A 72,089-nucleotide genomic window follows, 5' to 3' on the forward strand; every position below is an offset into this window, starting at 1 on the left:
CCAAATACGGTCGAAATTATATATTCGACCAAGTTAGGTCGAATTTATTATTTCGACCGTTGTTGGTCGAAACTATAAATTCAACCAGTTTTGGTCGAAAATATAATTTCGACCGTATTTGGTCGAAAATATAATTTCGACCATTTCTGGTCGAATTTAGCCGCCTAAAAAACAGCACAGCTCACCCTTCCTTTCCAGTAGCCGTCCCCAACTTATCTTTCTCCCATTCTCTCTCCCTTTTTCTCTCCCAAGATTATGAATTGCATATGAAACCCTCATAAACCATCAAGTAAGTAATTTTTTTAGTCATTTATAATCTATATATACTTGTCTTTGTTGATTTTTGTAATTGTAGGATTTTTTTTTCACACATTTATGACTTTTTCTTGTTTCTATTGTTGTGATATATTTGCACATTTGAATTAGTGTATTTGTGTTTAAATGTATTAAAATAAATTCAATTTATTTATTTATTGTAGATGGCATCCGATCGTAGTTGGATTACTCGTAGTCAATATAATGAGTCAAGATATTTAACGGACGAATATAAGAATGGTGTTGAGGATTTCATTAAATTTTCTTGTGAGAATCTTAGTGGTGGGGTTATTAGGTGTCCGTGTGGAAATTGTAAGAATAAGCATTATAAGACTCCTATTGCCGTTAAACTTGATTTGTATCGGTATGGTATGATGCAATGGTATACTATATGGACTGCACACAGAGGGAAAATGCCAGAAGAAAAAATCGAGACTAGTACTAGAAATGTTGGGGATGGGGATGATGATACGTATCATGACGCTGATGATATGTTAAGAAATATTGGGGAGGCAAATAGGTATTTTGAGAATGTGGATGATGAACCGAATCTAGCGGCAAAAGAATTTTATAAGATGTTGCACAGTGCTTCGGAACCAATTTATCCAAGTAATGTCAACTATACAACCTTTGAGTTCGTGAATGAGTTACTTCATTTCAAGAACAAGCATAATTGTAGTAATAATGGCTTTGATGATTTGCTTAAGCTCATTGGATCAGTCTTGCCTGACAATCATAAACTGCCCCAAACCTACTATGCTGTGAAAAAATATGCTTAAAGGATTGAATTTGGGATATGAAAAGATTGATGCTTGTTGGAATGACTGTATGTTATTTTAAAAGGAAAATAGCGAGAAGACGCGTTGTGATATATGCAAAGAAAGTCGATACAAAGAACCAAAAGATCTTAACAAAAAAAAGATCCCACGAAAGATCTTGCGTTATTTTCCTCTCACCCCGAGATTGCAACGTTTGTTCATGGCTGGGAAGACTGCAAAATGTATGAGATGGCATCATGACAGAAATGTGGTTGAAGGTGAATTAAGTCACCCGACAGATGGAGATGAGTGAAAACAATTTGACCGCAGGTTTCCCAAATTTTCAAAAGAGATTTGAAATGTGAGACTCGGACTTTCTACTGATGGATTTGATCCCTTTCGTGATGCACATGCGAGAGATTATACAGTATGGCCTGTGGTGGTTGTTATTTACAACCTTCCCCCATCTATGTGCACGAAGGCTCCGTACATGTTTATGCCTCTTCTTATTCCCAGGCCTAAGGATCCGACAAAAGACTTGCATGTTTATCTTAGACCATTGATTGATGAATTGAAAGACTTATGGCAGAATGGGGTGGAAACCTATGATAGGTTCTCACATCCAACTTTTTGATGAGGACAGCATTGATGTGGACAATCAGCGACTTTCCTGCACTTGCCATGCTTAGCGGGTGGTCAACTAAGGGGAAGTTGTCATGTCCAGTTTGCATGGGAGAGGTAAAGGCCAAACAACTGAAGTATGGTGGCAAAGTTACCTTTTATGGAACTTCTAGATATTTTTTAGAACCGGATGATCCATTAAGAAGAAGTACGAGGTTTGGAAGTGTTGAGACACGATCATGCACATGTCGTCATTCAGTAATAATTGCAAAGACCATGTGTGAGCAAATACAATTCCCCCCTCCTGGAAAGTCATCCAAGAAAAAAAAGCAAGGGATTATGGCGTCACACACAATTGGACTCACTATTCCCCATTTTTTGAGCTTCCATATTGGGAGACCCTTAGTCTTCGTCATAACATTGATATCATGCACAAGGAGAAAAATGTTTCTGACAACATATTCTACACGATTCTTGATGATAAGCAAAAGCCAAAAGATAACTTAAAATCAAGATATGATTGTCAAGAATTACTTGTACATCGTGAGCTGTGGATTCAAGAAGATGGAGCCAAACCACATGCACCTTATGTGCTTTCGAAGGAACAACTAAATAAGTTGTTCAAATGGATTGACACATTGAAACTTCCATATGGGTATGTATCAAATCTATCGAGATATTTGAATTGGGAAAAGAATTGTATTCGTGGGATGAAATCACATGACTGTCATGTTTTCATGCAAAAGTTGTTGCCAATCGTTTGTCGTGACTTACTCCCAAGACATGTGGCGGATCCTATTATCGAGTTGTGCAACTTCTTCCAAGATTTATGCTCATCTACTTTGAAATACTCAGATTTGGTCAAAATGGAGAAAGATATAGTGAGAATTATGGCAAAACTTGAAACAGTCTTTATTCCGGGATTTTTTGATCCAATGGAGCACTTACCACTTCATTTGGCCACTGAGTGTAAGTTGAGGGAGCCGGCTAATGGTAGGTTGATGTATTTTGTTGAAAGATATTTGCAGAATTTAAAATTGAAAGTGAAAAACAAAGCTCGAGCCGAGGGTTCAATGGCAAAACGCTATATCGAGGAGGAATGCATACATTTTTGCTCATTGTATTTCAATGATGATGTCAATACGGTTCATAATCGTTTGCGTCGAAAATTTTAGGCGGTCGAAAACAGTCGAAAATAATTATTTTCGACTGGAACGGTAATTTCAACCAGCTTATTTTCGACCGCTTTACGGCGGTCGAAAATAGATAATTTCGACAAAAAACGGTCGAAAATACCTATTTTCGGCCATATTTTGGCGGTCGGAAAAAGCCACCTTTCTTGTAGTGAAGCCAGAGTCCCCAAGACTACCGAGTCTGCATATTTTAAAGGGTCTATAAAAACTGCATAATTGAATTCTTACCTAATTATGGAAAGTCTTCGAGAGAAAGTTGAAATTTCTATAGATAAGGAAATATATGCTAGAGGATGGAAAGATAAATACCGGTGAGAATTATCAACATGTAAAAAGGAACATAACTCTTATTAACATGAAAATGGTCAAATTTGATGTTATTTATTGATACGTCACTTAGTATATAAACTCTCGATTATATTTGATATTCACGGATGTATGTATTGCAAGTGGACATCCACTTCGGCCATATGTGAAGTTTTGTATTAATTCGAAGATAGAGTTTTCAAATAGAGTTTTATATATCGAATTTGTAACTATAAAGTTTACATAAGTATATGTTGTTTTGATATAAAAAGTTTGTACATGTTTATATATATACAAACAGTTATTTTCATATTGTGTTTATTGATTATCCGCTCGCTGAATATATATTTTATCAATCGATAAACATACACATGAACTTCTGTACTTGTATGCAACCCTAATTCTACAGGTATTTAGTGATTAACTCATAATTTACTTGTCATAGACTTTGTTTACTCTATATGTTCCTGAGTTGTCGAACACTTCATTTTTCGATAGCTTGAAAATTCGGTACATGTGAAATTTGTGATATAGTTCTCCTTGTCGACAAATCGAGTTATGGGTAAGAATTTTCAGTAGGCTCCTTGACTTATCGATGTGATAATCGTGACCTCTCTGCATCTTATTTGAAGTAGGGTGATTAAATTTGCCTTATTAATTTTAATATTATGAATAATATTATTTTGTTTAATATGATGTTCAAGTAATTAATATATTAGATAAAATTATTTTTGTAATGGAGTGATTTATATATTTCTAGAATTGAAATTGGTTGGTACTATTTGATTTGAATTTGAAAAAAAAATCATAAACATGTAAAAGACATAATTTGTTTTGAATTAGGAAAAAGAATCACAAATATGCAAGTAGATATCAGTTGACTTATATATTTATTTTTTTTCAAATATAACGTATTTACTTATCCTGTATATGATTCAACGGATGATAAGCTTTTACTAGTAATAAGACTATAGAACCAAATTATCTTACTTACGCTTATTATATATAAGTATATAATTTGTTGCAGTTCACTTTTATTTCGATTTTCGACTTTTATTTTCAGGTTGTTTTCTCTCTTTGGTTAGAGCTAGCTTGGTTGTTTTCTCTCCTTAGTGAGAGTTTTATTTTTCGCTTCTTAATTGTAAGCGGGGGTCTTGATTTGGTATTAACATTTTGTATGGAATCACAGTTCTGGTCCACATCTCAAATGATAGCTCTGTCAAGGCATGATATGATGAAGAGGGCGCCAATAATTCAACGAAAATGTATGAACACTGTATTTGTATATACATTATCTTCAAAATATATAACGTTTAACTATCTGTTTATGAAAACAAACGATTTCAATTCACTGTTCGTTGGACTCGATCAACTCGATCATTGTTATTTATGATGTCGTATGACTTTTTATTATTTGATTAACACCTTTTGTTTCCAAAGAAAAATAAAAAATTTAACTAAATATTCAAAATTACACATTCACACCTGGTATATAAATTCGTACATATACAAATACAAGTAGTTATAAAATAGACCTAATATCATTGCTGTGTTTCACGAAATAATTAAATTTTCCCTCGCAGGGAGACTTGTGTTACATGAATTGCATAAATTCCGATCTTTGTAGACATAATAATGGGTCTTTATAGACTTTTGATTGAGTGTGCCATTATTTTGTTTGTCTTGAATCAGTCTTTTAGTTGACTTCAAAGCGGGAAACGATATTTGGACATTCAACTCGTTATGGTGATTATTAATTAGTTCGTCGTCACCGTGACCTGTATTGAAATTCTTGCTTGCAATGATAAAACCATGATCATGATCCTTTTTGCAGATTGACCGGAAATATGTATAACCAATAAAAGAATTTCGAGTTTGAGTAAACATATATATGAGTTTCTTTTTTTCTTTTGTATCTTTTTGAAACTTAAATATGACTTTACTCGGTAAACTAAGACAATATAAATGGGTGAAAAGAAAACAACGGCTGCGATAAGTGGTAATCAATTGTTTAGTTTCTCTTCAGAAATTTACTTGCAGCAACTATAACGCGGCACTTTCTCTATTTTCAAATATAGTTACTTACATTTTCAGACAAAAAGAAGAAGACCATAAATTATATATCTTGTTTGCCGTGTCATGTTTTATTAAGCATTTTTGTTTTATTGACAAAGTGGTTATTTCAATGACAAAAAAAAAAGTTAATTACAGGAGTAAAGAACAGGAAGGTTGCATTGAATTGGTAGAAGGTATCTTGATTTTTTAAATCATGTAAAACAGAAAGTGAGATATTAATGTGAAAACTTTCTTGAATATATTTCGCTTATTTTAACTCCGATTTTTATGATTTAAATATTTCAAATATAATATTTATTTTATTTTTGGAAGTGTAATGACTACAAAATCTGCAAACTATGAGATGATTAACAAAGTAAGAGAGAAGTTAATTAAGTTACATACTTATTTGCAAAATTACTGGTATTCAGGTTCTGAGTTCCGTCGAAAATCGAAATGAGGTCAGTGCTTTGAGTTCTGGCGTTGAACAAGTCAGGGGCTATATGCAGCTGGGCTTCTGCGATAATGCCTGTAGTCAAGAGACTCAACAGCCAAGGGCTTGCTATTACTCCCTCTGTCCCAAAAAGACTTTCCCGAGACTAAAAAAAAGATAGTAATTTCTTTTTTTAATTAAAAGAGGATAAAGTGGTGGGATCAATCAAAATTTAATACTAGATTTGAGATAGCGGAGTAAAGTAGTGGTTGTAATAATATTTATTTAATAAAAAGATAGTATAAAATACACAAGTAGTGGATGTAATTGTGAAAAGTAGTTTTGAAAAATAGAAGTATACCAAGTTCATTTCTTTTGGGACGTTCCAAAAAAAAATAAATGTCAAATTAAATGGGAAGGAGGGAGTATACATATTAAATTTTAGAATCATTATGACTTGTAAACATCGGGGCCGTTTGGGCAAGCTTAAAAGAAGTGATTTCTTGCTTAAACTAGAGAAGTGGAGTAGAAGTGAGAAGTAAATAAGTTAATAAAGTGTTTGGAAAAGAAGCAGAAGCTGTGAGAGAGAAGTTAGGATTCCCAGCTTCTTAAAAGTGCTTCTGTTTCTTTAAACAAACGGGTCAAGAAAAGCAGAAGCCAGAAGCAGCTTCTGCTTCTCCTTTTCAGACAGACCCATAGATTTGTACTCCTAACTTTTATTTTTTTTTATATCAAAAGTGTAAATCTAATAATAAAAATGCATGAGGCATCTACTATACGAATGATCGAGTAGAACAAAGAGTAAATAGTAATTATGTGTTCTTATGAAAAGACAATTAAACAATATTTTGAAGATGATAATTTATATATAAATACAAGTACTCACTTCGTGCCTTTTCGTTAAATTACTGTATGAGTGGTATCCTCTTCATCATGCCCAAACTATGGTTTGAGTTATAGATCAGGACAGCAATTCCATGTAAGTTGCATATAAATCAAGACCAATCAACCAAACAAAACTAAATTCTCATCAAGAAGATAAAACAACCTGCAAATACAAATCGAAAATTGAGATCGCAGCAAACTAAAAACAAATGAAAATATTTAACTTAAATTTGATAATCGAAATCACAAAATAAACGATTAACTCTATTATCCGATAAACTCCACTTGTAACAGCTAACAAAATGATTTACTATATACGCTGTGCGTAGGGATGAGCACGGGGCACTTCGGGGTTGGGCAGTGCTATCCCCGCCCCCGATCCCCGAATTTGATACCTATCCTAGACCCCGTCCTGAACCCCGAACAAGGATTTTGTCCTCCCCGATCCCCGCCCCGAACGGGGAACGAGAATCCCCACGGGAATTCGAAGAATTTTATTTTCTAATTTCAAAATAATAACATTATAATATATAATATAATTTTCAATAACTCATAAGTTTAACGTCAAATCACATTAAAATTAATTTATAATATAAATAAACGATAATTTTAGAATTATATATAAATATATTATGTTATAATATAATTATAATTGATCGATAAATTTAAACATACATATTTTTAATAATATTTATTTGTTATAATATATATAAATATATTATTTTTTATACACATGCACAACCGGGGTCAGGGATCAGGGCGGGGAGACATAGACCCCGCCTGCATCCCCGAATTTTTCATAAATCCGCCCCCGTTCCTCACCCCACTCCCGAAAAGTTCCCCGAATCCCTGACCCGATCGGATCGGGGTCGAGTAGGTCGGGATGAATGTCCATGTCCTAGCTGTGCGGTCCATGCCACCCACATCACTTCGGTAAAAGTATTTCTACTTCCTCCGTCATATTTTATGTGACGATTATACTTTTTGGAACGTCCCAAAAAAATTGAACCTATTATATATACTTACTATTTTGAACACTTACTTTTCACTATTACACCCATTATTTTTCTATTTTATACTCTTCTTTTATTAAATAAACACTATTACATCGATTATTTTAATTCTTTCACTATCTCAAATTTATTATTAAATTTCGATAAGTCAAACCACGCACTTTTCAATTAAATTTATTCTTTTTGCACTATTTTTTTTCAATCTCCGTGAAAGTCAAATCAAATCACTTAAAATGAGATAGAGAGAGTAACGAGTAACCTAACAAACAAATAGGTAAATTATTAAGCTGGCCACAATTTTCGAAAATACAAACTTTACATTCAAATATCTATGATTGGTATAAAAGTCCACATACCAGTTAAAAAAGTATTTGTAAGGTAATGTAATTTTCTAAAATTCATTGTTCATACAGTACAACTAACAAAATGTGTATAATTAAGAAGATATCTCAATCAATACCAAACCTTTAACTAAAAATCAAATTAGCTTATTGCATGAAATAATACATACATACCAAAAGGCTCTTGCAAAATCCTATACGTGATGATTTACATCATTTAATATATTCTATTTATAATAATCAAAATTTACGTTAGATTTATAATTTAAATTTGAAAAGTAGAAACACAGACCCTTAAAGCTTGACAAATCTATGCCCATTTTCAATATACACTAATATAACTAACTTCGTCCTCTTCGTTACCAATTTAAATGGGTTACGTTTTTAGACGAGTGCTTGTATTTTAATCTGCCTTAAAATGTCATGCCAGTTGAATGGAGATCATATACATACAGGTGCTAAATATCTAGGAGTATCTGCCACTAGAATAAATATTATTAAAATTTTGTCTACCAAACAATTCGCAGGTTCAAAATATTTATCTGCTATTTCTTGTACCGGACATGCCATTTACTAATAGTTATCTGAGCAAATTTTGGTGGTATATACGAAAAGGTAGGGTCAAAATCGTAGAAAAGATCCAACCTAGAAACACTTTTTGGGTGATATTTGTATGATTAAATTAATAAAGTCAGCATTTAAAGTCGTGGAGTTCCTTGAATTTATGACCTTGTATCCAGTTGTGTTTTAAAATATCAGCAAATTGTTAATTTTCAGGAAGGATATCGACCTTTTCAAAGCATCGTGATTAATTGTGAAATTCAGGTATATTACAACTTGAGAGTTTTGAAAGCTGTATTTTATAGGGATTCTATGCTGAAATTTTCAATGTGTAATACATATTTAAATAAATTTATCAGTAAATTATATATATATATATATATATATATATATATATATATATATATATATATATATATATATATATATATATATATATATATATATATATAGAGTTAAGTTCTATGGAGTACAAAAAAAATCGGAGTATTGGAGTACAAAGTTTGATAAAATGTAATCTAGTCATCTAAATTTCAATTTTTTTGTCCAATAATATTTGTAAATATTTGACAACCTGCACATTATGTTCTGCAACATAAACATCGTGATCAAATGGTAGAATAATTACTTTTATAAATCATAGGACTCTATGTTCTGCAATATAACTAATAAGCAGAACAATAATCTTAATACTTGTTAAAATTGAAAGATATTAATGATTAATTGACAATTATGTGCAAGACAACTTATAAATGATAGATTATATCAAAATTTGGATAATCAAAGATATTATATAGGATCAAACTAAAAAATTATGATTTGTACTCCAATACTCCAATGATGTTTTTATGTACTCCATAGAACTTAACACTATATATATATTATATATATACATATATCTATCTATATTAATAAAAAAATAAAAAGTTTTCCCTCGGTCCATTTTTACATGTCCATTTTGAATTTAAAGATGTTAAATTGACAAATTTTGATTAAATATTACAAATTATGTGTTCATTATTATTAAAATTTAAAAATTACGTATTAAAATAAATTAGATACACTTTTTAGTGATATAATTTTTTTTATTTTTATCAATTATATGATATATGTAAATTTTAGTCGATGTATAATCAATTTGACTCGTGAAAAGTGTACATGTAAAATGGGACCGATTATGTATATTTTCTAAATATTTTGAAATATATAGAAAAGTTAAAATACATGCACTTGGATTTGTTGATAATAATCGGAGTAACAAATAATCTTTGTAATGTCAACCGATTCACAATTTAGCAATTTATACATTTACAATAATAACTTCTGACTTGAACAATTTCAATGTAATTAAGGATCCACAGTGTGTATATAGACCATTTCTGTATGAAGCCCGAGTCCCATTGACATTTTATTATTACTCCATATTATTGTAATAACAACTGAGCTGGTTGCTTCCCACACAATTCACAGGCTTCCCTATAAATACTTGCCATACTCACATCACATTCTCCACAAAAACATAAACATTATACAACCAAAACAAGTATTCTAAAGTAAGAAAGATTCAGAGAATATGAAGATCTCCGTTTGTTCAATGTTGTCAATCTTTTGTGTTCTCTCCCTTTTATCCTTTTCATCAGCAGCAAATCCCAAAAAGACTAATTCTGGTCAAGATTTTGTTCAGTGTCTTATTCGTTCAAGTTCAACTTCCATATCCAAAGTTATTTACACATCAGAAAACTCTACCTACACTTCTGTCTTGAAGTTCTCCATTAATAACCTCCGGTTCGACACTCCGAGTACTCCGAAACCTATTGTTATTGTCAAACCTGAGGCCGAATCGCAGATCCAGACTGTCATTTATTGCTGCAAGAAGCATGACATTCAGATGAGGATTCGAGGCGGGGGACATGACTACGAAGGCCAATCCTACGTAGCCCAAGTCCCGTTTGTTGTCGTCGATATGATTAATCTTCGGTCTATCGAAGTTGATCCTGTAAAAGCTACTGCATGGGTTCAAGCCGGTGCAACGCTTGGGGAACTCTATTACAGGATTGCTGAGAAGAGTAATACACTTGGATTTCCAGCTGGAATTTGGTCGACAGTGGGTGTGAGCGGACTCGTTAGCGGTGGGGGATATGGTACATTGAGACGCAAGTATGGCCTTGCTGCTGATAACGTGCTCGATGCACGCTTGATTGATGCCAACGGCAGAATTCTTGATAGAAAATCAATGGGAGAAGATCTGTTTTGGGCCATCAGAGGAGGCGGAGCTTCTAGTTTCGGTGTCATTCTTTCCTGGAAACTGCACCTAGTTTCCGTTCCAAAAATTGTCACCGTGTTCCAAACAGCCAGAACTCTAGAGCAGAATGCAACTGAAATTCTTCACCGGTGGCAAACTGTGGCCCCGAGGCTCCCCAAAGACGTTGAAATGCGAGTTGCAGTCAACCCAATTTGGACGAATCTGCCTAATGAGCCCCAGAAAACGGTTCAGGACGATGGTACTCCGAGTCTCAATGGTACGAAAACCGTGAGTGTGAATTTTATAGGACAGTTTCTTGGACGAAAAGAAAAGCTACTGTCGATGATGAACAAAAGGTTCCCCGAATTAGGCTTGGAGGCCGAATCGTGCTTTGAAGTCAGTTATATTCAATCGGTGCTCCTCTTCTCTCTGTTCCAGGCCACCGATTCTCCTCTCGGCTTGTTGAACAGAACTGCCTACAAAATTGCGTTTAAGGCCAAGTCCGACTACGTGAACAAGCCTATACCGAAAGAAGGCCTGGAAGGTTTGTGGAAAGTCCTTCTCGAACAAGAGCCGGGAAGAACGAATTTCCTCCTTACATCCTACGGGGGGAAGATGGCTGAAATATCAGAATCGGCAATTCCATTCCCTCACAGAGCAGGAACTCTGTACATGATGTACATGAGAGTCCGGACTGACGGAGACACGTCAGATTCAATCAAGTGGATCAGAGGCTTGTACAAGTACTTGACTCCTTACGTTACCAGCAATCCAAGAACTGCCTATCTAAATTACAATGATCTGGATCTGGGATTGAACAAGCCACACGGGAAAACCAGCTATAAGCAAGCTAGCATATGGGGTAAAAAGTACTTCAAGAATAATTTCGATAGGCTGGTGATAATCAAATCGATCGTGGATCCTGATAACTTCTTTAGGCATGAACAGAGTATTCCTCCTTTTGCTTAGTAGTCTTATTTTCGCAGTTGGTACAATCAAGTCCCCTGATGCAATTTTTTTGTTAAATTGTAACTGTAAATTTACTAATCACAAGGCCCTTCCGAATCTCAAGTGATCCTAATTCATCAACCAATTCCCATATTCCTATGAAGAATTTAAGTCTTAGAACAACATTAAAAACTACCTTATATAGACTACTTGGGGTGTTTAGGTATATTCCTATCCTCAACACAAATCAACACAAGTATTAATCCCAAGTTATAATGATATGGCCTTAATTCAAGTTTTCTCTCCCAAGTCAACAAGAATTACCAAATCAATTTCAAGGTTGATCATTCCTCGAAAAGCAATATACACAAATCATCATAAACAATTGATAAGAGCACCGAAACCAAGAATCGAAAAATAATCTTATATATAGACACAAGATCCATTATAAGCCTTGCAAGAGTTCTAGTTCAACATTACAAGAAAATAAACTAAACACACGAAGGAAGACCTTATATCAAATATACAATCAAGAAAAATGAATAGGAGGAGATGAAACTCTGAATTTGATCTTCAATCACTAGCTTTCTCCTTGAATTGCTTCTTTTCTTCTACTGTACTTTCTCCCATGTGTCTCCTTTCTTCCTCCCGTGTAACTGCTCTAGTGCAATGTTTTTTGTGTGTCTCTTGGCCCATGTAACTCCCAAGCCTATTACAAAATAAAACAATAACTGATCTATTTTTTTTATACTATATTTTGAATATAATAATAATACTACAAAGAAGTTTCCTAAATAGAATAGGAGACTAAAGTAGAAAATTCGGACTTTCTTCTTCTGTCCATATTCTGGGCTGATTGGAATGTCACTAAATTCTGAAACCTTACTTGAATTAAAGGTCTTCTCGCAAGCTTTCCAACGGCTATTTACGGGCTCAAAACGGACTTACAGAACTCCGGTTATGATCAAAACAATGAACACAACACAATTAATCCCAAAATCCGAATTTTGCTATAAATCACTTCAAATAATGCACGTTTTGCTCCATTCCTTCTATTATAAGAATTCTTTATTTTCTACAAGAAAACATGAAAATATACATTAAATAAAATCCAATTTCATGCAAAAATATGAGGAAAATATGTGTTATAAATATCACACATCAAACACCCCCACACTTAAACTTTTGCATGTCCTCGGGCAAAGAAAGAATGCAAATAAAAATTACTTCTAAACTTATTAACACCACTTTCGGAGGCGACACGATTGCATTGAGCATATGCAACAAGTCTTTAAACCCCTAAGTAGCCCTAGTGGGACGAGTTTTATCTCGTGAGGGACTATATATAATGAATGTACCCACAAAATCCATCTAGCTCATATAATAATAATATAGGTGACCATAAGAACACAAGGAATGCAACTACATGAATGCAACTAATAATGAAAATGCAATATATGGATCCCAATAGTAATAGTGTCTCCCAAATCAGTGATAATTATCAGAATGTGCAACAAGCTGCTTCGACACATCAAGCTCACCCCACAATATTACCACTTAGTGAACAAAAGTACAGAGTGTGCGTGTGTGAATTTATTAACATGCTCTCCTTTGAATCAAGAACAAAGAGATACGAACTTCAACATGACAAATCATGCAAGTTAATAGCTCCCAAGTTGAGTACTAGAATAGATCCTAAACACTTCGCTACTTAGAACTAGCTTTCATTCAAGTTGACTAGGAGTTTCTACCTGTTCTTTTTATTGCTATAATACTACCATAATCATTTTTTTTCACATGCTCTGTCTAAGATCAGAACGCTTCTCAGGGTAAGTGAGTTACGACCACCAAAAGACCTCACAAGCTCATTTTTCTCATTTTTTTTTAAGTCAAGTAATTCTCCAGTATTCAAGGGTAATGAGAAGTCACCAAGAAAATGCCTTTCTAGTACAATTGCACTTATTACCAGCACAAGTACATGGGTCGTCCCTCACCCGTTGATCTCAAAGGAGTACTTGATGCTTTATTAATCTTTTTTTCCTTTTTTTTCGGAACACATTTACACCACAAAGTCATCTCAAATTTAAGCATTTATGTACTAAGCTCAAAAGGGGATAGATAAGATTTCAATCATCAACAAGTGCCTACCCCTCAAGAAGTAAGTATATCAAAAGGGAATAGATATGATCTCCAGCGACAGTGACGTAGGAATATCAGAACTTGTTGTCAAAACAATGATTGAGATGGCAATGGCTCCCTGAATATGCTTTAGGTAGGAACGCCAATGTTCTGCTGTCATGCGAGCAGAAACTTGTTGTCTGCGGAGTTTCAGCCAAAATTGCTGTCAAGAACAAACTTGCTGTCGAGACTTTGCAACTGTCTGCCTTGTGTAGTACTGCTGTCAAACATCTTGACAGTAGCAGTCTTTTAATCTTGCTGTCATTTGTCTTCGCGCCTTGGGGCATGGACAATTTTGAATTGAACTTCTTCCCAGTATAATCATTACAATCTTGACAGAGATAAAATGACACTACAAAGACATAATCTGGCTGTGACAGTATGTTCTACTTAGATGAATCTAAGTACATAAAAACATTAAGTTGACTGCTGTCAATCACCCATAAATCCCAACATACATCTGTTGAACCAAATTTTATATTTAATACTAAATAGACCTAATTATTATTATTATAAATTTATAAAATCAAAAAAACTTTAAAATTATTTACAATCCAACCCTCAATATCACCTCTAAGAAAGGTTAAATACTATATATGAAAAGCCTTATGATTTCAATAAAATTTTAAATGTATTAAAAATTTAACTAATTATTTAAAATTGCACACACACCTGGTATATAAATTCGTGTACATACAAATACAAGTAATTATAAAATAGACCTAATATCTTTCAAAAAAAAAAATATAGAACTAATATCATTGAATTGTGTTTCACGAAATAATTAAATTTTCCCTAGTAAGGAGACTTGTGTTACATGAATTCTATGAATTCCGATCTTTGTAGAAATAATAATGGGTCTTTGTAGACTTTTGATTGAGTGTGCCATTATTTTGTTTGTCTTGAATCAGTCTTTTAGTTGACTTCAAAGCGGGAAACGATATTTGGACATTCAACTCTTTATGGTGATTATTTAGTTCGTTGTCACCGTGACCTGTATCGGAATTCTTGCTTGCAATGATAAAACCATGATCCATGATCCTTCTTGCAAATTGACCGCAAAACATGTATAAACACGTATATTTGAGTTTCTTTTTTCTTTGAGTCCTAGTCTTTTAATCGACATATAATTTTCCATGTGATATATTAAACTTTTATTATGATTCTGGTCTAATATATGTGCATCTGTGTATCAGTTATGAGGACCCTCTTTCTTTTTATTTTTTTAAAACTAAAATACGACTTTAGTCGGTAAAATAATACTACGGTATGGACGGGTGAAAAGAAAACGACGGCTGCGATAAGTGGTAATCAGATTTTTAGTTTCTCTTCAGAAATTTACTTGCAGCAACTATCACGCGGCACTTTTTCTATTTTCAAATGAAATTTAGTTACATTTTAGACAAAAAGAAGAAGACTATAAATTATGGGGCCGTTTGATAAACATAAAATAAGCGTTTTTTATTTAAAGTAGTAAAAGTGATGTAGAAGTCATAAGAAAATTAAGACTGATTAAAATGTCTGGTAAATAAGCAGCTAGCATTCTTAATTTCATTTAAATATTTCTTAACTTTTTACCTAACCGTATAAATAAATAAGTAATTCTAACTTAAAAACTAGACTTTTAAGTTTTCCCCAAACACCACCTATCTTATTTGCCGTGTAAAGTTCCATTAGGTATTTTTGCTTTTTTATGTAGAATGAGAGTTGATTATTGACAAAGTAATTATTTCAAATGACCAAAAAAAAGTCAGAGGACCGTGAAGAACAAGAATGTTGCATTGAATTAGGAAAAGCTATGCTAGTTGCGGCCATGTAATCTTCAATCTGAACACCCTTAAAATTTAAATTATAAATAGCGTTGTTACGAAAATCAAATTACAATAAAAATAATAAATTTACACAAATTAATATTGTATTTACTGAAATTATTTTTTCGCTAATATATATATAATAAAAATTAATATAACTTCAAATACAAAAGAAAATCTGAAGTGATTCTTAACTCTTAGAACAATATATATACGTAATTAATAATTTTGTATTAACTTCTATATCTATATATAGTTTGGTTTATCTTTCTGTGAGGGTCGATATTTGAGCCTGTATTTTAAAATTATAATATATTTTAATCAAGTTTTAAGCTATAATGAAAATTAATTTAAACATTTTTACTAAAGTAAATCTCCCAGACCTTTTTATTTATATGAAATATGGCGAGATAGAAAAATTATTTAACATAATTAACAAAAATACTTATTAAGATAAAAATATATTAACTCAAACACGTTTATTAATTTTTTTTAAAAGTTTGTTTTAATTAAAACACAACTAATATTCTAACATATACATATTCAGGGATAAGTACTAATTTTTGAATAATGTTCTACAAAGATCATTATTTTATTAACAATCTTGCAAATTTTATACATTTCGCAAATAAAATATTAAAAAACATATTATTTTACAAAAACATGTTTAGTATGCAGATAATATTTGTTGATTTTGCAGAACATACATGACTTGTTTAGCATAAATAATTTTTTAATATTTTCAATAAAATAATTATATTTATAGAATGTACTTCGCAAAACAATAAATTTTGTAACGTTTTAATATTTCTATATTTTGTAGTGATCTCCATAAAACTTTTCTATGTAACAGAAGTAAATTAATATTTACGCAATAAAATAACAAATATTATAAATAATTCTGAAAAATATAACTAAATTAATTATACAAGTTATATATTTTAAATTTTGAAGAAAAATATACGAAATAAATTCTTTAGTCATATAAAATGGAAAGTGTGATATTAGTGTTAAAGTGTTTTGAATATATTTCACTTATTTTAACTCTGATTTATATGATTTAAGTATTTTAGATATAATATTATCCAGATCAAAAAGTCAAAATTTTTTCTCAAAAGTAAATATATAAAATTATCGTCGATAGCTATCAAAGATACGACTATAACAATACGAAAAGCTAATACCTAGCTCCTTGAGTATGTCAGTGTCTTAAATTTTTTTAAATAACATATTCAAATGTATATATTAATGGCTTTATCGGAACCTATATATTTTACTGGGGAATGGAGGAATGTAATGATTTCAGAATCTTGATTTAGTATAAAATTGTAATTTTTAATTTTATATAATTTAATATATTAATGTTTAATTTATAGGATAATTTATTAGTTATGGAAACTTTTGGAAAATTTTAAAAAAATTAAATTTATGAAAAATTTCTCATACTAATTTGGTGAGGTCAGTTCTAGGCTTACTTTGAATCACCTGTTTATTACATACACTCTCCATCCCCCAACACCCACTTTAATATTATTATATAATTTTTTTAATTTGTTTTCTAAATAAAAATTAGATATTAAATTTTAATTTCGAAAAAAATTTAAAAAAATATAAAATTATACTACTTCATCCCAAATTAGATGAGCTAGTTGACTTTGGGCACGTAACTTAAGATGCATTGTATAGTTTCGAAATTTATTCTTTAAAATTTTTTTTTGTAAATGAAAATTTCATATTTAAATTTTTATTTAGAAAAATAAAATTTTAAAAATAAATAATATAGCTATGCGATCAATGTACTTTAAATGGCTCATCTAATTTGGGATTTAGGGAGTCTCAGCGTATACTCACGGGTGGGTACAGAGGGAGTACTCAGGTTCTGAGTTACTGCGGTGAAAAGGTTGACAGCTTTGAGTCTGGTGTTGAACAAGTCTTGGGGACGACATGCAGCTAGGCTCGCTTCTGCGATATTGCATGCAGTCAAGAGACTCAAGCCAAAGAGGCTTGCTTATTATACTAAATTAAAAATCATTCACACTTGAAATTATAAGAGCCAAAGAGGCTTGCTTATTATATTAAATTTAAAAATCATTCACACTTGTAAATACTAAACACACATTTGTACTCTTACTAGTTTGATAATATATTTCTCAGAGTAACAAGTACTTAATTTGTTGGTAGCAACTGAGAAAATGTTTTGTGTATATGCTGCTACGCATATCCGATATTTTTCACGCGACACAAAACGACACGGAGTGTTTGTGTTTGCATTTTGAGTACACGATACGAAAAATACACGAACACAAAGTACACGAGTGAAATCGGTTTTGTGTTTATCTTTTGGTACACGACACGACGTGGTACACGAAATAAATATAATATTATAATTAAATATTAATAATTAATTATAAATATGTATATTTATAATAAATATTTGTATATTTTTTTAAATAATGCACAGTTTATAATATTGTAAGTATAAATAATTTAAATATATATATTTCATATAATTTTGTAAATTTTTTGCCTAGAAATCTGATATTTTTATTATTTTATATATTAATTTATATTTATATTAAAATTCAATTTTACACGAAACACGACACAAAAACAGAGATACACGATACAAAAATACACAAACTCTAAACGAGTCAATTTTATATTTGATTTTTAAATACACCACACGAAAGTAGAAGAAAGTACACGATTCGATCGAACGAATAGTGAGGTCTACTGCTGTGCATTCCAGCGCAACCCACGTCACTTTTAGGGGTGAGCATTCGGTTCGGGTATCCATATACCGAATGGATATATCCGAAATATTTTGGTTCGGATATCGAACCGATAAAATATAATTCGGTATATGGAATGTTTTTAGATAATTTCGGAATTTCGGTTTTTTAAAACGGACTTTTGGATTTATCCGAATTAATCAAAAAATCCAAAATTTTGTAAAAAATATCTTTTATACTATTCTCATCTACTAATTTATATAGTTATGTTGTAACTTATCTTTTAGGTTTTTTTGAAACACGATAAATAATATCAAATTCCAAACATTATCTATGTGTATGTTTATCATTTGGTTGTCTCTAATAAGCTATGATTTATCAATTTATTTCTCTAAGATAAATTATGATTTGCACTTTGTTTTATTTAAATAAATGGTGCCTTATGTTCCTGTAGTTTGACTAGTTAATATGGTCTAGAATGAATATTATAATTTCAGTTTAAGAATTTCATTTTCTTTTTAATTTTGTTATACACATGTAGTTTGTGTTATATGCATAATTAAGGTTGTGTTATATGATACTTTTTGTTGTTTGGTTTTTTGGAAAGTTTGGAATCCGATCCGGATTAAGATTAATGGTTTGGTTTCCATCCGAAATTAATTCGGTTCGGTATTTGGAAATGAAATTTCACATTTTTGGAAATTTGGATATCCAAAATAATTCCGGTTCGGTAACCAAATTTCCGAATACTCACCCCTAGTCACTTTAGTAGAAATTTTTTAAATTATAAGTAGCCTAACAAACAAATAAGAAAATTGTTAAGATGGCTGCGATTTTTGAAAATACAAATTGTACGTTATATATTGTGTATAATACGGAAAAAGTCGTTCAAAAAATACTTATAATTAACAAATATTATATTACTAGGACATCTCAATCGATACCAAATCTTTAACTAAAAATCAAATTAGCTTTGTGATCATGAAATAATACTAACAAAAGGTTAATGAAAAATCCTATATATATAAAAAACTTCCATTATCTACTATATTGTATTTATCACAAATTAAAATTATATTAAGAGGAGTGTATTCGATTGGGATTTTAATGGATTGTTTTTGAATTGTATGCAATTTTGATTTTGTGCGGATTTTTGTTAAAATGTCGTAGAGTTGATAAATGTTGTAGAGTTAATATGGATTCTTTAAGATTTAAGTGCTTCAAAATCTCACGGATTTTGATGAGATTTCAAAAAACTTAATATACATTGTGAAATATCACAAAATCCATCATTTTATGAAATCCAAAAAAAATCCATCAGTATTTGAATATCATCAGATTTTATTGGATTTTAAACAATCCCAATTGAATACCATCAGATTTTAAAACATAATTTAAAATATTAATTGAATATCAATCGGTTTTGTAATATAATTTAAAATCTTAATTGAATACTTCTGGATTTTAATGGATTTTAAACCATCCGAATTGAATACCCTCGGATTTCATGAATACAACACAACCTTTTACAACACAATCTTTAAAATCATAATCCAACACTCCTTAAATTTATATTTAAATTAATAGAACCTACAAACACATCTTTTAAAATCATAATCCAGTACACCTATGTCAGTTTATATTTAAATTAATAGAATCAAGAAACACAGACCATTGCAACTTAACAAATCTTAACCAATATTCAATACTACCTCCATCCCAAATTAGATGAGCTAGTTGACTTTGAGCACGTAATTTAAGATGCATTGAATGTATAGTTTCGAAATTTATTCTTTAAAATTTTCTTTTGTAAATGAAAATTTCATATTTAAATTTTTATTTGGAAAAATAAATTTTCAAAAATAAGTAATATAGTTATGCGGTAAATGTACTTTAAAGTGCGTGTCCAAGTCAAACAGCTCATCTAATTTGAGATGGAGGGAATATATATTATTTAACTAACTTCTCCCTTTTTAGTTTCCAACTTAAATGGTTCTTAGACGAGTTCTTGTATTTTAATCTGCTTTAAAATATATACCACATATATAATTCGTTGATGTCATGCGAATTGGACGGAGATATGCATATACGTTTTAGTTACACCTCCTGTATTAAATTACATGTGTTTTTTTATTTGTAGAAATTAAAATTGATCAATTATTGATTAAATATTTAGTTATTATATTAAAAAAAATGATTTTTAAATATATATTTAACAAACTCTTCTGCTGGTTTATTTTTTTTAGAAAACTATTAAATGTTATATATAAATTTTAAAAAACATAATTTTTATACAGTCAAAAATGAAATGAACATATCTAATATCTAATATCTGCCACTAGAACATATAATTATTTAAAATTCAGTCTACCAAACACTTGGAGAATTCAAAATATTTATCTGCTATTTCTTGTACTGGATATGGAATTTAATAGTTATCTGAGAAAATTTTTGTATGCATGAAAGGACTTCTTTTGCAGGGTCAAAATCGTAGAAAAGATCCAACCTAGAAACACTTTTTGGGTGATATTTGTATGATTAAATTAATAAAGTCAGCATTTAAAGTCGTGGAGGTCCTTGAATTTATGACCTTGTATCCAGTTGTGTTTTAAAATATCAGCAAATTGTTAATTTTCAGGAAGGATATCGACCTTTTCAAAGCATCGTGATTAATTGTGAAATTCAGGTATATTACAACTTGAGAGTTTTGAAAGGTGTATTTTGTATAGATTTTATGCTGAATTTTTTAATGTATGATAAATTTATTAGAAAATTATATTTGGCTTGAATAAATTTTCTGAATATTGAAATAGATAAAAAAATTAAAATACATGCACTTGGATTTGTTGATAAATTATCGGAGTGCTCCTCCGTTTTTTTACAGGTTCATTTTGGCTTTTGTTCCGACTAAACTTTAACTGAAATATATATATATATATATATATATATATATATATATTATAAATGAAGAAAATAATAAAAATTATGTCATTAATTATTATATTTTGTCTATTTTAATATGCAACTTTCGTATTTTAAAATAATAAATAATAATATTTTATAATACTTAGCAAAAAATTATTCAAATTAACTTCTCGAAACCCGATATATACCTGTAAAAGGAAGGGAGTAACAAATAATCTTTGTAGTTTTGGAACTACACGTTTACCACTCATAAAATTTGATAATGTCAACCGATTCACACAATTTAGCATTTATACATTTACAATAATAACTTCTGACTTGAACAATGTCAATGTAATTAAGGATCCACAGTGCAAACAATGTCAATGTAATTAAGGATCCACAGTGCAGTATACACAGGCATGTTAAAATAAAATAAGTGCTTATTGCTGAAAATAAAAAAGTGAAGTAGAAGTTAGAAGCAAGTTAAGATTTATAATTGATAAAAATATTTGAAAAATAAATAGAAGCCGTGAGACAAAAGCTAGCATTCAAGCTAGCATTCGTAACATTTTTTAAATATTTTTTACTTTTTACACAAACAGTATAAATAAGTGTTTCTAATTTATAATTCTAGAAGCGCCCGTGCCAAACACCACATAGACCATTTCTGTATGTAGCCCGAGTCCCATTGACTTTCTATTATTACTCCATATTATTGTAATAACAACTGAGCTGGTTGCTTCCCACACAATTCACAGGCTTCCCTATAAATACTTGCCATACTCACATCACATTCTCCACAAAAACATAAACATTATACAACCAAAACAAGTATTCTAAAGCAAGAAAGATTCAGAGAATATGAAGATCTCAGTTTGTTCAATGTTGTCAATCTTTTGTGTTCTCTCCCTTTTATCCTTTTCATCAGCAGCAAATCCTAAAAAGACTAATTCTGGTCAAGATTTTGTTCAGTGTCTTATTCGTTCCAGTTCAACTTCCATATCCAAAGTTATTTACACATCAGAAAACTCTACCTACACTTCTGTCTTGAAGTTCTCCATTAATAACCTCCGGTTCGACACTCCGAGTACTCCGAAACCTATTGTTATTGTCAAACCTGAGGCCGAATCGCAGATACAGACTGTCATTTATTGTTGCAAGAAGCATGACATTCAAATGAGGATTCGAGGCGGGGGACATGACTACGAAGGCCAATCCTACGTAGCCCAAGTCCCGTTCGTGGTAGTCGATATGATTAATCTTCGTGCTATCGATGTTGATCCGGTGAAAGCTACTGCATGGGTTCAAGCCGGTGCAACGCTTGGGGAACTCTATTACAGGATTGCTGAGAAGAGTAATACACTTGGATTTCCAGCTGGAATTTGGTCGACAGTGGGTGTTAGCGGACTCGTTAGTGGAGGGGGATATGGCACATTGAGACGAAAGTATGGCCTTGCTGCTGATAACGTGCTCGATGCACGCTTGATTGATGCCAACGGGAGAATTCTTGATAGAAAATCAATGGGAGAAGATTTGTTTTGGGCCATCAGAGGAGGCGGCGCTTCTAGTTTCGGTGTCATTCTTTCCTGGAAACTGCACCTAGTTTCTGTTCCAAAAATTGTCACCGTGTTCCAAACAGCCAGAACTTTAGAGCAGAATGCAACTGAAATTCTTCACCGCTGGCAAACTGTAGCCCCGAGGCTCCCCAAAGACGTTGAAATGCGAGTTGCAGTCAATCCAATTTGGACGAATCTGCCTAATGAGCCCCAGAAAACGGTTCAGGACGATGGTACTCCGAGTCTCAATGGTACGAAAACCGTGAGTGTGAATTTTATAGGACAGTTTCTTGGACGAAAAGAAAAGCTACTGTCGATGATGAACAAAAGGTTCCCCGAATTAGGCTTGGAGGCCGAATCGTGCTTTGAAGTCAGTTACATTCAATCGGTTCTCCTCTTCTCTCTTTTCCAGGCTACCGATTCTCCTCTCGGCTTGTTAAACAGAACTGCCTACAAAATTGCATTTAAGGCCAAGTCCGACTACGTGAACAAGCCTATACCGAAAGAAGGCCTCGAGGGGTTGTGGAAAGTCCTTCTCGAACAAGAGCCGGGAAGAACGAATTTCCTCCTTACATCCTATGGCGGAAAGATGGCTGAAATATCAGAATCGGCAATTCCATTCCCTCACAGAGCAGGAACTCTGTACATGATGTACATGAGAGTCCGGACTGACGGAGACACGTCAGATTCAATCAAGTGGATCAGAGGCTTGTACAAGTACTTGACTCCTTACGTTACCAGCAATCCACGAACTGCGTATCTAAATTACAATGATCTGGATTTGGGATTGAACAAGCCACACGGGAAAACCAGCTACAAGCAAGCAAGCATATGGGGTAAAAAGTACTTCAAGAATAATTTCGATAGGCTGGTGATAATCAAATCCATCGTGGATCCTGATAATTTCTTTAGGCATGAACAAAGTATTCCTCCTTTTGCTTAATTAGCAGTCTTATATTCTCAGTTGGTCAATAATCAAGTCCCCTGATGCAATTTTTTTGTTAAATTGTAACTGTAAATTTCATTATTATGTATCTTTTCAATAACGATTGTATGGTATGAGATATATGAACACGTTCTTGATCAAATGGCTCTAAATCATACTTCATCTGTTCCAAAATATTTGCTTTTCTACAGAAATGCTTTATTTTGTCGTATGAAATTTTCAAATCTTGTTATTGTAATTTTGCACTTGCTACTTTGTTTTTCCTCCAAACTTCTCATTATATCCCAAGTATATATTATCTCTAATATTATATTGTAAGTTTTACCGAGTCTATTACATTTCAGTTTCGTGAACCAAACACTAATCTATATATAATAACACTACTTCCTGCAAAGACAGCGTACTTTCATACCAAAATAACACACAGCCCTTTGTAAATTTGTTATTTGATCATTTCAAACATCCTTAATAAACACAAACTGCAAACTTTTGGATTCCTGACCATTCCATCTCCTTGATAAACTCAGATATCAAAATTGTGATTGGTAAAGATGTCTGTGGCGGGTCAATAAAAATTACGCGAGGGAAGTCAAACAACTTATATAATGGACGAGAGGGAAGTTGTTAGTTTATGCTCATGACACACTATAAAATCCATTTTAAAAAGGGTGCATAAATAATTTTTTCTAAAAATTAGACGCAAAATAAATCTTTAAACAACACATGCATAGTATTTTTTTATGAAAGTAATCCTTCCATCTCATACCACGACTTTCTCAACGTAATTAATTTGCAAAACTTTGAAAAAAAACATCTCAAAAAATTCCAAAACTAATCATATGACACATGCACTACAACAAAAACAGCATCAGACAACGGTTTTTTCCCGTTGTCTGATACCCAAAAAAACCGTGGTCTATTGCGATGCCGTCTGATACGCGCCTCAGACAACGGTACGAACCGTTGTGTGAGATAATGAAAGACATCGGTTTATGTTTAGCTGCGTGTTGTGCTATGTCCACAAACAACAACGGAATCATTTTACAAGATGTTGTTATAAACATTTCACAACAACAGTCATATTTTAGATTTGTGTTGTTGTTAGGAGTTTCTACAACTGTTTATGGTTTTACTCACTTGTTAGTAAGAGTATCAGACAAGAATTTTTGCGTGACAACGGCTCGTGTTTTACTAGCTTGTACAACGGTCTTAGAGAAGAGGCCACTTGTGTAAGGCTCCATATAACAATAGTCTGTATATTAGAACAATTGTGTAAAAGCTAATCTACAATGGTTTTTATTTTCAGATGCTCGAGTAATATTGCTTCAGACAATGGTTTATTACTACTATTTACTTATTTGTATATGTCATAGACAACGATTTTATTTTTTAAATTGTGTTGTTTGTAAGTCTTGGGACAACTGTTTTCTTTTCCTTTTGTATTTAGTTACATCCGACAATGATTTTACCTAACATGATTAAACTATACTGGAGAATATAATTAACAAACCATAAATTAGTAACAAAAGTTTTCATTACCAACTATAGTAACAACATACAACCACATACAAAAATTTAAATCTTGTAATGTTTCACACAACTGACAAGAGCATGTACATAGTACATAGAAGCCAACAAAAAGCGCCTCGCAAGATGAGCAACTTATTGGAGTTTGACCTCCATCATTGTTTCCAGAAAAATAATAACTCCTAGCGTTAGAGTCTTGGAGCTGTTTAAGGACAGACACGTAAGAATCAGCCATAGATTTCCCATATTTCTCTCTCGCAATCTGAGTTACACGGATGAGACCTTCCTAGTCCCCTATGAACTTGCTGCTCAAACAGGACCAAAGTCAAATTCATCTCTGCAAAGCAGTAATAATTCATATTAATCGATTTATTAGGGAAAAAAATATAACAAAGAACTTTTCACCAGTAGGGCTTTGCAATATAAGTCGATTTATTAGGAACAAGTTCTTGCGGCTTAACTAGAAGATTATATTGTTCCTTGAACAGAACAAACCCAAGCTGCAACAAAAATAACAACTCGAAATACTATTTATTCACCTCATAGAGTTGTACAAGGGTCATTTATTATGAAACAATTCAATTCATCTAACAAACCTGATCTATTGTAATGAAGCTAAACAATCTGTTAAACTTAAGATCAAATCTTACAGGAAACCTTCTACAGCGGACAAACATCCACTATACATTATAAGATTATTAATAAATTTATCTTGAATCATCTTAGTAACAGGCTTTGATCGCCTACAACACTCTGCAGAAAGTCACAAACCATGTTTCTGTAGGTCTTAACATGGCAGTCAAAAAGGATTTGTTCCTAAAGGCTCTAATGTATGGTCTACTTCCTTTAGGATTTAACTTCAAATGTTAACATTTATGCGCTCAATCTTAAAAAAAAGCAAATCTGCAAAGCATTTAAGATAGAACAATATGTAAAAAGATTACTAGGCATCAGCAGCAATTACTGACATTATTTTCCGTGATCTTGCAATATTATATAACTAGCACGAAAGTACTTTAATCAGATAGAATCAGAGAAGTGGCATTTTCATCTTGTATCCTCTAATAGTGGCTCCGTTTAATGTGGGGGAAACATCACATGCAATGTTCTGGCTATAGATGCTACTATATATGAACAAGTATCAAGAGTGATAGAAAGAGCTTTCTTATTCTACACAGGTCTCGTACTGTAAAAGAAATTATTTGTATGAACAAAAAACTGACTAATTCTTTTCTTTGCTTTATTATTCAAGCTTCATTATATTGTAGACATATAGATTATAAAGAAAATGGCATCTTCAAAGCAAGTTAAAGTGACTCTGCATTAGTAACTATGCAAAACAGAAAGCATCTTCCAACAATCATAATATGAAGTTTGTATAATAGCCAAAAAGAAATCAAGCAGGAAGGAAAGTGAACAATAGTCAAACAAGACAACAGTACAATTTGGACCAAATGTCCTACAGATACAATTCACTTTACAATGTCCAGTATTAAGAACAATAACATAGTCTGGAAAAACGGGTTGAAGGATATTTCATAAAAACAATGAATCAACTACAGATCGGACTATATATACCAAAAAAATGTTGAATAAATAAACAACTATCCAAAATAACCAAACTCTAAAATCAATCAAACATTAACACAGAAAATAGTAAATTACAAATACCTTGAAATAGTTAAAATCATCGGGAAGCTTGGGAATAACCGAGGGCTTCATCGATCTTATCGCACTTAATTAACACCACAACTTTGCATCATAACGCATCTTCATCACCAGGAGCTACAGATAACACTATCCAGACACCAGGAAAAATCTCAAAATCACATATAATAAAGAAAAAACACAGATATAATTAATATGAAAAACGACCTTGATCTGAGAGCTTGACGATTTGTTCGCACTCGGCGGCAGCAGCGACGGCCGATTTGGGCTTTTCTTTTGATTTGGGAGGCATACAAATATAAATTGAGAAGAGAAGAGAGAGCTGGATAGAGAAGAGACATAGAGAGAGAGAGAGAGATTATGAGAAGAGAATAGAGCTAGATGGCCAGAGAGAGAAGAGAAGAGAAAAGAGAAACCGAAGAGCGAGAAGCATAAAGGGGGAAAAGCCTTGGACCTGCTAACTAGAGATGAAGAAGAAGAAAGATACAAAGAGGGGGAAACGAAAATTTGAGCGGATGTTGAAGGGGGGAAACCAAAAATTATGTGGGGCGAATGAAATGCTCAGCTCCAAAGTTTGAGATAAAAAAATTGTATTATGAATAATTAAAATATTATATTTTAATATATTGTGTCGTGAATTATGAAAAAAAAAATGAACTTTCCAAATATTTATATATAGTTAATTATCAAAATATCATAAAAATAGAATTCTAAGTATATAATAGTTTAGTGATATCAAAAATAAATATTTTATAATTATCATATACGATCTTTTAACAAAAAAATATTAGAATTATTGTGTCTAGTAAACAAAATAATTGATCCTAGTAATTGTTGATGTAGATATATAAGAAAATTAGAAAAATAATCTTTTAATTTTTTTAATATTAATCATGTAACAATATTACTCCGTCTGGCGTGACCCGTGCCCTATATTCCTTTATCGGAGTAATTGTTGATGTGGAAATAAAATATATTTTGGTTCTCTTTGTATTAAAAAATATATTTATATTATGCATATATATATGTAAATATCTATTGTTCATTTGTACTATGAAGATAATTTTTTAGTTCGGACGTGAGTATTAGTATGTATTTTATGTTTACAATTTATAAAGTACTTAATAGAATCTTTGTTATGTATACGATTAACTCTATATTTATTTATAAATTATTTTTTTTGATGATCTAACCGTACGGATGTCTAGAACTAACAATATTAGTCATGTATAAAAATACAAAATTTTTTATGTTTATAATTTTGTATGTTTTTTTAACAATACTAGTTAAACGTAAAATTTGTCTTATTGCAAAAAGGTATTTTTTGTCCTGTAGCGTCTAACAGACAACGGTTTTTATACGCACTTATGTTGTATCATTGAAAATGACACAACTGTTACGGAAGTTATACCGTTGTAAGATAATCCATTGTCTAAATTAGACTCAAACAACGTTTTAGGGATAATCCGTTGTATAAAAGTAGTGTAGACAACGGTTTATGGGAAGGAAATTGTTGTATAATAAATTTTCATTTTTATGAGTTAAAAATTCGCATTTCCTCGATCAATTCTTGTTTTTGTACTCTTTGTATTAAAAAATATATTTATAATATGCATATATGCAAATATGTATTGTTCATTTGTAATACCAAGATAATTTTATACTTCGGACGTAAGTATTAGTATGTGTTTTATGTTTACAATTTATAAAGTACTAGATGGAATCTTTGTTATGTATAAGATGATCTCTATATTAATTTTTAAATATTTTCTTCGATGATCTAACCGTACGGATGTCGAGAACTAACAATATTTGTCATGTATAAAAAAAATCAAAAATTTTTATGCTTATTTTGTATGGTTTTTTAACATTATTAGTTAATCGTAAATTTTGTCTCATTGTAAAAAGGTATTTTTTGTCCTGTAGTGTCTAACACACAACGGTTTTTATAAGCATCTAAGTTGTATCATTGAAAATGACACAACGATTTATGGGAAGAAAACCGTTGTGTAATAAACTTTCATTTTTATGAGTTCAAAATTCGCATTTTCTTGACCAATACTTGATCTAATGCAAGAGCCTATGACTACTAAGAAAATGAATATATTTTTAAAACTTTGGTTAGGAATTTTGAATGTTTGCATTCTTTTATGCACATTTATTTTCTTTAAAGTCATTCAGTCAGACAACGTTTTACTAGCTAAAGACTTGTCTATAAGGCCATGATACGATGCTAACAAAAACACTTGTATGTTAGCTTCCCAGTCACACAACACTATATGGAACCCTTGTTTGACCTTTTCGTAAACAACACAACAAATAAAACACTTGTCTCATTACAACAACGGTTTTTCGGAATATTGTCTGAAGTTTCTTCACACATCGGCTCTAAAAACAGTTGTCCAACGTGCATCATTACACAATACCACAGTTAAGATACCGTTGTCTGATTAAATTTATTAGACAACAGTTTTTTAACCGTTGTAGGTCGTAGGTGTTAGACAATAGTTTTTCGAGGACGAAAATAAAGTGTTGTGTCTTTGTTTCGGCCAACACTTTTTCCAGCGTCCGTTGTCTGACTAGTGTTGTCTGATGCCAGTTTTGTTGTAGTGATGTACCGTCCCTAGCTGTTAGCTGCAAAGATAAAATCAAGACATGTTGTTCACAAAATGCACATCATGAGGTGCCTCCCCGGTCTTTAAGTGTTGAAAATGTAAAATTCATCGGTCCATTCCTTGACATCATTTTTTATTTCTTGACAAAGAATAATTCTAACTTGTCATACTTTTTAGTCTTTACCGAAGATGTTTTAACGTAGTTTCCGTTGGCATCATTTGAAATAACGCGTGTATTTTAGCATCAGGACGCCCTTATACTTTTTCAACTTAATTATCAATTCTCTCCGAGATATATTAACGTACCGGATCATTCAGAAGACTGTTAATTTATTAGTATAATATTATATTTGCCGAGATGAAATTTGTAGATAAGAGTTGATCAGGAGACATGATTGGTAACCACAATTAACTGTTTAGCTCCACTAAGACGTACGTGCAATTTAAACGGGTCTTTCAGAGATCATATCAACTTTGAATCTCTTGAAAGCCAATTTGTAAAGATATAACAAAGAAAGCCACAAAAAGAGGTGTTGGTATTGATTTAGAGCCTAAGATGTTTTTTAAACTAAAAAAATGACATGAGTTAAATCGCAATTTGGTCACTCAACTTACTAATTTTTATTGGGTTATTGGTCAATTGCAAGTTTCTGATCAGTTGAGTGACCAAAACGTCTTTTAACCCGAAATGACAATGTATGAGAACATTTGGGTGCCAATATGCGAAAATTTGTTCATTTTTTGTGGTGAGTGCACGCGGATAAAAGTGGACATCTAATATATATGGTGGCTTTCACAGTATCTGATGAACACATGACAATTGATCTTTGCAAGTCTGCCTCTTCATACACATGCACTAACATTTGTTAGCTATTGCATAAGTAGTATATAAACACTACTAATGGTAAGGGTAATCATTTATATTTTCAATTGAGATTGCATATTTTCAGAAAAATTACACACTTCATATTGAATGGCAGAAATATGGCCTGATCAATCCTTTATGGTTAATGCTAATGCCGTTACTGATGTAGACAAGAAAAATCCAGACAAAAATGTGAAAGCCAGCTTCGTTTTTTCCAAACTTCATGCAGGTTATTTCAGGATAAGTTTATCTCTTGGTAGCCAAGCTCTATTATGGAAAGCACTAAATGAGCACAACCACTCCTCACACTACTATAATCTCCTATCCACTACTTTTCTACTACTTTGGTATCTCTCATTTCTTGTGTCAATTGTTCTGTCAATTCTTTACCTAATGAAGTGCATTTTCTACTTTCGCACCGTGAAAGATGAGTTCCTGCATTTTGTTGGGGTTAACTATATGTTCACTCCCTGGACTTCATGGCTTCTATTGCTTCAATCTTCTCGGGTCCTCGCCCCCCATCATTTCATGTATAAAGGGCTTTGGTTGTTCTTCGTGGTACCACTTCTGGTTCTTGATGTGAAATTATATGGGCAATGGTTTACGACAGAGAAGAGATTTTTATCCCTAGTGGCTAATCCGACAAGCCAAATGTCGGTAATAGGGAACATGGCGGCTGCATGGGCTGCTGCGAAAATGGAGTGGAGAGAAAGTGCTATATGTATGTTTACCTTAGCAATCACACACTATTTGGTCATTTTTGTTACTCTTTATCAGCGTTTGTCAGGTGGGAATCAGCTCCCAGCGAGACTCCGGCCCGTATATTTCTTGTTTGTAGCTGCACCTAGCATGGCAAGCTTGGCTTGGAGCTCTATTCTAGGGAGCTTCGATACACCCTGCAAAATGCTGTTTTTCCTGTCTTTGTTCCTCTTCATATCATTAGTAAGCTTCTTGAAAACTTGCCCCATTATGTTCTATCCATGTGCGGATCTAGAAAAAGGCATGAGGAGCAGGTGTCCCCTAATTTTTTCTTTTACATTTTTTCACCATTCAAAATTTTGCAAAATTATAGATGGCCCCTCAAAAAATTAAAAATATATAGGTGTTTTCCAAAAATTTGCTTGGTGCCTCCCAAAGTTTGAATCCTAGATCCGCCCCTGGTTCTATCCATGCACGTACTAAATTGTGGAAAATGAAACAGGCATGTAGGCCAGCTTTATTCAAGAAAGCCATGAAAAAGTTCGACCTGGTATGGTGGGCGTACTCGTTTCCTTCAACAATCCTAGCCATGGCCTCTGTGGAATACGCACAAGAAGCGAAGAGTGCGGTAGCATCTGGGCTAATGCTGGTCCTCACCATCATCTCAGTCGCCATTTTCCTGTCCTTGATGCTTTCCACGGCACTAAACATTAACATACTTGGACGACCCACTTATTAGATTGATAATTAGGGTCAATATGACTCCCTTAACACTGCCTGCCATATAATACATGGCCTAATTACTATCATGTCACCAACAAGTTATTATATCGTCTGGGGCACATATATACAATATTAATGTGAACCCTTATTAGTAATAAATAAATGCTTTTTCATTTTTTAGTCGTGGAATTTGTGCTGCTTTGAATTTAGGCTTAATGACCTTTTAGCCTTTGAAGTTTGAATGGAAGTTCCGGAATCGAAGTTTAAAAACGTACATTTCGACCCTCAAAGTATCTCACGTGTTCGATCCATACTTAAACCGGAAAACATGTCATTGAGTATATATAACACTTTGAGATCACATCTTGGATTCAATAGACTAAACGGGTTTCCCGGCGTGTGCTTAGCTTGTTTAGTTTTTTTATCAGTTTCAATGTTATTAATAATAATGACAAGCACAAAAATTCACATCTAAATTCAATATTATTGTTAGTCTGTGTTCATGAACACATGTTAAAAAGGCACTAAATTAAAAGATAAGTATATTTCTATTTAAAGTTAAGATATTCTTATTTACCGGAGACATCTTGCTCTCGTTATTACTATGCTTATGCCATTGTTTTCTATCAAAGAATGAATTTTTTAAATATCAAGTATAGAAGTTAATGTCACAATAATAGAGTTTCGAGATGTGTTTAAGACTTGGTTGAAATTGATCCCTAATTAGCATGTGTTTAAGACTTGGTTGAGATTGGTATGTAATCATCTGAACTTCTGAAACTAATATTCAAAACGCATTTTAAGATGAACATAAATTTTTTTCTTGTTTGAAAATTTAATCACTAATATTTTATTTAGAAGAAAAAACTAAAACTAATTTATAAACTACGTATAATATAGCCGAGCGTTAAAACGTGTTGGTTAGAGATAGACAGCGACTGAGCACCTAAGCTTAGAGTAATGAATCGGATTATTGACTGACAAAGCATGGGTACTCATTAAGAAAGGAGGAATACTCTATTCATGGGAAAGTTTACAGACTTACAAGGCCCCTAACCGATTATATCCTATTAACCTTTTTAGAACCAGGAGTGTGACCCATTAGCCGAGTCTAATATCAAAATCCAGCTTCTTTTCGTGCTTACGTAATCAGACCAGACAAGACAACAACTTCTTAGTTATAACATTAAAACATAGTCGCTTTTTGTAAAAGCGAAATCATAGCCGCAATTCTATTCAATTCCATGCCTCCGCTGCTCCTTTTCACTCCGTATTTTCATGTGCAATTCATATTTTAAAATATAATTTTCATTTCTTAATCTCTTCAATTTTTACTTGTTTTGCATCTTGGACTTCTAATATTTTTAGTAATTTACATAATGTTTTACACAAGTTATAAAAAATTTAATAACCGATTAAAACGGTATGACGTGTGTTTGGTTTTGATGAGAACCTATTAGTTACTGCAGGACTTTCATTTACGGTTAACAAATTTTATGCTTCTGATTTTGATGAGCAAGAGTTGTACCACTTACGGCTACAACTTGAGTTTTACAAAGTTGTTATTATTAGGGATGAGAAATTTTAGAATTTATCGACTTTCACTTAATTATGTGTACATCTAGTTGAAACAATTGTAAGGTGAAACATTTTAGTATGATCTATCAGTTGATCTGTCTTGTTTTTTGACTCCCCCCATTTCTACAACTATCACAGAGCGGACATTTTGAGTTATCAAACTAATTAAGATCATTTCCTCGAAATAAAATGAAAGATGATTATTTGAGAGAAACTATGATTCTTAACATTGAAAAAGAATATGGTGAAGAGATTGATCCTGAGGGAGTAATTGACCAATTCTATCCACAAAAAAGTCAACATGTTCAGCTTAAATAATGTGAGTATATATATTTTTTAAAATTTAAAACCAGAAATTGATTACATTTGTTTCAGGCAACTTTATACTATATTTTTTGTATGAGTTTTTCGTCAGGAGTGTGGTCACTTTTCTATCTTGACTAGACATTGTTTAGTTTTATTTAGTGCTTCTGCTTAGGAGCTTTTTCGCAAGGTCTCTCTGTTATTTTTAGAACTCCTTAGTTTTAATTTTCTATTTATATTATTATACTATTTTGTAAAACGTTTATTTTATACATAAATATTGAGTTGTGAATATTTTACGGTCTATTTCACCTAGCCCATCAAATTCCATTCCGCACCTGCAGGCTAGAGCACAAGTACTAATCTTAGGAGGAATACTCTGTTCATGCCTAAATAAGTCGGCAAACTTAAACGCACGGAGTAGTAACAACATATATTCAGCCACGATTCGATACATTACACATTAATACACATACATGCCAGTACTATATATATAACAGAGTTTACACTAAACAGTCGGAGGAGATCGATACCCGAACATTTCAAATTTCCAAAATCGATTCTTAAAAAATAAAATAATGGTTTTTCATATTAAAAGAATTAAATACAATTACATCCTATGAAACTAAGAGCTACCGACAAAGACAAAGAATGACTACGAAATTAAGAGAATGGAGGAATACTCTGTTCATGCCTGAAGAAATTATCAGGATCAACAACTGACTTGATTATAACCAGCCGATCAAAGTTATTCTTGAAGTATTTCTTGCCCCATTTACTTGCCTGCTTGTAGCTGGTAGTGCCTTGAAGATTGTTCACTCCCAAGTCTAGATCATTGTAATTTACGTATGCAGCTCTGGGAGAGCTGGTAACGTAAGGAGTCAAGTACTTGTACAAGCCTCTGATCCACTTCATGGAATCGGATGTGTCTCCATCAGTCCGCACTCTCATGTACATCATGTACAGGGTTCCTGCTCTGTGAGGGAATGGAATTGCAGATTCTGATATTTCGGCCATCTTTCCACCATACGATGTGAAGAGAAAATTCGTTCTTCCAGGCTCTTGCTGGAGAAGGATTTTCCACAACCCCTCAAGCCCTTCCCTTGATATGGGCTTGTCCACGAAGTCTGATTTGGCTTTAAAAGGAATTTTATAGGCTGTTCGGTTCAACAGACCAGCAGGAGAATCATCGGCTGAGAAAAGAGAAAACAAGAGTATGGATTGAATATAGGTAACTTCAGTGCATGCTTCTGCCACCAATCCTAACTCGGGGAACCTTTTGTTCATCATTGAAAGTAGTCTTTCTTTTGGTCCAAGAAACTGTCCTATAAAATTCACGCTCACGGTTTTACTATCTTCCAAACTTCCAGAACCATCGTCCTGTACAGTTTTCTGCGGTTCATTAGGCAAATTCTTCCAGACTGGGTTGGCTGCAACTCGCATTTCAACATCTTTGGGAAGCCTCGGGGCTACGGTTTGCCAACGGTGAAGCACTTCAGTTGCATTCTGCTCTAAAGTTCTTTCAACTTGGAAGACGGTGACAATTTTTGGAACAGAAACCAGCTTCAGTTTCCAGGAAAGAATGACACCGAAACTAGAAGCGCCACCTCCTCTGATGGCCCAAAACAAATCTTCTCCCATTGATTTTCTATCAAGAATTCTGCCGTTGGCATCAATCAAGCGTGCATCGAGCACGTTATCAGCAGCGAGGCCATACTTGCGTCTCAATGTACCATATCCCCCACCACTGACGAGTCCGCTTACACCTACTGTGGACCATATTCCGGCAGGAAATCCAAGGGTATCGCTCTTCTGACCAATATGATAATACAGCTCTCCAAGCGTTGCACCAGCTCCAACCCATGCCGTTGCCTTTACAGGGTCAACACTGATAGAACGGAGATTAATCATATCAAGTAACACAAACGGGACTTGGGCTACATACGAGAGACCTTCGTAGTCATGTCCTCCGCCTCGAATCCTCATTTGAATGTCATGTTTCTTGCAACAGTAAATGACAGTTTGAATTTGCGACTCGTCCACAGGTTTGACAATAACAATAGGTTTAGGAGTCGTCGGAGTATCAAAGCGGAGGTTGTTGATGGAGAACTTCAAGACAGAGGTGTAAGTAGAGTTTTGTGAGGTGTAAATAACTTTGGATATGGAGGTTGAACTCGATCGGATAAGACATTGAACAAAGTCTTGGCCAGAAGTATAATTGGGATCAGCTGCAGATGAAATGGTCAAAAATAAAAGAAGGATTGTAAATATCGAACAAACTTGAATCTTCATTTCTGTAATCTTGGTTACTTTTCTTTCTTCCTTATCTAAAGTTTGAGTTTGTGTGCATTAGATGGTGTAGTATGAGAGGTATTTATAGTGAATGGCAAGTGGTTCCTTTACAACCAAAAAAGTAAGCGTGTCTCAGGCTTATTAATATAGAAATGGTCCATTTATGGTTGAGTTGATATCATTACATATACAAAGTCCAAGTCAGAATTCTAAATAATAGTAGTAGATCAGTTTAATCTTTCAACAGCTTGACGTCTTATTTTAGATTCATAAATGCTATCGGTTGTAATGCAGGTGTAATGAGCGCATCTCCGAAATTTTATTTAATATCACTTTTTTTCTATCAAGATATAAATATTATTTAATTAATAATAAGATAATATATATTATTATATCAAGTCGTTTTTAAATATTTATATTTATTTATTGTTTTTAAAACATATTGTCAATTATATTTAAAAACAATCATGATATTATAATTTAAGATAATATATATTATCTTATCAAGTCGACGTCAATGTTGTTAAAAACGGCCGTTTAGCCCTTTAACAGGTCGTCTAATCGGTGTAAGGTTGCATAACTATGTTATTTACGTTAACAGGTCCATTAAAGGTAGATATCTGAAATCGGGTCAAACACTACAAAAAACACAGACCAAAGCAGGTTACGTGGCATAAAGTGAAATTGGTGTCTTTTCTCGCAGCACAGACTCAAAACTTGAAATGGGTAAAAACATCGTGCATCAGAGAGAAAGCGAGCAGAGAGCAAAACCTTAACATCTACTATACAAGATCAAGAATCAAGATCCAATAGTTGAATAGAGGTACTTGTTAACACCTAAACCAAATCTTTCATTACCTTTTTTTTTTCAAATTTTATGATATCTTGTTGAGTTGTGTATCATATTCATATCAAAACCTTGAGATTGTGATGATCCTTTCGGTGATGATTTTATTAACTTTGTTCTTTTGATAGTACTCGCAAGTTATTTGGGTGTAGCTGTATTTACTCACTCGAGTGGGAGCCCTTTCAATTTAATTGGTAGTAGGATGTGGGTTTTTCAAATTAATGCTTAGATCTAGATGGAGAATTCTTATATTACGACTTAGCTAGAAATCGTTCCTGGTCATTTAGATACATGTTCACAGCTTATGCCTTGTTGTATAATATATAACTTTAGGCATTTGGTTGAAATAATTTAGTATCTTAATACATGTAGATGCAGGCTACGTAAATTTTCTCAGAATATATGCTTTATGTTTTGATTTTCAACAGAATGGCAAATTCTGCACCTCCTTGTTCTTCGGATGAAACATTAACAAGTAAATTTGATAACACGGGGATGGGAATATGGTGATTTGGTGGATCCTGGTAAATCACAAAGGGTGAAATGTAGTGCTTAGTGAAGGTGTTTTTCGCTTAAAGCAACATATAGCCGGAATCAAAGGTAATGTCATATCTTGTTACAGATCTACTCCAATCGATCAAGTGAAGTGTAAACGAGCATTAGAGGAAGTAAAAAATATGAAAGAAAACAAAAGAAAGGGCCTCAAAGAAAGCCGGGCAGAGGTTAATATCACTGAAAACAGTAAAGTGGTTGATGATTGTGTAGAGATTGATGGTGTCAGCAAGCAACCCTGCAAACTTGGTCCAATTGATCAATTCAAATGACCAATATCTTTATCTGAAAAATAAAAAATGAAAGGACAGGTGTGATCCTTTACTTGCAAATGATGCTCGAATGGCTAAAGAATGGATTATATGGGGTGGAGATAATGATGAGTCTCAAGGTTCAATATATACACGTGATGAGACATTTCGAGAACTTGATGAAGATGATTTTAATGAAGAGGAAGATATGGAACTTGATGAAATTTTATGTTTGGTGAGATGAATCAAGATTGTTGGTGATATGTTAAAAGTTTGAGTAATTTTCAAACTTTTGACAGCGTGGTTTTTGGTTTGCTGGTGTATATATCAAATAAGGGATTTTAGTTAATCTAAACATCACAGATTTACTCTACAAGGCCCCCTAACCGATTATATCCTATTAATTTTTTAAGAACCAGGAGTGTGATCTATTAGCCCTGTCTAATATCAAAATCCAGCCCCTTTTCGTGCTTACGTAATTAGACCAGACAAGACAACAACTTCTTAGTTATAACATTAAAACATAGTCGCTTTTTGTAAAAGCGAAACCATAGCAACAATTCTATTCAATTCCATGCCTCCGTTGCTCCTTTTCACTCCGTATTTTCACGTGGAATTCATATTTTAAAATATAATTTTCATTTCTTAATCTCTTCAATTTTTACTTGTTTTGCATCTTTGACTTCTAATATTTTTAGTAATTTACATAATGTTTTACACAAGATATGAAAATTTTAATAACCGATTAAAACGGTATGACGTGTGTTTGGTTTTGATGAGAACCTATTGGTTACTGCAAGACTTTCATTTACGGTTAACAAATTTTATACTTCTGATTTTGATGAGCAAGAGTTGTACCACTTACGGCTACAACTTGAGTTGTATAAAGTTGTTGTTATTAGGGATGAGAAGTTTTAGAATTTATCGACTCTCACTTAATTATGTGTACATCTAGTTGAAACAATTGTAAGGTGAAACATTTTAGTATGATCTATCAGTTGATCTGTCTTGTTTTGACTCCTCCGATTTCTACAACTATCACAAAGTGAGCATTTTGAGTTATCAAACTAATTAAGACCATTTCCTCGAAATAAAATGAAAGATGATTATTTGAGAGAAACTATGATTCTTAACATTAATGAAAAAGAATATGCTGAAGAGATTGATCCTGAGGGAGTAATTGACCAATTCTATCCACAAAAAAGTCAACACGTTCAACTTAAATAATGTGAGTATATATTTTTTTATCCACAAAAATGTCAACACGTTCAACTTAAATAATGTGAGTATATATTTTTTTTAAAATTAAAACCAGAAATTGATTACATTTGTTTCAGGCAACTGTATACTATACTTTTTGTATGAGTTTTTCGTCAGGAGTGGGGTCACTTTTCTATCTTGACTAGACATTGTTTAGTTTTATTAATTTAGTGCTTCTGCTTAGGAGCTTTTTCGCAAGGTCTCTCTGTTATTTTTAGAACTCCTTAGTTTTAATTTTCTGTTTATATTATTATACTATTTTGTAAAACGTTTATTTTATACATAAATATTGAGTTGTGAATATTTTACGGTCTATTTCACCTAGCCCATCAAATTCCATTCCGCACCTGCAGGCTAGAGCACAAGTACTAATCTTAGGAGGAATACTCTGTTCATGCCTAAATAAGTCGGCAAACTTAAACGCACGGAGTAGTAACAACATATATTCAGCCACGATTCGATACATTACACATTAATACACATACATGCCAGTACTATATATATAACAGAGTTTACACTAAACAGTCGGAGGAGATCGATACCCGAACATTTCAAATTTCCAAAATCGATTCTTAAAAAATAAAATAATGGTTTTTCATATTAAAAGAATTAAATACAATTACATCCTATGAAACTAAGAGCTACCGACAAAGACAAAGAATGACTACGAAATTAAGAGAATGGAGGAATACTCTGTTCATGCCTGAAGAAATTATCAGGATCAACAACTGACTTGATTATAACCAGCCGATCAAAGTTATTCTTGAAGTATTTCTTGCCCCATTTACTTGCCTGCTTGTAGCTGGTAGTGCCTTGAAGATTGTTCACTCCCAAGTCTAGATCATTGTAATTTACGTATGCAGCTCTGGGAGAGCTGGTAACGTAAGGAGTCAAGTACTTGTACAAGCCTCTGATCCACTTCATGGAATCGGATGTGTCTCCATCAGTCCGCACTCTCATGTACATCATGTACAGGGTTCCTGCTCTGTGAGGGAATGGAATTGCAGATTCTGATATTTCGGCCATCTTTCCACCATACGATGTGAAGAGAAAATTCGTTCTTCCAGGCTCTTGCTGGAGAAGGATTTTCCACAACCCCTCAAGCCCTTCCCTTGATATGGGCTTGTCCACGAAGTCTGATTTGGCTTTAAAAGGAATTTTATAGGCTGTTCGGTTCAACAGACCAGCAGGAGAATCATCGGCTGAGAAAAGAGAAAACAAGAGTATGGATTGAATATAGGTAACTTCAGTGCATGCTTCTGCCACCAATCCTAACTCGGGGAACCTTTTGTTCATCATTGAAAGTAGTCTTTCTTTTGGTCCAAGAAACTGTCCTATAAAATTCACGCTCACGGTTTTACTATCTTCCAAACTTCCAGAACCATCGTCCTGTACAGTTTTCTGCGGTTCATTAGGCAAATTCTTCCAGACTGGGTTGGCTGCAACTCGCATTTCAACATCTTTGGGAAGCCTCGGGGCTACGGTTTGCCAACGGTGAAGCACTTCAGTTGCATTCTGCTCTAAAGTTCTTTCAACTTGGAAGACGGTGACAATTTTTGGAACAGAAACCAGCTTCAGTTTCCAGGAAAGAATGACACCGAAACTAGAAGCGCCACCTCCTCTGATGGCCCAAAACAAATCTTCTCCCATTGATTTTCTATCAAGAATTCTGCCGTTGGCATCAATCAAGCGTGCATCGAGCACGTTATCAGCAGCGAGGCCATACTTGCGTCTCAATGTACCATATCCCCCACCACTGACGAGTCCGCTTACACCTACTGTGGACCATATTCCGGCAGGAAATCCAAGGGTATCGCTCTTCTGACCAATATGATAATACAGCTCTCCAAGCGTTGCACCAGCTCCAACCCATGCCGTTGCCTTTACAGGGTCAACACTGATAGAACGGAGATTAATCATATCAAGTAACACAAACGGGACTTGGGCTACATACGAGAGACCTTCGTAGTCATGTCCTCCGCCTCGAATCCTCATTTGAATGTCATGTTTCTTGCAACAGTAAATGACAGTTTGAATTTGCGACTCGTCCACAGGTTTGACAATAACAATAGGTTTAGGAGTCGTCGGAGTATCAAAGCGGAGGTTGTTGATGGAGAACTTCAAGACAGAGGTGTAAGTAGAGTTTTGTGAGGTGTAAATAACTTTGGATATGGAGGTTGAACTCGATCGGATAAGACATTGAACAAAGTCTTGGCCAGAAGTATAATTGGGATCAGCTGCAGATGAAATGGTCAAAAATAAAAGAAGGATTGTAAATATCGAACAAACTTGAATCTTCATTTCTGTAATCTTGGTTACTTTTCTTTCTTCCTTATCTAAAGTTTGAGTTTGTGTGCATTAGATGGTGTAGTATGAGAGGTATTTATAGTGAATGGCAAGTGGTTCCTTTACAACCAAAAAAGTAAGCGTGTCTCAGGCTTATTAATATAGAAATGGTCCATTTATGGTTGAGTTGATATCATTACATATACAAAGTCCAAGTCAGAATTCTAAATAATAGTAGTAGATCAGTTTAATCTTTCAACAGCTTGACGTCTTATTTTAGATTCATAAATGCTATCGGTTGTAATGCAGGTGTAATGAGCGCATCTCCGAAATTTTATTTAATATCACTTTTTTTCTATCAAGATATAAATATTATTTAATTAATAATAAGATAATATATATTATTATATCAAGTCGTTTTTAAATATTTATATTTATTTATTGTTTTTAAAACATATTGTCAATTATATTTAAAAACAATCATGATATTATAATTTAAGATAATATATATTATCTTATCAAGTCGACGTCAATGTTGTTAAAAACGGCCGTTTAGCCCTTTAACAGGTCGTCTAATCGGTGTAAGGTTGCATAACTATGTTATTTACGTTAACAGGTCCATTAAAGGTAGATATCTGAAATCGGGTCAAACACTACAAAAAACACAGACCAAAGCAGGTTACGTGGCATAAAGTGAAATTGGTGTCTTTTCTCGCAGCACAGACTCAAAACTTGAAATGGGTAAAAACATCGTGCATCAGAGAGAAAGCGAGCAGAGAGCAAAACCTTAACATCTACTATACAAGATCAAGAATCAAGATCCAATAGTTGAATAGAGGTACTTGTTAACACCTAAACCAAATCTTTCATTACCTTTTTTTTTTCAAATTTTATGATATCTTGTTGAGTTGTGTATCATATTCATATCAAAACCTTGAGATTGTGATGATCCTTTCGGTGATGATTTTATTAACTTTGTTCTTTTGATAGTACTCGCAAGTTATTTGGGTGTAGCTGTATTTACTCACTCGAGTGGGAGCCCTTTCAATTTAATTGGTAGTAGGATGTGGGTTTTTCAAATTAATGCTTAGATCTAGATGGAGAATTCTTATATTACGACTTAGCTAGAAATCGTTCCTGGTCATTTAGATACATGTTCACAGCTTATGCCTTGTTGTATAATATATAACTTTAGGCATTTGGTTGAAATAATTTAGTATCTTAATACATGTAGATGCAGGCTACGTAAATTTTCTCAGAATATATGCTTTATGTTTTGATTTTCAACAGAATGGCAAATTCTGCACCTCCTTGTTCTTCGGATGAAACATTAACAAGTAAATTTGATAACACGGGGATGGGAATATGGTGATTTGGTGGATCCTGGTAAATCACAAAGGGTGAAATGTAGTGCTTAGTGAAGGTGTTTTTCGCTTAAAGCAACATATAGCCGGAATCAAAGGTAATGTCATATCTTGTTACAGATCTACTCCAATCGATCAAGTGAAGTGTAAACGAGCATTAGAGGAAGTAAAAAATATGAAAGAAAACAAAAGAAAGGGCCTCAAAGAAAGCCGGGCAGAGGTTAATATCACTGAAAACAGTAAAGTGGTTGATGATTGTGTAGAGATTGATGGTGTCAGCAAGCAACCCTGCAAACTTGGTCCAATTGATCAATTCAAATGACCAATATCTTTATCTGAAAAATAAAAAATGAAAGGACAGGTGTGATCCTTTACTTGCAAATGATGCTCGAATGGCTAAAGAATGGATTATATGGGGTGGAGATAATGATGAGTCTCAAGGTTCAATATATACACGTGATGAGACATTTCGAGAACTTGATGAAGATGATTTTAATGAAGAGGAAGATATGGAACTTGATGAAATTTTATGTTTGGTGAGATGAATCAAGATTGTTGGTGATATGTTAAAAGTTTGAGTAATTTTCAAACTTTTGACAGCGTGGTTTTTGGTTTGCTGGTGTATATATCAAATAAGGGATTTTAGTTAATCTAAACATCACAGATTTACTCTACAAGGCCCCCTAACCGATTATATCCTATTAATTTTTTAAGAACCAGGAGTGTGATCTATTAGCCCTGTCTAATATCAAAATCCAGCCCCTTTTCGTGCTTACGTAATTAGACCAGACAAGACAACAACTTCTTAGTTATAACATTAAAACATAGTCGCTTTTTGTAAAAGCGAAACCATAGCAACAATTCTATTCAATTCCATGCCTCCGTTGCTCCTTTTCACTCCGTATTTTCACGTGGAATTCATATTTTAAAATATAATTTTCATTTCTTAATCTCTTCAATTTTTACTTGTTTTGCATCTTTGACTTCTAATATTTTTAGTAATTTACATAATGTTTTACACAAGATATGAAAATTTTAATAACCGATTAAAACGGTATGACGTGTGTTTGGTTTTGATGAGAACCTATTGGTTACTGCAAGACTTTCATTTACGGTTAACAAATTTTATACTTCTGATTTTGATGAGCAAGAGTTGTACCACTTACGGCTACAACTTGAGTTTTACAAAGTTGTTGTTATTAGCGATGAGAAGTTTTAGAATTTATCGACTCTCACTTAATTATGTGTACATCTAATTGAAACAATTGTAAGGTGAAACATTTTAGTATGATCTATCAGTTGATCTGTCTTGTTTTGACTCCCCGATTTCTACAACTACCACAGAGTGAGCATTTTGAGTTATCAAACTAATTAAGACCATTTCCTCGAAACAAAATGAAAGATGATTATTTGAGAGAAACTATGATTCTTAACATTGAAAAATAATATGCTGAAGAGATTGATCCTGAGGGAATTATTGACCAATTATCCACAAAAAAGTCAACACGTTCAACATAAAATAATGTGAGTATATATTTTTTTTAAAAATTTAAAACCAGAAATTGATTACATTTGTTTCTGACAACTGTATACTATATTTTTTTTGTGAATTTTTCGTCAGGAGTGGGGTCACTTTTCCATCTTGACTAGACATTGTTTAGTTTTATTTAGTGCTTCTGCTTAGGAGCTTTTTTGCAAGGTCTCTCTGTTATTTTTAGAACTCCTTAGTTTTAATTTTCTGTTTATATTATTATACTATTTTGTAAAAAGTTTATTTTATACATATTGAGTTGTCAATATTTTACGGTCTATTTCACCTAGCCCATGAAATTCCATTCCGCACCTGCAGTAGGCACATGTACTAATCTTAGCAGGAATACTCTGTTCATGCCTATATAAGTCGGCAAACTTAAACGCACGGAATAGTAACAACATATATTCAGCCACGATTCAATACATTACACATTAATACACATACATGCCAGTACTATATATATAACAGAGTTTACACTTAACAGTCGGAGGAGATCCATACCCGAACAATTCAAATTTCCAGACTGGGTATTTATAGTGAGCGGCAAGCGGTTCCTTTACAACCAAATATACAAGAAAGTAAGCGTGTCTCAGGCTTAATATAATAGAAATGGTCCATTTATGGTTGAGTTGATATCATTACATATACAAAGTCCAAGTCAGAATTTTAAATAATAGTATTAGATCATTATAATCTTTCAACCAGTTGACCTCTTATTTTAGATTCATAAATGCTATCGGTTGTAATGTGTAATGTGCCCCTCTGATCCACAATTTTACTTAATATCACTTTTTTCTATCAAGATAAAAATATTATTTAATTAATAATAAGATAATATTTATTATAATATATCAAGTCATAAAAACTAATCATATTTAAATATTTATATTTATTTTATTTTTAAAAAAAATATATAGTCAATTTAGGATAATTTATATTATCTTATCAAGTAGACGATAATGTTGTGAAAATCAGCCGTTTAGCCGTTTAATCGGCCGTCTAATCGGTGTAAGGTTGCATACCTATGTTATTTACGTTAATCGCTCCATTAAGCGTAGAAATCTCGAATCGGGTCAAACGCGACAAAAAAACACGGACCAAAGCAGGTTACGTGAAATTGGTGTCTTTTCTCGCAGCACATACTCAAAACTTGAAATGTGTAAAAACATCGTGCATCAGAGTGAAAGCGAGCAGAGAGCGAAACCTTAACATCTACTATACAAGATCATCAAGAATCAAGATCCAATAATTGAATCGAGGTACTTCTTAACACCTAAATCAAATCTTTCTTTACCTTTTTTTTTAATTTTTAGATATCTTGCTTAGTTGTGTATTATATTCATATCAAAACCTTGAGATGGTGATGATCCTTTAATTGGTAGTAGGACATGGGTGCTTCAAATTAATGCTTAGATGGAGAATTTTTATATCACGACTTAGCTAGACACCGTTCCTGGTCATTTACATACATGTTCACAGCCTATGCCTTGTTGTATACACATACATGTTCACAGCTTATGCCTTGTTGTATACTATAACTTTAGGCATTTGGTTGAAATAATTTAGTATATTAATACATGTAGATGCTGGCTACGTCCATTTTCTCAGAATACATGATTTATGTTTTGATTTTCAACAGAATGGAAAATTTTGCACCTCCTTGTTCTTCCGATGCAACATTAAAAGGTAAATTTGATAACATAGGATGGGAATATGGTGATTTGGTGGATCCTGGTAAATCACAAAGGGTGAAATGTAAATCATGTAAGAGAGTGCTTAGTGGAGTTGTTTTTCGCTTAAAGCAACATATAGCTCGAATCAAAGGTAATGTCATATCTTGTGACAGATCTACTCCAATCAACCAAGTGAAGTGTAAACGAGCATTGGAGGAGGTAAGAAATATGAAAGAAAACAAAAGAAAGACCCTCGAAGAAAGCTGGGAATAATATATATCACTGAAAACAGTAAAGTGGTTGATGATTGTGTGGAGATTGATGGTGTCAGCAAGCAACCCTGCAAACTGTCCAATTGATCAATTTAAATGACCAATATCTTTATCTGAAAAATAAAAAATTAAAGGACAAGTGTGATCCGTTACTTGCAAATGATGCTCGAATGGGTAAATAATGGATTGGGGGGGGGGGGGGGGGGGGTTGTGGAGATAATGATGAGTCTCAAGGTTCAACATATACATGTGATGAGACATTTCAGGAACTTGATGAAGATGATTTTAATAAAGAGGAAGAGCTGGAACTTGATGAAGATTTCATGTTTGGTGAGATGGATCAAGATTGTTTGTGATGTATTAAAAGGTATTGTAATTTTCAACTTTTTGACAGCCTGGTTTTTGGTTTGGTGGTATATATATGTAATAAGGGATTTTAGTTAATCTAAACATCACAAATTTTGTTCGTACTCGAATATATAAAACAGTGCAAGATATTGGTATAGGTACTTGTTTTTCATTTAAGAAATATATGGTAGTGATTTTTGATGTATATCATACTATCAACATATGCAAAGATTCTGATTATGTATGTGCAGACCATCAAGTTAATGAATTACTCTTTTGTGAATGATGGATAGCTTTACATATATAATATATAATTTTATATTTAAAAATGAATTTTAAAATACACAGATTAATCTTTCTGATTAATCCCCCGATTTACCGATTAAACCCTACAAGGTCCCCTAACCGATTATAAGCGATTAATATTTTTTTAGAACCATGAGTGTAACCCATTAGCCCAGTCTAATATCAAAACGACCCAGCCCCTTTCCGTGCTTACGTTATTAGGCCAGACAAGACAACAACTTCTCAGTTATAACATTAAAACATAGTCGCACTTTGTAAGAGCAAAATCATAGCTGCAACTCTATTCAATTCCGCGTTTGTGACCCTCTGCGGCTCCTCCTCCATGCCCTTTTTCACTCCATATTTTCACGTGCAACTCATATTTAAAAATATTATTTTCATTTCTTAAACTCTTTAGTTTTTATTTGTTTGTCATCTTTGTCTTCTAATATTTATAGTAATTAAGATATGAAAATTTTAATAATTGATTAAAACGGTTTGACGTTTATGTTTGGTCTTGATGAGAACCGATTGGCTAATGCGGTACTTCCATTCATGGTTAGCAAATTTTATGCTGTTGATTTTGATCAGCAAGAGTTGTACCACTTAGGGCTACAACTTGAGTTTTACAAAGTTGATGTTATTATGGATGAAAAGTTTCAAAATGTATCGACTCTCACCGAATTATGTATATCAGGGTTAAGAGACCGAGCTGATAAAGGATAATGGATGAAAAGTTTCAAAATGTATGACTCTCACCGAATTATGTATATCAGGGTTAAGAGACCGAGCTGATAAAGGACAGTTTGATGAAGAGTTTGGAAGCAAGCTCTTTTGATGCAACTCGAGTTCATTTTAATTTGTTATCAAGAGTGTAGTTAATACTTTCGTTCTTTGTACATGTAGGAGCTAACATTAATCTGGATATGATATAGATCCTTCTTTGTAAATTCTTAGAATCAAATCAAAATTTCGTTTGTACATGTACATGTTGTTCATGTAACTAAAATATTAATTAGTCGATTCTGGATCTGCTATAACAGAACTGAAACAGCAGACAATTCTCTCATTAATTAGTCAGCAAGTAAGCAAGGTGAATATTCAACTCAAATGATCAGTATCTGAACTTCACCAATTAAATAGTTATAAATGTCAATAATGATATTTAATGATGAGGATTGCATTCCATCCCATGCATGAAACCCTACGTTGATCAAAATTTCATTGCGCCAATTCAATGGCGGAACCAAGAATAAGGTTTAGGGGGGCTCACGGGTCCTTCGGGCACGACGTACGGGATCATGCACATAAAATGCTAGTTCTTGTGAATCGGGTACGATGACCCGAGAATTCGGTCCGCGGTTCGATATCTTGATCCCTTTTAGTGATTTTTTACTAAACGATATATAGTTTACTTATGATTTTCATGATTAAAATATATATTTTCTTTCATCTGTATCATCTTCCCAACTCCTTTCTTTTCTTATTTCTTTTACTATAGTACGTTTTTAAAAACAATTTCTATCACCATAGTGTCAAGTTATCTTCCTTTCTTATATCGCTTAGGTTAAAGGTGGATCGCCAAAATCTTCAAACTCGAACGCCATCCCTGGTTATCCAGGTCGAAGACGAATCGTGTTCCGGAACAATTCAGATTGATGCTTTAATTTTATCTAGAGTGCATGAGCATTTCTTAAGATTATACAAACTGCTAGAAGAGGATACATGCACATTTTAATATATCAGAAGAGTAATGTAATTATGGACATAAGTTTTTTAAAAACAAGTAAGTGACCATCACAATTCACAAAAACAAATGTAAAATTTTAAACAGCAATACATCTTTCTTTTTCTTCGAGAATAATGAACCAATATTAAAATTTCAAACTCTAATTAATGAGAAATTTGGAACCCCCAATTAACAATCTCTTTATACAAAATCACAGCAGATACAAAAAGATTAAAGAATAACAATTTATCCAAGAATCAATCAAAATATCATATCTTGAAATTTGGAAAGCAGGTCCCTCTGTATGATATTTATGATTCAGCGCGGGCTAAAAAAATTATATTTCCATCAATAATTGAGCGGGGATAAAAAAAATTGACTTTTTGTTCGAGTTAGGGGTCTCTAGCATCCTCTAGCTCCCCTCTGGTTCCGCCACTGCGCTAATTAAGCTCATCTTGGGCTTGGTCAAAAGATTTGACTGAGAAATTTACTTTGTGCTTAGAGAGCACCTTGCACATCTTGGTCAAACCTTGTGCCAAGGGGGACCTTGCGCTTAACTGGAGATACTGTGAGCATGACTTCGAATTTTCTCTTGGTGGATCCACCTTGGGCCTTTACAGTGATGCACTGAAGACACAAGGTGTTGTGCCTTAGACATTTTTCACTAACACGAGGCACCTTGCGCCATAAGGGCCACTCTATAACAGTGGAGGCGCAAGGTTCTTAGGACTTGGCATAATTTCAATCAACATCCATCTTGGGTTATATATATAAGGTATTTATCAAATATACCTCTTTTTACCATATTAATTGCAATAATACATTTTTGGAGAAGGATTTTCCACAACCCCTCAAGCACTTCCCTCGATATGGGCTTGTCCATGAAGTCTGATTTGGCTTTAAAAGGAATTTTATAGGCAGTCCTGTTCAAAAAACCAGTAGGAGAAGCATCGGCCAGAACTATTAGGGAGAGAACGCTTAGAAAACCATTACCTTAACTCTAGTATTAGTTAGGGTTCTGCAACAGAACTGCACATGAAAAAAATGTTTTATTTATGTATTATATTTTGAAATTAATTTTGAACACACACAATGATGAAAAAAACATGTATTTAGATTTAGATCCTAAAAATTTATGAAAAGAAAATATAGGGTTCTGCAGCAGAACCTTAGTGGTTCTATGGTTCTATTTTAAGCATTGGTTCTCTCTTCAGCGCGACCCTATATAGGTATGTATATTTATATGTATCGTCATTCGCATTATGACCATAATCACTGATATATATACCTCACAACATGCTTCAAATACTATCTTATCTACTGAACCTTGTCTGATTTGGCTCCTCGACCTCGTTTGCATCCTATGTCCATCCCGGGTCATGCCTTTTAGGAGGATGATCGTTTGGATACTTCCTAATTAACCCTCGGTCTGTTAAAAATAAATAATATATTCTTGACTATTAAAATAATAGAATTGTGTGGGAGTTTCTAGAATAATCTTGGTACATGTATTAGTATGTTCAATGTATTGGCTAGGTACATGTAATCTCTAAGTACATGTATCTTGGTAGGTGAAGTCTCTTGGAGTTTAAGAGTTATCTAGATATTTTTATTGTGTCCTATATAAAGCCTTGTGCCAAGTCATTTGTAATCAAGTAATTTTTCAAGTAATACATTTCTTCTCCTAAATTGTCTTGTGTGAGTTTGTGTGAGATCCTTTCTTCCAACAAAGTGGTATCAAGAGCCAAAGGTTCTACTTCTACTTGTCTTCAAAGAAGGCTTGTGTGGTGTAAAGAAGAAGGAGATCATGGCAAATGGAATGTCTCAATGACAAATGCCAAATTTCACCAAAGATAATTATGAGAATTGGTGCATTCGTATGAAGGCGATCCTTGGAGCAAATGATGTGTGGGAAATTGTGGAGAAAGGATTGGAGGTGCCCGAAGATGAAGCAAATTTGAATCAAGTTCAAAAAGATCTACTTCAAGCCCAAAGAAAGAAGGATCAAAAGGCGATCATGATCATTCATCAATGTTTGGATGATTCTATGTTACAAAAAGTGGCTTTTGCAACAACGTCAAAGAAAGTTTGGGATACTCTCAAATCTTCTTTTAGTGGCGATGCTAAAGTAAAAAGAGTTCGGCTACAAACACTACGTGGCGAGTTTGAGGCTTTGCGTATGAAGGAATCCGAATCAATCTCGGATTATTTTTCAAGGGTCTTGACCGTTGTCAATCAAATGAAAAGCAATGGAGAAGAGGTAAGTGATGTTCGTGTTCTTGAAAAAGTTCTTCGTTCACTTGTCTCTAAATTTGATTACAAAGTTGTGGCAATTGAGGAGGCTAAAGATATAGATGAAATGATTATTGATGAGCTTATGGGATCATTACAAGCCCATGAAGAAAAAATGTTAAAGAAGGAGCCAATTGAACAAGCCTTACAATCAAAATTATCTTTTAAAGATAATGATGGAAGGTATATGAGGAGCCAAAGAGGTCGTGGACAAAGACATGGAAGAGGATTTCAATATGCACATGGAAGAGGTCGTGGCCAACAAAGGGAGGAAAATCAAAAGTATGAAAGATTGTACGAGCCAAGAAATTCAAGAGGCCGTGGAAGAGGAAGAGTCACACCAAGGTATGGCAAATCAAATATTAAATGCTACAATTGTCAAAAATTTGGTCACTATGCTTCCGAGTGTCATGCTTCAAAAAATCAAGTGGAGGAGAAAGCTAATTTTGTTGAAGATAAATGCAATGTTGATGAGCCAACTTTGCTTCTAGCGCATAAAGGAGAAGTAAATTGTGAAGATAATTTGTGGTATCTTGATAGCGGCGCAAGTTATCATATGTGTGGCAATAAAAATTTGTTCGTGGATCTTGATGAGAAAGTGAATGGAAAAGTCACTTTTGGAGACTCTTCGGGAGTGCCCATCAAAGGCAAAGGTAACATATTAATTCGCTTGAAAAATGGAGATCATAATTTTATTTCAAGTTTTTATTATGTGCCTAGCATGAAAAATAATATCTTGAGTTTGGGGCAACTAATGGAGAAAGGCTACACCATCATCATGAAAGATGAATTTCTCAATTTGAGAGATTTTAATGATAATTTAATTGCAAAGGTCCCTATGACCAAGAATCGTATGTTTATTCTCAAAATTCAAAATGATGTTGCAAAATGTCTAAAGGCTTGTGTTGGAGATTCTTCTTGGCTTTGGCATCTTAGGCTTGGGCACTTAAATTTTGATGGACTAAATTCACTATCAAGGAAGCATATGGTGAATGGCTTGCCTCACATCAACCATCCAAACCAAATTTGCGAAGGATGTCTTTTCGGAAAACAATCAAGAAAGAGCTTTCCAAAGGAATCTATGTCAAGAGCAAAGGAGCCACTTGAACTCATTCACTCCGATGTATGTGGTCCTTTTAATCCTCCATCTTTTAGTAAGAATCGTTATTTCTTGTTATTCATTGATGATTTTAGCCGCAAGACATGGGTGTACTTTCTCAAAGAGAAGTCTCAAGTTTTTGAATGCTTCAAAAAGTTCAAAGCCCAAGTTGAAAAAGAGACCAAGTATCAAATAAAAGCCATTCGTTCGGATCGAGATGGTGAATTCAATTCAAAGGAGTTCTTACAATTTTGTGAAGATCATGGAATTAGACGACCCGCAACGGTTCCAAGATCACCACAACAAAATGGAGTCTCCGAAAGAAAAAATAGGAGCATTCTTAACATGGCTCGAAGCATGCTAAAGAGTAAGAATATGCCTAAGGAATTTTGGGCCGAAGCGGTAGATTGTGCCATCTACTTGTCAAATAGATGTCCCACGAGAAGTGTTAAAGACATAACTCCACAACAAGCATGGAAAGGAAAGAGACCATCTATTGCTCACTTGAGAGTTTTTGGAAGCATAGCTTATGCACACGTCGATGATGAGCTAAGAACCAAGTTGGATTACAAAAGTGAAAAGTATGTGTTTGTTGGCTATGATGCAAGAGCCAAGGGGTACAAACTTTACAACCCCATCAATGGAAAGATCGTTATTAGTCGAGATGTTGTATTTGACGAAGAAAGCTCATGGGATTGGAGCAACACACAAGAAGATTATAATTTCTTCCCATTTATTGATGAAGAAAGTGAAGAAAATATCACTCCTCCCACATCACCATGAGCAACAAGTGATGGAGAAAATCCTTCATCTTCTTCAAGTGATGGTGAAGAGACACCACCAAGGCGTTATAGAAGTCTTGGAGAAATATATGATGAAACCGAAGAGGTTCCCCCTATTTCCGACTTAACACTTCTTTGTCTTCTAGCGGAAACCGAACCAACAAGCTTCAAAGAAGGCGTGCAAGATGAAAGGTGGAAGAAAGCAATAGATGACGAGATTGAGTCTATACAAAAGAATGACACATGGGAGTTAGCAACACTTCCAAAATGACAAAAAGCTATTGGTGTAAAATGGGTTTATAAAGTGAAGAAGAATGCCCAAGGTGAGGTGGAAAAATATAAGGCAAGATTGGTGGCCAAAGGCTACAATCAAAGATATGGAGTTGATTATGATGAAGTTTTTGCCCCGGTTGCAAGAATGGAGACTATAAGGCTAATTATCTCATTGGCGGCTCAAAATGGATGGAAAATTCATCAAATGGATGTGAAGTCCGCTTTTTTGAATGGTGTTCTTGAAGAAACCGTGTATGTGGAGTAACCATTGGGATACATCGTGAAAGGACAAGAAGGAAAAGTGTTAAAGTTAAAGAAGGCCTTGTACGGATTGAAACAAGCGCCGAGGGCTTGGAATAGTAGACTTGACAAATATTTTCAAGCTCAAGGATTTTACAAGTGTCCTCATGAACATGCTCTATATGCCAAGGTTGCTAAAAATGGAGAATTTCTTCTTGCGTGTTTGTACGTGGATGATTTAATATTCACGGGAAATAGTCCAAGTATGTTTGAGAAATTTAAGCAAGACATGGCAAGAGAATTTGAGATGACCGATATTGGGCTTATGTCATACTATCTTGGGATTGAAGTAAAGCAAATGGATGATGGGATTCTAATATCACAAGGAAGCTATACAAGGGAGATTTTGAAGAAATTCAATATGAAAAATTGTCAAGCTGTAGGCACCCCCATTGAATGTGGAACAAAGTTGTCAAAATTTGAAGAAAGTGAGAAGGTGGATCCTACTTACTTTAAAAGTCTTGTGGGAAGTTTAAGATACTTGACATGCACGAGGCCCGACATACTTTATAGTGTTGGACTTGTTAGTCGCTATATGGAGGCTCCAACAACAACACACATGAAGGCGGCCAAGAGAATTCTTCGTTATCTTAAAGGTACAATGGACTATGGATTATTGTATCATCACTCAAATGAGTTCAAACTTGTTGGTTATTGTGATAGTGATTGGGCCGGTGACATTGATGATCGAAAGAGTACCACCGGATATGTATTCTTTATGGGTGACACATCTTTTTCATGGAGTTCAAAGAAACAACCCATTGTTACCTTGTCCACTTGTGAGGCGGAGTATGTGGCGGCATGTTCTTGTGTTTGTCAAGCTATATGGTTAAGGAGAGTTTTGGAGGAGCTCAACATGTCACAAAATGAGTCTACGGAAATATTGGTTGATAATAAGTCGGCCATAGCCTTGGCCAAAAATCCGGTGTTTCATGAACGGAGCAAGCACATTGATACAAAATATCACTTTATTCGGGAATGCATCGAAAGGCGTGAAGTGGAGTTGAATTATGGGAAGTCCTAAGATCAAATTAGTGACATATTTACAAAGCCTCTCAAAAGTGACGCCTTCAACAAGTTCCGAAGTCTACTTGGGATAGTCAAAATTAAGGGGGTGTTAAAAATAAATAATATATTTTTGACTATTAAAATAATAGAATTGTGTGGGAGTTTCTAGAATAATCTTGGTACATGTATTAGTATCTTGGTACATGTATTAGTATGTTCAATGTATTGGCTAGGTACATGTAATCTCTAAGTACATGTATCTTGGTAGGTGAAGTCTCTTGGAGTTTAAGAGTTATCTAGATATTTCTATTGAGTCCTATATAAAGCCTTGTACCAAGTCATTTGTAATCAAGTAATTTTTCAAGTAATACATTTCTTCTCCTAAATTGTCTTGTCTGAGTTTGTGTGAGATCCTTTCTTCCAACACGGTCAAGTATCCGTCTTTGTTCGAAATTTCAATTTCTTCTGATTCACATTATACATTAATTGATACACATTCATACTAGTACTATAACATAATTTACATATATATATAAATTCAAGACTTGCAAGAAATTGACTTGTGAAAAATTTAGATTTCTAAAAAATCAATTCTTAACAAACAAAAGAATGTTATTTCAAATAAATAAATCTAATACAATTATTTCGGGAGAAATCGACGGCTATGTTTGAGTAACGAAGCTTACAGATTATTACCAAAGACAAAGCATGACTATGAAATCAAGAGAAAGGAGGAATACTGCCGATTGAAGTTATTCTTGAAGTATTTTTCCCCATCTACTGGCCTGCTTGTAGCTGGCAGGGCCTTGAAGATTGTTCAATCCTAAGTCTAGGTCATTGTAATTTACGCATGCAGGAGTTAAGTACTTGTACAAGCCTCTAATCCACTTCATGGAATTCGACGTGTCTCCATCAGTCCGCACTCTCATGTACATCATGTACAGAGTTCCTGCTCTGTGAGGGAATGGAATTGCAGTTTCTGATATTTCGGCCACCTTTCCACCATAAGAGGTGAAGAGGAAATTCGTTCTTCCAGGCTCTTGCTGGAGAAAGATTTTCCACAACCCCTCAAGCCCTTCCCTTTATATGGGCTTGTCCACGAAGTTTGATTTGGCTTTAAAAGGAATTTTATAAGCAGTCCTGTTCAACAAACCAGTAGGAGAATCAACGGCTGAGAAAAGAGAAAACGTGAATATAGGTAACTTCAGTGCAGGCTTGTGCCTCCAATCCCAACTCTCAGTCAAGTATGTGTCTTTAATCAAAATTTCATTTCTTATGGTTAGAGGTGTTCATCCGGGGGGTTGCGGTTTTTCCCTAAAACCGTAGACCAACCCGCATATGCGGTTTGGTTAAATATTCAAATCTCGACAGCACGGCGTAAATAAAAAACCACATAAACCACACCACATAAATGTGGTGCGATACAGTGCGGTCTATGCGGCTTTTGCGGTCTAGAAATTTAGCTTTTAAAATTATAAAAAATTCAAAACTTAAATTTACAATAAAATTTAGAAGTAACTAAATACTTCGTCTTTTCATTCAGTGGCCAAATTCACATTCTAAGTGGGAAATCACGTTACAAATACGAACAAAAAAGCTAACTTAATGTTCAGCATACAGGAACCATTACAGTGCAATATTAAAGACAAATAAAAATATGGACCATAATAAATCATGAAGTCACTATAATCTTTTAATAAATAAACTAATAAAGATTTAATATATTAATACAAAAATAATATATGTATATAATTATGTATATATATATAAATAATAAATGCGGTGCGGTGCGGTTTGCACCGCAATACCTAAATATAAAACCACAAACTGCACAGCATTGCGCGGTTTGTGAAACCGAACCCGCGACCGCACCACAAAAATTTAAAATCGCATTTTGTGGTGCGGTTTGTGCGGTGTGGGAGGTCCGGTGAACACCCCTACTTACGGTACACATTAGACATTGATACACATTCATACTAGTACTATAATATAATGTACTTATATATATTTAAGACTTGCAAGAAACTATAATAGAATGTACTTATATATATTTAAGACTTGCAAGAAATCGACATGTGAAATAGCATTTTGTAGCATGTGAATTTTGTGTAACTATTTCATTTCAATTTTATATATACTAGTGAGTTTGCATCCTATGTCCATCTCGGGTCACGCCGTTTAGGAGGATGATCGTTTGGATACTTCCTGACCATTGGTCAAGTATCCGTCTTTGATCGAAATTTCAATTTCTTCTTATTCATATTATACATTGATACACATTCATACTAGTACTACGACGACATAATGTAAATATATATATATTTAAGACTTGCAAGAAATCAACGTGTGAACAATATTAATTTCTAAAATCAATTCTTAAAAAATAAAAGAATGTTATTTCAAATAAAAAAATCTGATACAATTATTTCAGGAGAAATCGACCGTTACGATCGAGTAACGAAGCCTACATTACCCGATCGACTGGATTATTAAAAAGACGAAGCATGACTATGAAATCATGAGAAAGGAGGAATACTCTGCTCATGCCTGAAGAAGTTACCAGGATCAACTACGGACTTGATTCTAACAAGCCGATTGAAGTTATCCTTGAAGTATTTCTTTCCCCATCTACTGGCCTGCTTGTAGCTGGTAGGGCCTTGAAGATTGTTCACTCCCAAGTCTAGATCATTGTAATTGACGTATGCAGCTCTGGGAGAGCTGGTAACGTAAGGAGTCAAGTACTTGTACAAGCCTCTGATCCACATCATGGAATTCGACGTGTCTCCATCCGTCTGCACTCTCATGTACATCATGTACAGGGTTCCTGCTCTGTGAGGGAATGGAATTGCAGATTCTGATATTTCGGCCATCTTTCCACCATACGAGGTGAATAGGAAATTCGTTCTTCCAGGATCTTGCTGAAGAAGGATTTTCCACAACCCCTCAAGCCCTTCCCTCGATATGGGCTTGTCCACGAAGTCTGATTTGGCTTTAAAAGGAATTTTATAGGCAGTCCTGTTCAACAAACCAGTAGGAGAAGCATCGGCTGGGAATAGAGAAAACGTGAGTATAGATTGAATATAGGTAAGTTCAGTGCAGGCTTCTGCCTCCAATCCCAACTCTGGGAACCTCTTGTTCATCATCGACAGTAGTCCTTCTTTCCGTCCAAGAAACTGTCCTATAAAATTCACGCTCACCGTTTTACTATCTTCCAAACTGCCAGAACCATCGTCCTGTACAGTTTTCTGCGGTTCATTAGGCAGATTCTTCCACACTGTGTTGGCAGCCACTCGCATTTCAACATCTTTGGGAAGCCTCGGGGCTACAGTTTGCCAACGGTGAAGCACTTCAGTTGCATTCTGCTCCAAAGTTCTTTCAACTTCGAAGACGGTGACAATTTTTGGAACAGAAACTAGCTTCAGTTTCCAGGAAAGAATGACTCCAAAACTAGAAGCTCCGCCTCCTCTGATGGCCCAAAACAAATCTTCTCCCATTGATTTTCTGTCAAGAATTCTGCCGTTGGCATCAATCAAGCGTGCATCGAGCACGTTATCAGCAGCAAGGCCATACTTGCGTCTCAATGTGCCATATCCACCACCACTGACGAGTCCGCTTACACCTACTGTTGACCATATCCCTGCAGGAAATCCAAGGGTATCGCTCTTCTGACCAATATAATAATACAGCTCTCCAAGCGTTGCACCAGCTCCAACCCATGCCGTTGCTTTTACAGGGTCAACATTGATAGAACGAAGATTAATCATATCAAGTAACACAAACGGGACTTGGGCTACGTACGAGAGACCTTCGTAGTCATGCCCTCCCCCTCGAATCCTCATCTGAATGTCATGTTTCTTGGAACAATAAATGACAGTTTGGATCTGCGACTCGTCCTCAGGTTTGACAATAACAATAGGTTTAGGAGTCGCCGGAGTGTCAAACCTGAGGTTATTAATGGAGAATTTCAAGACAGAAGTGTAGGTAGAGTTTTGTGATGTGTAAATAGCTTTGGATATGGAGGTTGAACTCGACCGGATAAGACATTGAACAAAGTCTTGGCCAGAAGTACGATCAGCTGCTGATGAGATGGTGAAAAATAAAAGAACAAAGAAGATCGACTGCAGAATGGAACAAACTTGAGGACTCTTCATGATTTTAGTGTTTTTTGCTTGTGTATTTGAGTTGTGCATTAGATGGTGTAGTATGGCAGGTATTTATAGCGGCATGCCAGTGGTGCCTTGCTAGGAAATATACAACAAAAATGGTAAACGTGACTCGGGCTTATTATTGAAATGGTCTATATATGGCTGTGTTGATCATTAAATCCCAGATACGAGGTCCAGGTCAAAACTCTTGCGAAACTAATTGCTCTCTCGGCTGTTTTCTCAACCAGCATTTAAGATAATTTTTTTTAATTAATAATATATTATAAATATTATAATTTTGAAAAAATAATCTCGGAATAAAGTAACTAAACCTGTACACCATCAAACTTCAGTCAAATGGCAAGTGACTATTAATAAAAAAAGGGGAGTATGAAATTAATTTTTCATGATTATAAATATTATACATGAATTTATTATATAAACAAAAAGGTTGAAATAAACAACTTTTAAGCCAGAAGAAATTCCGCTACAAATTGTAATCGAACCAACGTTGAAAGAGTTAATTGTTTATACATAGTCCTGCTTCCAGAAGTCAAATAATTAAATAACAACAAAACTTCAGAAAGTATGGGCGACTTCTGCTGGTTGGGATGCAGACACTTGTATATGTTGAATTTTCTAAATGAGCTTACTTACAACAAGAGACAGGCTAATCAACATGCATGGGTTGCCCTGTGATTATTAACTAGGATTTTATGTAAGTTTTATAATGGTATATTTTATAGAGTTCTTTTCGGGTCCAAGTTAGTTAATATATTTTGAGAAATTTCAATCATTAATAAGGCTTGGAAATTTCACAAAACTAAATATAAAATTATATATATACATATATAAATATATATGTGTGTATGTGTATGTATAAAATAATATAATGATCATATTTTAATTGATCCTTAAGTAATATACATAGAAATCTGACATTAGTATTTGAAATGCATAATTGAGAAAAAGAAATCTTTCAATAGCATTTCGTATAAGTTGCCAATCCTTGGTCATTGAGATTCATGGAAATTCAGATTAATATTTAGGTATAGATATTACCTCCCTTTTCTCCTTTGAAATAAATTGCAATGATTGAAATTTTTCTATTTGGAATCGTGTTACGTCTAATTCCGCATATTTACAATATAAGCCACATGGTGATCAATCGGACTTCTGATTAATTACTTTCATTTTTTTTATTAGCATCCTACTTTCTTTAATACAAAGTTGGTCAAATTTAGATAACGGTTCAAGTTAGTGAAACTCTTTCAGTCTAATTGATCTAAGAAAAAATAAGAAGGAAATAAAGTTCCGTAGGATTTGAACCTACGACATCGGATTTTGGAGACCCAGTTTCTACCGCACTGAACTAAAAGCACCTTCTTATCAGGGGAAAAAACGAACAAAAAGCTTTGTTATTAATAGACTAGGAAAGGGAAAATAATAACGGAATGAAAGGAAATCTATTAGTTATTCGTCAAAATTTCCTTTATTGAATGACCAGAATTAGGCCGGGAAATATAGCTCGGAGATGTAGAACAAAATTTCGTTTATTTGCATCAAGCTTTCGAGGGGCTCATTCAAGACTTACTCGAACAATCACTCAACAGAAAATAAGAGCTCTGGTTTCGTCTCATCGGGATATGGATAAGCAAATGCGAAATTTTCATCATTTGTGTGGATCACTCGAATAAACGCAGCAATTCGTGAAATAGGGGTATCCTATGTTATAATTGATTAATACATGCCCTATATAACAAAGAGATGCTTCTTAATCGTAAAATACTTGCACAAATAGCTATATCAAATAAATATTGTCTTTATATGATTCCCAATGAAATCATAAAAGAAGTAGATTGGAAAGGATCCACTGTAATAATTTAAATGGCGGAGTTCCCTGGAGAATGAACTCTGGGATGGTAAAATCAAAATGAACGAACACACTCAACAAGAATCTTTAGTCTTACCCGGTTCTTTTTTTCTTAGAACATGATAATTCGATATGTATTTTTCATATTATTCTAACAAAACATCAATTACGTTTTAGTTATGATTTTACTTTTTATTCAAGTGACGAAAGAGTATCCTATAATTTATTTCTGGCTCGAAGACCCACTCTGGTGGTCTACTCGGTTCTTTCAAATTGTTTCTCATTATTAAGAAAATGGAACAAATTTGTTATATTTAAATATAAAATACGAGCCATCTTTATAGCAATAGTAATTAGTCGTTGTTTCAAGGTCAATCTATTCACCCGTCTAGATAATATTTTTTCGTGTTCGCTAATAAATCGACTAATTAAACTCATGTTTCTATAATCCATTCGATCCCCCCATTGAATCGGGGGCACGCCTATGAAAAGATCGCATGTATTTAAGAAAAGGTCGCTTTGGATTTATCCATGGTTTGTTTAGTTTAATCCTTATCCCGAAAATACTATTTCGGTCGAATCTAAAATGAACTAGAATAAATAGGATGCGGTTTGTTCATATTTAATTATGTTATATATAGAATGTTATTTTTACCCTTCCTTAGAAGGGTTACATACATGTGCTCGATTCGATCTATTTCTTTATCTCCCCTTGCATCGTATGTCTGTAACAGAATGGACATAATATTCTTAATTCCAATTGATTAGGCATGTTGTGACAATTCTTTTCAATAATATATCTGGAAATACCCGTTGATATCTTATTAACACCGTTTCGAACACAACCGGTACATTCCAAAACAAACGATATTCACATATCTTTCCCCTTGGCCATGAACCCCCTTTGGATTTTTGATTTACTCAACTCTTCCATTTTTTGATCCGAAACGAAGAAGAAGAAAGGAAGTAAAAATAGAAGTTATTAGCTTAAAATCCAATTTATAAAAATTCCATGCAATCAATATCAATATACTAAAAAAATTTCTAAACTTTATTTCAAATCACAGTATATCATTTACAGTACTTAAGTACTTGAGTCTTGTTCTAGATCTAGGCCGACCCTGTTTGTTCCACCTCCATCCGTAATTAATTTTTGAATTTAATAATTTATTAAATTAAAACTTGAACTCAAGTCTCGAAGCTGTTGAATACACCATTTTCTTTTTTCTTTTTGCTGCCTTTAAGGAAAAAAGAGAAAAAGGGGGCAAAGGATTAGTAAAAATTATTTAATTTCATCTCCAATCTTCGTTATTTGGTACCGTATCAATAACTAGAAATAAAAAAAGGGGAATGTCAATGCATCTAGGAAAAAATGATTAATCTTTACCAATAGACCTGCTAAAGACCCGAACCATAGAGTACTTAATACCGGGGACACGGAGAGATATGTTTTTAGATCTCGCATTGAAAAATTACCATACTTTTTTTATTGTAATCTAAAATGATAATACATATATGATTAGATGCATATGCAGCTAATAACCTTGTACACGGAATTCCTAATTCAAATTGAAATTTACAACTATCCGGTAAATACAATCCCTTTCATTCTCAGCATTTCCGAAAACTACTCATTTCGTTCCGTATCTCATACGTATATAAGACTTTTCTTTTACAATTATTATATGTTAAATGGGACCAAAAAATATGAAATGCACATATAAATTGTATAGATCAATGGACGAAATAACGATGTGGAAAACAAGACAGGAATTCTATTCAATGATACTGTAGACCAATTGTATGTAGCGCAGCTTGGTAGCGCGTTTGTTTTGCGTACAAAATGTTACATGTTCAAATTCTGTCATGATCCCTACGTATTACTTCTTCGTTGAGCAGTAACAAGGGATTAAGTAAGATCGATTCCAATTATATTAATATATAACCGTTCATTAAATCGGGGTTAAAAAAGTGTCTTTTTGTTCGTTTTTTTCCCTGATAAGAAGGTGCTTTTAGTTCAGTGCGGTAGAAACTGGGTCTCCAAAATCCGATGTCGTAGGTTCAAATCCTACGGAACTTTATTTCCTTCTTATTTTTTCTTAGATCAATTAGACTGAAAGAGTTTCACTAACTTGAACCGTTATCTAAATTTGACCAACTTTGTATTAAAGAAAGTAGGATGCTAATAAAAAAAATGAAAGTAATTAATCAGAAGTCCGATTGATCACCATGTGGCTTATATTGTAAATATGCGGAATTAGACGTAACACGATTCCAAATAGAAAAATTTCAATCATTGCAATTTATTTCAAAGGAGAAAAGGGAGGTAATATCTATACCTAAATATTAATCTGAATTTCCATGAATCTCAATGACCAAGGATTGGCAACTTATACGAAATGCTATTGAAAGATTTCTTTTTCTCAATTATGCATTTCAAATACTAATGTCAGATTTCTATGTATATTACTTAAGGATCAATTAAAATATGATCATTATATTATTTTATACATACACATACACACATATATATTTATATATGTATATATATAATTTTATATTTAGTTTTGTGAAATTTCCAAGCCTTATTAATGATTGAAATTTCTCAAAATATATTAACTAACTTGGACCCGAAAAGAACTCTATAAAATATACCATTATAAAACTTACATAAAATCCTAGTTAATAATCACAGGGCAACCCATGCATGTTGATTAGCCTGTCTCTTGTTGTAAGTAAGCTCATTTAGAAAATTCAACATATACAAGTGTCTGCATCCCAACCAGCAGAAGTCGCCCATACTTTCTGAAGTTTTGTTGTTATTTAATTATTTGACTTCTGGAAGCAGGACTATGTATAAACAATTAACTCTTTCAACGTTGGTTCGATTACAATTTGTAGCGGAATTTCTTCTGGCTTAAAAGTTGTTTATTTCAACCTTTTTGTTTATATAATAAATTCATGTATAATATTTATAATCATGAAAAATTAATTTCATACTCCCCTTTTTTTATTAATAGTCACTTGCCATTTGACTGAAGTTTGATGGTGTACAGGTTTAGTTACTTTATTCCGAGATTATTTTTTCAAAATTATAATATTTATAATATATTATTAATTAAAAAAAATTATCTTAAATGCTGGTTGAGAAAACAGCCGAGAGAGCAATTAGTTTCGCAAGAGTTTTGACCTGGACCTCGTATCTGGGATTTAATGATCAACACAGCCATATATAGACCATTTCAATAATAAGCCCGAGTCACGTTTACCATTTTTGTTGTATATTTCCTAGCAAGGCACCACTGGCATGCCGCTATAAATACCTGCCATACTACACCATCTAATGCACAACTCAAATACACAAGCAAAAAACACTAAAATCATGAAGAGTCCTCAAGTTTGTTCCATTCTGCAGTCGATCTTCTTTGTTCTTTTATTTTTCACCATCTCATCAGCAGCTGATCGTACTTCTGGCCAAGACTTTGTTCAATGTCTTATCCGGTCGAGTTCAACCTCCATATCCAAAGCTATTTACACATCACAAAACTCTACCTACACTTCTGTCTTGAAATTCTCCATTAATAACCTCAGGTTTGACACTCCGGCGACTCCTAAACCTATTGTTATTGTCAAACCTGAGGACGAGTCGCAGATCCAAACTGTCATTTATTGTTCCAAGAAACATGACATTCAGATGAGGATTCGAGGGGGAGGGCATGACTACGAAGGTCTCTCGTACGTAGCCCAAGTCCCGTTTGTGTTACTTGATATGATTAATCTTCGTTCTATCAATGTTGACCCTGTAAAAGCAACGGCATGGGTTGGAGCTGGTGCAACGCTTGGAGAGCTGTATTATTATATTGGTCAGAAGAGCGATACCCTTGGATTTCCTGCAGGGATATGGTCAACAGTAGGTGTAAGCGGACTCGTCAGTGGTGGTGGATATGGCACATTGAGACGCAAGTATGGCCTTGCTGCTGATAACGTGCTCGATGCACGCTTGATTGATGCCAACGGCAGAATTCTTGACAGAAAATCAATGGGAGAAGATTTGTTTTGGGCCATCAGAGGAGGCGGAGCTTCTAGTTTTGGAGTCATTCTTTCCTGGAAACTGAAGCTAGTTTCTGTTCCAAAAATTGTCACCGTCTTCGAAGTTGAAAGAACTTTGGAGCAGAATGCAACTGAAGTGCTTCACCGTTGGCAAACTGTAGCCCCGAGGCTTCCCAAAGATGTTGAAATGCGAGTGGCTGCCAACACAGTGTGGAAGAATCTGCCTAATGAACCGCAGAAAACTGTACAGGACGATGGTTCTGGCAGTTTGGAAGATAGTAAAACGGTGAGCGTGAATTTTATAGGACAGTTTCTTGGACGGAAAGAAGGACTACTGTCGATGATGAACAAGAGGTTCCCAGAGTTGGGATTGGAGGCAGAAGCCTGCACTGAACTTACCTATATTCAATCTATACTCACGTTTTCTCTATTCCCAGCCGATGCTTCTCCTACTGGTTTGTTGAACAGGACTGCCTATAAAATTCCTTTTAAAGCCAAATCAGACTTCGTGGACAAGCCCATATCGAGGGAAGGGCTTGAGGGGTTGTGGAAAATCCTTCTTCAGCAAGATCCTGGAAGAACGAATTTCCTATTCACCTCGTATGGTGGAAAGATGGCCGAAATATCAGAATCTGCAATTCCATTCCCTCACAGAGCAGGAACCCTGTACATGATGTACATGAGAGTGCGGACTGATGGAGACACATCCAATGCCATGAAGTGGATCAGAGGCTTGTACAAGTACTTGACTCCTTATGTTACCAGCTCTCCCAGAGCTGCATACGTCAATTACAATGATCTAGACTTGGGAGTGAACAATCTTCAAGGCCCTACCAGCTACAAGCAGGCCAGTAGATGGGGCAGGAAATACTTCAAGAATAACTTCAATCGGCTTGTTAAAATCAAGTCAGCTGTTGATCCTGGTAACTTCTTCAGGCATGAGCAGAGTATTCCTCCTTTCTCTTGATTTCATAGTCATGCTTCGTCATTTTAATAATCCAGTCGATCAGGTAATGCAGGCGGCTTCGTTACTCGATCATAGCGGTCATTTCTCCCGAAATAATTGTATCAGATTTTTTTTATTTGAAATAACATTCTTTTATTTGTTAAGAATTGATTTTTTAGATTAAATTTTTCACAAGTCGATTTCTTGCAAGTTTTAAATTTATATATGTACATTCTGTCGTTGTAGTACTAGTATGAGTGTACCCGAAGAAATTGAAACTTCGATCAAAGATGTATACTTAACTAAGGGTTAGGAAGTATCTAACCCATCATGCTCCCAAAAGGCGTGACCCGGGATTGACATAGGATGCAAACGAGGTGGGGAAACCAGATGAGAGGATAGTATTCGAAGTATATTGAGAGGGACATATATATCAGCAAGTATGGTTGTAATGCGTTTAATATAACTATGGGAGCGAAGCAAAAGAGAGTTCCCTCACTAGTTTGAATCATCTCTCGACTAGACCTATCGAAGATGTTCAAGGAGAGACTATGAACATCACAATCCTCTGACGAAGATGCTAGGTTGTAAGACATAATTTAACTTATTATATAATAGCAATAACTCAACACAGTAAAAAGATAGGAAACAATACATGAGTATGATACAAGAATCGACAATTGAATAACTGGTACATATAGAATCAGACGATCAAGTAAACTGAAGCAATCACAGGAGCAGTCAAAAAAGTTCTTCAATATGTTCAGACTTCAATGAAAAATAAAGTTCAATTTTTGTGAGGGAACAGAAGTTGTCTACTGATTTGGTATCAAGTGCAAGTGGATTTCAGTATCGACATTCTGATTATTCGTTATAAGATTTTGAAGCATTTCTAACTTGGAGTTGACTGCTCAATTTTATTAATTGAAGATGGTACAGAGTTCAATTTTAGTGCTAGTCATTTATGAACTAGACGAGTGCACTAAACATCAACATGTAGTTTATTAATCACAATGATTGCTACTATCACGATCATGAGCAATAATAAACGTTGAAGCACATACCTTAATACGTGCACTATTGCATGAAATTTCTTAAGAGTCAGGAGGACATAAATTTATTCGAGCAAAATATTTCTTTACTCGATCGGGTAATGTGGAAGACTAGTGTATGCAACGTTATGTACGAGGCCTGATATCTGTTTTCCCATGGGCATGGTTAGCAGATACCAGTCAAACCCAGGACAAGAACATTGGAGTGCTGTAAAAACAATACTCAAGTACCTTCGAAGGACTAAGGAGTATATTTTAGTTTACAAGTCCTCTGATTTATTGCCTCTGGGATATACCGATTCAGATTTCCAAACAGATAAGGATAAGAGAAAGTCCACCTCGGGATGTGTAATAGTTAGGGTTATACTGAAATATTCGTTTGAAGTATATAACAATTATTTGAGAATCTTGAATGCATGTTTTCACATTGTCTGTATATTATATATTGTAGACAATCTAGTATCAAATGGGATAGCAGAAAGTTAGATTGTCGAATTTCTTATATAATATAATAAAGGTTCACAGTCGAGGTGGTGTTAGACAAACCATTGGAACGGTTGAAGTATTATTTAGAAATAGTTTATCTTGACTATTAAATAATACTTATATACTTTGTGTATATTGAACGGGATCAAGATAGTAGAATAATTGTTTCTTTTATTCTGACAATAAAGAACTAAGATTCTACGATGTTATTATTGCTTAGGTTCTTAATCCGGATATAGTGATTGACACTTGTATTTAATGCACATGCCTTGACTCATAAGTTAAGTAATTTATTTTAAATTACGAATTTATGTATTGGGCAATGACATTATATACGAAGTGGGATATTGACTATAAAAGAAAACCATGTCCGGAAAATATATTCGGGTGATGATGTCCTCTTGAAAGCTCATAAAGATAATTATGCTTTAGTCCTGCAGGCAGATTTGTTCTTGCATAATTATAAGGTTGAGTGGATGATCAAGGATAAAAGATATTGATTAAATTAATTGTCAGAAATTAATTTAATTAATGGACATGCGATATCTTAAACATGGGGAATTTATAAGCAATTAATATGGGAGCCGAATTAAATAATTAATTTACGGAATTAGGAAATGTAGTGCAAATATTAATTCTTTAATGGATTGAATTAATATTTAATGACATTGGGTCTGGCCCGGAATGTCATTGGAAGACCTGACCTAATGGTCCATGATCCCTACTGTAGCCTATATATATTCTCGTTCTCCTAAAGCTGAAAGACACACCAAAATGAATTCATCCTAGAGTTTGAGAGAGGCAGTCGTTTTTCTCAAGGAGACAGCTAGGGTTTTGGGTTTTTGGAGCTTTAAGGAGAGGCACACCTTGGGAGATCGAAGGCCTCACTTCGTCCAAGGAGAATTAGGGAATACAGTAAGAGACGTGGATTTGAATCGCTTGCGCTGTAGCGATTAACGTTAATATTCTTTTCGAACTTTTAATTAGTATCATAAAACGCAGGCCAAGGTCTGATTGTTCCTACAATGGCATCAGAGCTAGGTTGCGGTTCTGCGATTTATGATATGTGATAGAGTATATTTTATATATATTCTAGATGATTTTATTCTTATATTTAATTGTATTTTGCATTGATTTGGATATTTATTTAATAAATTTTAATGTTTTATTGTAGAGTGCAAGAAATTCCTAAAGTTGGAAGGAATTGAAGAAATAAAGCTTAATTGGACTCAAATTTGGATGGAAATTCGGATTTATTGGGCTACACGTATTATTTCGCTGTTTGGGCCATATCTGGAGTTCCGTACATCGGATTTTGACGATCTTACAGTCCACGCGAAGCTTAGAGAATTTTCTTTAATTCAGAGATGGTCCAATATCCAAGACCCAACTGGAAAAGCCCAGAAACTGTGGTGAAAACAGACCTACGAATTTTGATTAGAAAATCCTATTCGGTTTCGGAGACTGCCTTGTAATTACAAAAAAGCATTAAAATACTTCTATTCTAGAGATCAATTAGAGTTTTTATTAGAGATACATACATAGAGATAGGAAGAGAAAAGAGGAGACTTTTACTTTTCTTCTTGTTCAAGATTTGAAGATTGAAGGTTGTTTCTCTATTTTCAATAATAATTTAATTATGTGTTTTTATTATAACTTGTGTTTTGTTAGTTTAATTATGAGTGAGTAGATTTATAATCCGGGGTTAGGTTGAACCCTAGCTATGATAGATGCATGATTCCCCCAACCCCAAATTGATTGTTTAATTGCTCTTGCTTATTGAGTTGTGATGATTAACAATTACATGTCAGGCATGATTATGTGATTTGTTCGAACCGATATCTATATACCATCGGAAGTTGGATTTAGATGGTTGTGATTTATCCAATAAGGACATGAAATTCTCCATGGAAATAGGTAGAATGGATTGTTAGGAAATCAGGATGCTGTGTTTAATGTCTCTAAATTGCATGATACCATGGAAATAGGCTTGATTGTATATTTAGAGAAGCCATTAATACTCGGAAGAGGTTATTGGTATTTTATAGGGCGCATCTTTCCTCTTGAGTAATATATTTGATTGATTGGGGTAAGGAATCGTAATTGCATTGATTCATGCTAGTGGGGATACTTAATTCTGGATGTTTTTAATTAATTGATAAAATCCTTATTTGCCATAGTATAATTTTTTTGGATTTTTTTCATTCATTAAGAACTCATCCCCACACTTAAATGGTTCATTGTCCTCAATGAATAAATTAATAATAATATAAATTCTAAGAAAATACAAAAAGAATAAAGTAAAAATTATACAAAGAAAGGTTAGAAATACTCCCCTAATGCATAAGCATGAAGTGTTGTAGCTCAGAAAAATAATATGTGGCTCCATTGAATGTATAGTCCAGCTCCATATTCTGTTAAAATATTAAAAGTTTGGAATATAACTCAACGCATTAGTTGCTCCAGTGGTTGTGTAACAGGTCTCATAACTCATTTGGCTGGGTTCAATTCCCTTCAGTAACTTCATTTTTATTAAGAATCTGGCATGCTGGAACGGTGGAGACACGCACAGCTCATCTGACTTACGGTGGAGACACGCACAGGAGTTAAAAACAAAATAGCAGCTCATCTGACTTGGACTGGGCCATATCTGGAGTTCCGTACATCGGAACGGTGGAGACACGCACAGGAGTTAAAAACAAAATAGCAGCTCATCTGACTTGGACTGGGCCATATCTGGAGTTCCGTACATCGGATTTTGACGATCTTACAGTCCAGGTTTCGGAGACTGCCTTGTAATTACAAAAAAGCATTAAAATACTTCTATTCTAGAGATCAATTAGAGTTTTTATTAGAGATACATACATAGAGATAGGAAGAGAAAAGAGGAGACTTTTACTTTTCTTCTTGTTCAAGATTTGAAGATTGAAGGTTGTTTCTCTATTTTCAATAATAATTTAATTATGTGTTTTTATTATAACTTGTGTTTTGTTAGTTTAATTATGAGTGAGTAGATTTATAATCCGGGGTTAGGTTGAACCCTAGCTATGATAGATGCATGATTCCCCCAACCCCAAATTGATTGTTTAATTGCTCTTGCTTATTGAGTTGTGATGATTAACAATTACATGTCAGGCATGATTATGTGATTTGTTCGAACCGATATCTATATACCATCGGAAGTTGGATTTAGATGGTTGTGATTTATCCAATAAGGACATGAAATTCTCCATGGAAATAGGTAGAATGGATTGTTAGGAAGTCAGGATGCTGTGTTTAATGTCTCTAAATTGCATGATACCATGGAAATAGGCTTGATTGTATATTTAGAGAAGCCATTAATACTCGGAAGAGGTTATTGGTATTTTATAGGGCGCATCTTTCCTCTTGAGTAATATATTTGATTGATTGGGGTAAGGAATCGTAATTGCATTGATTCATGCTAGTGGGGATACTTAATTCTGGATGTTTTTAATTAATTGATAAAATCCTTATTTGCCTTAGTATAATTAGTTTAATAAATCTCAAAATATTATTGTGTTCTTTGCTTAGTTGAAATTGGTCAGAAATAACTAGTGTTGGACACATTTGTCTCTGTGGGATCGACTCTGACTTGCCCTGCTACATTGTTAGGAGGAATTGTTAGAATTATTATTTGATAGGCACGCGACAGCCTTGTCAAATTTTTGGCGCCGCTGCCGGGGACAAAGTGGTGTTAGATTAGTCTATTTTTGATATTTTTAGCTAAGTCTTTAGTTGTGTTGCTTCGGCTATTATCTCTTGTTTTCTGATCCTTTTTTTCTAGTTTTCTTGATATATGCACACTCGAAGTTCAGGTACAGAAAATTTGATTCCACTTGATCCTGAAATTGAAGCTACAGCAAGAAAGCAATCCGGTGAACAAAGGAGAAACAAAAACAAGGAAAATATGGGCGAAGAAGTACCAGCGAAATCTTTGAGGGAGTATGGTATGCCAGACACTACAGGCGTCATGTCCTCTATTCTCAGACCAGCTGTCACAGCTACTCACTTCGAGCTCAAGCCTCAGTTCATTCAATTCATCTCTAATGATTCTTTTGCGGGCTTGGCTTCTGAAAATCCAGTTGATCATCTCGAGAGTTTTCTTGAAAAGTGTGATATGATAAAGCTGACCAATGTCCCAGATGATGCTATCAAGCTGCGTTTGTTTCCATTTTCTCTTCGGGATGCAGCTAAGGATTGGTTGAAAGATGAAGGGCCAAACAAATTTACTACTTGGGATGCTTTAGCAAAGGCCTTTCTACTTAAATTCTTTAGCCAAAAGAAGACTGCCAAGCTAAGGAATGACATATCTAATTTTCGTCAAGAAGATGATGAATCTCTTCATGATGCTTGGAAAAGATTTAAACGTCTCCAAAGACAATGTCCTCACCATGGAATTCCTGATTGGTTGCTGATCCAAACATTCTATAATGGGTTGACACAAGAGTTTCGAATCTTTATCGATGCTGCATCTGGCGGATCGGTTATGGCAAAAAGTACCGATGAAGCAAGAACTCTTTTGGATGAGATGGCGTCTAATGATAACTATCCGTACAGTGATCGAAATCAATCTAAGAAGGGTGGTAAGTATGAGGTTGATTCTATAACCATGCTCAATACTACTATGCAAGCAGTTGTTAAGAAGATTGAGCAATTAGATGCCAAAATTGCACCTACCGTTGCTTCGTGTGAAATATGTGGGGTACAAGGGCACAATCAACATGCTTGTCAAAACAATTTACCTGATGCATCTATGGAGCAAGCAAATGCCCTTTACAATCAAAATCAAAGGCAACAATATAATCCTTATTCCAACACGTACAACCCAGGTTGGAGGGACCATCCAAATTTCTCTTACAAGAATAATCAGGCGAACCCTCCGCAAAATAACTTTTCTCATCCACCAGGTTTTCAACAGGGATCATCTCAGAATGCAACAACTCAACCACCGAAATCTAATTTGGAATCTCTCTTAGAGGGATTTATGGTTTCACAGACACAGATCAATCGGGATATGCAAGCTCAAAACAGAATGCTAGAAACTTCAGTAGCTCAAATGGCTCTACAATTGAATCAACTTACAAAGTCCCAAGGCCAACTTCCTGGCCAAACTGAACAACCACCAAAAGGTCATATAAATGCTGTAACTTTAAGGAGTGGCAAGGAATTGCAAGAGCCAGAGTTAAGAGTGAACAAAAGAACTGTGGATGCTCAAGAAGATGGTGAGGGAAGTATGTCTGAAATTGTCACAGAGAAAAAGGCTACGGAAGAAGAAAAGAAGGAACCCATT

At 34.0% G+C, this 72,089-nt stretch overlaps 7 protein-coding genes, 1 long non-coding RNA gene and 1 other non-coding gene across 9 annotated transcripts; 4 read left to right on the forward strand and 5 right to left on the reverse strand.

Annotated features, from left to right (window-relative positions):
* The first annotated feature begins 9,975 nt into the window (after nucleotides 1-9,975).
* LOC108199214 (tetrahydroberberine oxidase-like) lies at nucleotides 9,976-11,790 on the forward strand. The gene has a single exon (XM_017366942.2). It carries the CDS (start codon nucleotides 10,055-10,057, stop codon nucleotides 11,690-11,692), a length of 1,638 nt encoding a protein of 545 aa, XP_017222431.1. The 5' UTR covers nucleotides 9,976-10,054; the 3' UTR covers nucleotides 11,693-11,790.
* Nucleotides 11,791-22,110: 10,320 nt separating this feature from the next.
* LOC108198796 (tetrahydroberberine oxidase-like) lies at nucleotides 22,111-23,901 on the forward strand. The gene has a single exon (XM_064082531.1). The coding sequence runs from the start codon at nucleotides 22,161-22,163 to the stop codon at nucleotides 23,796-23,798; it is 1,638 nt and encodes a 545-aa protein (XP_063938601.1). The 5' UTR covers nucleotides 22,111-22,160; the 3' UTR covers nucleotides 23,799-23,901.
* Nucleotides 23,902-25,315: 1,414 nt separating this feature from the next.
* LOC135148409 (uncharacterized) lies at nucleotides 25,316-27,528 on the reverse strand. The gene is made up of 2 exons (XR_010286583.1): nucleotides 27,000-27,528; nucleotides 25,316-25,665 (listed from the first exon to the last, which is right to left on the reverse strand). It is a non-coding gene; the product is annotated as an uncharacterized LOC135148409 (long non-coding RNA).
* A 2,904-nt stretch (nucleotides 27,529-30,432) lies between these two features.
* LOC108197771 (S-type anion channel SLAH1) lies at nucleotides 30,433-32,078 on the forward strand. Its single transcript, XM_017365468.2, has 2 exons — nucleotides 30,433-31,418; nucleotides 31,678-32,078. The coding sequence occupies exons 1-2, from the start codon at nucleotides 30,585-30,587 to the stop codon at nucleotides 31,912-31,914; spliced, it is 1,071 nt and encodes a 356-aa protein (XP_017220957.1). The 5' UTR covers nucleotides 30,433-30,584; the 3' UTR covers nucleotides 31,915-32,078.
* Nucleotides 32,079-34,246: 2,168 nt separating this feature from the next.
* Nucleotides 34,247-36,128, reverse strand: LOC108197770 (berberine bridge enzyme-like 8). The gene has a single exon (XM_017365467.2). It carries the CDS (start codon nucleotides 36,069-36,071, stop codon nucleotides 34,443-34,445), a length of 1,629 nt encoding a protein of 542 aa, XP_017220956.1. The 5' UTR covers nucleotides 36,072-36,128; the 3' UTR covers nucleotides 34,247-34,442.
* Nucleotides 36,129-39,457: 3,329 nt separating this feature from the next.
* On the reverse strand, nucleotides 39,458-41,339 carry LOC108198629 (berberine bridge enzyme-like 8). Its single transcript, XM_017366397.2, has one exon. It carries the CDS (start codon nucleotides 41,280-41,282, stop codon nucleotides 39,654-39,656), a length of 1,629 nt encoding a protein of 542 aa, XP_017221886.1. The 5' UTR covers nucleotides 41,283-41,339; the 3' UTR covers nucleotides 39,458-39,653.
* Nucleotides 41,340-56,654: 15,315 nt separating this feature from the next.
* On the reverse strand, nucleotides 56,655-58,414 carry LOC108198826 (berberine bridge enzyme-like 8). Its single transcript, XM_017366604.2, has one exon. It carries the CDS (start codon nucleotides 58,375-58,377, stop codon nucleotides 56,743-56,745), a length of 1,635 nt encoding a protein of 544 aa, XP_017222093.1. The 5' UTR covers nucleotides 58,378-58,414; the 3' UTR covers nucleotides 56,655-56,742.
* Nucleotides 58,415-63,589: 5,175 nt separating this feature from the next.
* On the forward strand, nucleotides 63,590-65,411 carry LOC108198817 (berberine bridge enzyme-like 8). The gene has a single exon (XM_017366594.2). The coding sequence runs from the start codon at nucleotides 63,627-63,629 to the stop codon at nucleotides 65,259-65,261; it is 1,635 nt and encodes a 544-aa protein (XP_017222083.1). The 5' UTR covers nucleotides 63,590-63,626; the 3' UTR covers nucleotides 65,262-65,411.
* A 5,679-nt stretch (nucleotides 65,412-71,090) lies between these two features.
* LOC135148564 (small nucleolar RNA R71) lies at nucleotides 71,091-71,197 on the reverse strand. Its single transcript, XR_010286644.1, has one exon. It is a non-coding gene; the product is annotated as a small nucleolar RNA R71 (small nucleolar RNA).
* Between the last annotated feature and the right edge of the window lie 892 nt (nucleotides 71,198-72,089).

This window comes from Daucus carota, chromosome 8, assembly GCF_001625215.2.
Source record: "Daucus carota subsp. sativus chromosome 8, DH1 v3.0, whole genome shotgun sequence".
NCBI classification, from domain to species: Eukaryota; Viridiplantae; Streptophyta; class Magnoliopsida; order Apiales; family Apiaceae; genus Daucus; species Daucus carota.

Excerpts from the sequence above, each read along its gene's own strand:
- LOC108198826 (XM_017366604.2), bottom strand. The coding sequence starts at position 58,377 with ATGAAGAGTCCTCAAGTTTGTTCCATTCTGCAGTCGATCTTCTTTGTT.
- LOC108197771 (XM_017365468.2), top strand. The coding sequence starts at position 30,585 with ATGGCAGAAATATGGCCTGATCAATCCTTTATGGTTAATGCTAATGCC. Across the intron at positions 31,419-31,677 it reads TGTTCCTCTTCATATCATTA|GCATGTAGGCCAGCTTTATT; the intron begins GTAAGCTTCTTG and ends AAAATGAAACAG.
- LOC108198629 (XM_017366397.2), bottom strand. The coding sequence starts at position 41,282 with ATGAAGATTCAAGTTTGTTCGATATTTACAATCCTTCTTTTATTTTTG.
- LOC108197770 (XM_017365467.2), bottom strand. The coding sequence starts at position 36,071 with ATGAAGATTCAAGTTTGTTCGATATTTACAATCCTTCTTTTATTTTTG.
- LOC108198817 (XM_017366594.2), top strand. The coding sequence starts at position 63,627 with ATGAAGAGTCCTCAAGTTTGTTCCATTCTGCAGTCGATCTTCTTTGTT.
- LOC108199214 (XM_017366942.2), top strand. The coding sequence starts at position 10,055 with ATGAAGATCTCCGTTTGTTCAATGTTGTCAATCTTTTGTGTTCTCTCC.
- LOC108198796 (XM_064082531.1), top strand. The coding sequence starts at position 22,161 with ATGAAGATCTCAGTTTGTTCAATGTTGTCAATCTTTTGTGTTCTCTCC.